At 32.1% G+C, this 50,776-nt stretch overlaps 5 protein-coding genes and 1 non-coding gene across 8 annotated transcripts; 4 read left to right on the top strand and 2 right to left on the bottom strand.

Moving 5' to 3' along the window:
* Positions 1-682: 682 nt before the first annotated feature.
* LOC107426879 (GTP-binding protein OBGC, chloroplastic) lies at positions 683-5,058 on the bottom strand. The gene is made up of 7 exons (XM_016037174.4): positions 3,983-5,058; positions 3,148-3,421; positions 2,549-2,840; positions 2,261-2,417; positions 1,980-2,088; positions 1,508-1,655; positions 683-1,130 (listed from the first exon to the last, which is right to left on the bottom strand). The coding sequence occupies exons 1-6, from the start codon at positions 5,002-5,004 to the stop codon at positions 1,563-1,565; spliced, it is 1,947 nt and encodes a 648-aa protein (XP_015892660.1). The 5' UTR covers positions 5,005-5,058; the 3' UTR covers positions 683-1,130; positions 1,508-1,562.
* Positions 5,059-11,161: 6,103 nt separating this feature from the next.
* On the bottom strand, positions 11,162-14,026 carry LOC107426891 (proline-rich receptor-like protein kinase PERK3). 3 transcript variants are annotated; one of them, XM_016037187.4, is made up of 9 exons: positions 13,721-14,024; positions 13,467-13,626; positions 13,099-13,301; positions 12,786-13,009; positions 12,489-12,615; positions 12,349-12,408; positions 12,034-12,217; positions 11,808-11,931; positions 11,162-11,452 (listed from the first exon to the last, which is right to left on the bottom strand). In XM_016037187.4, the coding sequence occupies exons 3-9, from the start codon at positions 13,253-13,255 to the stop codon at positions 11,207-11,209; spliced, it is 1,122 nt and encodes a 373-aa protein (XP_015892673.1). In that variant the 5' UTR covers positions 13,256-13,301; positions 13,467-13,626; positions 13,721-14,024; the 3' UTR covers positions 11,162-11,206. The 3 variants fall into 3 exon arrangements, with proteins under 3 accessions (XP_015892673.1, XP_048321400.1, XP_048321399.1); XM_048465443.2 differs by having other exon boundaries at positions 12,552-12,615; positions 13,467-14,026; XM_048465442.2 differs by having other exon boundaries at positions 13,467-14,024.
* Positions 14,027-16,944: 2,918 nt separating this feature from the next.
* Positions 16,945-21,999, top strand: LOC107426927 (probable serine/threonine-protein phosphatase 2A regulatory subunit B'' subunit TON2). Its single transcript, XM_016037242.4, has 12 exons — positions 16,945-17,209; positions 17,928-18,019; positions 18,199-18,261; positions 18,366-18,464; positions 18,625-18,783; positions 19,426-19,497; positions 19,613-19,745; positions 19,855-19,919; positions 20,058-20,133; positions 20,679-20,780; positions 20,899-21,091; positions 21,459-21,999. Exons 1-12 carry the CDS (start codon positions 17,071-17,073, stop codon positions 21,694-21,696), a joined length of 1,431 nt encoding a protein of 476 aa, XP_015892728.3. The 5' UTR covers positions 16,945-17,070; the 3' UTR covers positions 21,697-21,999.
* Positions 21,246-21,364, top strand: LOC112493001 (small nucleolar RNA snoR104). The gene has a single exon (XR_003057418.3). It is a non-coding gene; the product is annotated as a small nucleolar RNA snoR104 (small nucleolar RNA).
* Positions 22,000-25,030: 3,031 nt separating the features above from the next.
* Positions 25,031-29,657, top strand: LOC107426864 (disease resistance protein RPP13). Its single transcript, XM_016037156.3, has 2 exons — positions 25,031-27,901; positions 29,189-29,657. Exon 1 carries the CDS (start codon positions 25,184-25,186, stop codon positions 27,842-27,844), a length of 2,661 nt encoding a protein of 886 aa, XP_015892642.3. The 5' UTR covers positions 25,031-25,183; the 3' UTR covers positions 27,845-27,901; positions 29,189-29,657.
* A 5,425-nt stretch (positions 29,658-35,082) lies between these two features.
* LOC107426865 (putative disease resistance RPP13-like protein 3) lies at positions 35,083-38,271 on the top strand. The gene has a single exon (XM_048465801.2). It carries the CDS (start codon positions 35,285-35,287, stop codon positions 37,910-37,912), a length of 2,628 nt encoding a protein of 875 aa, XP_048321758.2. The 5' UTR covers positions 35,083-35,284; the 3' UTR covers positions 37,913-38,271.
* Positions 38,272-50,776: the final 12,505 nt, after the last annotated feature.

The following is a 50,776-nucleotide window of genomic DNA, read 5'->3' as shown; positions in this document are numbered from 1 at the left end:
GGTTCATCGTACGCCTTTGTTAGCATAATGACGTGTCAACGGCCGTGATTCAAGACATATATACACCCGTCCGTATCATAATGTACTCGAACCCTACGAGAGAGAGTTGGTACGTGAATCGCGGAACACCATAGAATAGTGATACGAGGTTAGATGTACGGCCAAGATTAGTTTGGAATGTGGGAAAGGTAGGGTCATATATGGAGAAAACAGTGAAAGCGAATCTGAGTGAGAAAAGAGTGGTCAAAGATTCATCACGGACGGTTTAGATTAAGATTGGATTTGATGGTGGGGTAGGGTATGAGTGTGACCACCTGTCCCTTCTCGTCCCTGTTTTGGGGCACAAACCACGAGATTTGCTCCCAATTCACGTAGAAACCACATTCTCTCCTTGCAACTTGCACATGCAATGAAATTAAATATAAAAAGGCAAACAGAATTTGTTTGGTGAGAAAGAAAATCTCTGGGAAAATGATATTTATCATACTTTAAGCCATCTCTTTTAGCAAAAACTTTTATATGCAACATATTGCATTTAAACACATTTTAAAACATAAACTTTTATGTATTTTAGATGTGTTTTTCTACATACATATATAGAGTTGAAACATATTTATTCCCTCAGTCGCAAGAAGTGTCAGTAATTGGCGTTATTGTAATCAGCAAATTTCATAAAGAAAAATTAGAATTGGAATCATTTTTGTACTGCATTACTCAGGTAGATTATGATAATTAAATCCACCATTTCGTTACAAAGATATATTAATTTGGTATAAGAGTTGGCTACGAGAAACAAGTGAAATGTAACAGTAAATGCATCTTCTTGCTCAAACCCAGCTTCAACATTTGAGTCTACAACTGATTGGATGTCCAATTTCATTTTCCTGTGAGCCACTGTTCCTGGTTTTACTACAATATGCAGTAAAAACGATCAACTTAAATCTTCAGCTTCAAATGCTGACCTTTTATAGCACTATGGATGAGCAAACTTGTTGATGATCCTATTAATGCTTTTATGCTTCTCTTTCTTTCTTAGTCACTTCCACGACGTATTTCCACAATTCGCACATTGTGTTTTTCGGTAAAGAACTGGAAGCATTCAGTGTATATGTACTGGTATCAATTTGTACCTGTCAATATTTCAAAGTCTCAACGAACTATATAAGAATTGCAGGTTTAGATAACATCAATAGAATTAGAAACTATGACGTTTCATTTTTTTCACTATATGTAGCCCTACCAAAAACTGTCTTAATAAGCATGAAAATTTGTCTGTCCCTGTGGTATGTTCTTGTAAATACGAGTATATATAAGAGCAGTTATAAGCATCAATTAAACCCAAAAGGGACTTTCTTTCTATTTTATTTTTTGAAACGAACCAGAAAGGGTCCTCAAAGCCATGGTCAAATATGAAATTCATGAGTTATGCCGAGTGACAGGCACACATCGTCATGTTAGTATTTAACAATACCCTTAAAGAAAAAATTACGCATATTGCAATGGTTACCTGTAGCTGTGAATTCACCTATCAATTACAATTAGCATAGGCCTAAATTTGGAGATCACTTCCATTGTGCCCATTTGATTGAAGCTGTAGATCCCTTCATACTTGATAAACCAGAATTGTCGTAGGAATCATGCCACACCATCTCCATCTGGAGGATTAACAGAAATCATTGGACAAGAGAGATTTTAAGTAAGAAATTGGCGGACAAAAGAACACACTCAAATATAAATAACCAAAAAAGAGTACGCCTCCTAAAGTGATCCTATAGAAACAGTTAAAAATAAACAGTTTGAGAGATTGCTAGAAAGAAATGGTTTTATAGAAAATGCGCTGAAATAAAATCTGATACGAGTTTGCTACAAAAACCTTGTATGTGACATGATACAAAGGAAAAATGTTCTTTTAGGTGGGCGGGGGGAGGGAAGGAACAAAGGAAAAGTAGCGTATACCAAGAAAACTGAAAGCAATATACCTCTCCAACAATCACCGTGTCACCTTCCTTGACACCAAGTTTCATCAGAGACTTGTATACACCACAAGCCTCAAGAACGTGTTGGAACCTTCTTTCAGAGTCTACATATCTGTTTGGACATTCAATGTTAGTTTTTCGTTACATCAATTGAGAACACCATACAAATGGCATTTAGCTGAAAACTGTAACAGTTAATTAAGACCTTGTATAAAGTGATGACTGTAAGAGAAGAAAGCACAATATAGGAAAAAATATAGTGACCATAATGGTTATCAACCTACCGCCAGTTTGTCATCTGAACAAAACGTTGCAATCCAGATCCCACAACATGCCAAGTATTGGTATTGCTGTCATGAGAGATCTCAAAGTCATTGATAGAGGCAGTTCGCTGCTTATGCACCATATCCGCTACATGGTTCAAATGGATGGGATCTTCATCTTCAAACCAAATCAGACGAGACTAGTCAACATGGTATAATTATATATGCAGTTTGAACTTAAGAATTTAGAAATAGGAAATAAAATATTCTCAAAGTAAATTTAGAATTAGAATAAAATAGAAGTGTTACCTTTAAACTCTTTGTTGGCAACTTTATTTTCTCTTAGAAGCTCATAGGCAGCACATATCATATCATACGTACCATCCCTTTGCACAGCACTCATGCAAAAAGGTTCAATCCCTTGAGCTTGTAGTTTTCTCTTGAAAGAAGGCCAGTTTTTACGTGCCTCTGGAAGGTCCATTTTGTTAAAAGCAACAACGTAAGGCTTTTCTGAAAGTTCAGGATTAAACATTTCCAGTTCTAGACGAACTGCATCAAACTCAAATTCTGGCTGTGGTGATGAGCCATCAACAACATGTACCTAAGATTAAAAAAAGGTAAGATCTTATAAGTAATTTACCAAATAAAAATTAGAGACCAAGTACATTGTTTGTTAACACCATATATGTATACGGGTCTGTGTGTATTCTCTACTTATTTGCTGATTAAACATTAAGATTATATCTCCTACTCGAAAAAGTATGAATATGAATTTCTTGTAGCTCAGAAATTAATAAGGAAATGAAGTTTATGAGAATGAATAATCTACATATTATTACAGTTTTGCATTAGTTATGGAGTTTCCAACAACTAAGGAAAACTAGTGGCAACTGACGAGGAGTCCATACCAGGGCAGAACACCTTTCTGTGTGCCGTAGGAACTCATGACCTAAACCAAATCCCCTGTGTGCTCCTTCAAGTAAACCTGGCAGATCTGCTACGACCATTGTAGAATCATAGTCAAAAGAAACTACACCCAGATTAGGAAGTAAAGTTGTGAAAGGGTAATTTGCTATTGCTGGCTTGGCAGCACTTATCACACTCAGGAATGTGCTTTTCCCTGCATTTGGTGCACCAACTATTCCAACATCTGCAACAAGTTTTAGCTCCAGCTCCAACCACCTGATAAGAATACATTAATTTTAACTGTTTGTATAAAGATCATGGTCATGCAAAACATTGTTTTCACTAGAATTAGTCTGGAAAGTAAGGGAAGGACAGCAAAAGCGGCAAGACGTCCAAAAAGTTCAGCTAACTCAACCATTCGCAATCAACTAACTCTATCAAGAAAGTCATAGGTTGCATGTAACAACATTGTAAATTCTAGAAAGAAGGCCTTCCCTACCCTTAATCCATTCATGCTATGTTAATATTCATGTGCCTAATTTCCTTCTCAAATGATAATCACGTGAAACTATTAAACATATACAATTTTTAAGCATGGAATGATGGTAGAATTGTCTGCCTAGCAATGTATTAAATAATTGACAAACCGGCCATTCTTTTTCAATCAAAGTAGGTGGAATGATGACAAAAAAAGGAATCAATAGCAACAGAATGCTCACAAAACAATTCCAAGTATCCTAAATCAACAAACTTTATCAAATGCATCTAAAAAATAGCCTGCAATACCAAAGACACAAAAGAAATAGAATTGATTAAAAAGAGTTAAAGAAGGCTCACATTTCAGGTCCTTCTTCACCATTCTCAGCAATCCTTGGAACCTTATTTGTTCCTGACTTAAACGAGGCATTCCCTCTCCCACCTCTCCCTCCAGGCAACACCAAAGCTCGCTGTCCCGGATGCAATAACTCCAAAAGCACCTCGTCTTTACCTGCCTCTCTAATCACCGTTCCCGGTGCCACCTTCACCACCACATCCTCTCCCTTAGCCCCTGCCTGCATCCTCCCCTGCCCATGACTCCCTCTCCCGGCCCGGAAATGCACACTATTTCGGAACGGCAACAGCGAATTCATCGACCCGTCGACCTCAATATACACATTGCCACCACGTCCACCGTCACCGCCAGACGGACCACCCAATGGCACATACTTCTCTCGCCGGAAAGCCACCACCCCATTACCACCATTCCCTGCCTTCACATATATCTTTGCGCGGTCGAAACACCGCATTACCGCCGGTACTCCCTTCTCCTTCACTTCCTCTTCCTCTAAATCACCATCATTGTCAGTAAAGTTCACAGCTTGACCCTCAAAAATATCTGCAGGCTTGCCATACTTTACTTCTTCTTCATCTTCATCGCTATCAAAATCTTCATCCTCCATTTCAGAATCATAATTACCCTCAAAGATTTCAAATTTCCCATAATTCAGCCCCAAATTATCATCCACACCATTATCGTCTTCTTCTTCTCCTTCATCGTCGCTTAAGAGGACAATATCGTTATCAATCTCCGTTGCCACGCCCGAATCGGAGAGCTTCACTTCGGACGACAAATCATACGAAGAGGAATCGAAGGAGGGCAAAGAAAAGTCCTCCTTTGGAGGCAAGCGAGTGTAGGTGGTGGCTTCGACTCCCGTGGAAGACCACTCTTTGCCATTGGTTCCGACCTTCAGCTGAGGGCGGCTAGGGTTAAGTTTCCGAGTGTTGCGGTGTTGGTGCTTCTTGGGTGAAGCTCTGCCAGGGTTTCGAACCCTAGGGCGAGCCAGAGCGTACGGACTGAAGCTTATGGATATGGACGCCATTGGAGGCGGCAAAATGCGATTGAGTGAGGAAGAGAGAGTCAGTTCCGTTTACTGTTTGAGCTAAGTAACGGGTACTAACTGCCGCGTGTCGTTTTGGATTATGCTTCGAAAACGACGCCGTATTAGTTTTCCATGTGGACTAAATGCGACGCCCTGTTAAAGTCTATGGGCTTTCTATTTCGATGGCCCAAATACTTATAGTAAGACAAGGCCGAGGCTTCTCATATATGGGCCAAGTTTTGCATAAAGTGCGCAAAACCAAGCAACTAGCAACCCAACCCAAAAGGTCACCAAATTTCAATTTTGACTGGCTAGCAGCTATTCTACAAATACTTCAAGGCAATTCTTAAATTTTATATTCCAGAGTAATTCAGGAACTACAGCCGAAAAGGAGGAACACTAAGGGAATTAATGTTCTTCTCCTTGGATTAATCTGTGTGAGGATGACTGATTAAATTATAATAATTAGCTTTGCCCCCAATTCTAATTTATGATAGTGGGTTTACAAATTTCATAAGAATTTAATGGTACAGATAGGAAATTTGTGTTTGATCTGTGCATGATTAGATTATTATGCACATCGGATTCTAAGATTGTCACTGTGTCAAGCTTTGCATGCTAAATGGTTGTTACTTATTTAAGTTTTGGGTTAAACATACTTAATTCCTTTGAACTTATTACACTTTTGAATCATAAAAAGTGTTGCATTATCCTATAAACAATTGTTTTTTGTTCTTTTAATTCAATTATGCATTTTCAACAGATAGGGTTTATGAAATTAACCATACACAACTCATGACATTTGATGAAAAAGTATTTTATATTGTTTTTATTTCATTTTTTTAAACTGATGTGTGTGTATTGTTAAAGGGATAATGTAATACTTTTTGAAATTTATAAGTGTAAAATGTAAAAAAAAAAATATAAAAGTTCATGCGACTAAATGTGTTGAACCCCTCAAGTCAATGTCTGGTAGTGGTTGAATATATTTTAATAACTAATCTAAATCTCGTACCTAAATGTTACATCACCATGAGCTACTGGTTGAAGTGATTATTGTAACCAGGATAAAGATGGATGCTTAAAACATACATCATCATACGTACCCACAGGTAAAGGCCAATTGAAAATCACCATCTGTAACTTTATTGATTTGTTTTCTTATAGCACATCCTGATTTCTCTCCACCAACTTTTATTTCTCTTGGCTGTTAAGAGTGGCATTATTTTCTTTCCATTGTGTAAATTTATTGATTTTGTTAAACCAATATAAATCCATTGCTTAAAGAAATGGAATGCAATAACATTTTTATTTTTTTTTATTTTTTTTACTAATGTTGTCTCTTTGTTAAAATAAAATGAAGTCTATTATTAAAATCAAATAGAAAAATTAAAATATAATATTGACACGAGTTTAGTTATTCAACAATGGTAAATGATTTAGGTTTTCAATAATTTATTCATTTAATTATTATATATAATGTTAATAAATTCTTTTCATTGTTTGGCTTTGGCTTTGAATTATTTTCTGAAAACCTACTTTTTCATGCATTAGTTTCGCACTCCTCTACACGGAAGAAGAATAATAAAAAGGGCAAGAAGTGGAGCAGAGAACGCTCAAATTTTGTATTATTGCTTGGGAAATATGTAATCATTTTATTTTCATTATTTTTGCTTACACGATGTAATCAATTTGAAAAGCAATAAAGAAAGTATTTTCTATGATTTGGAATCATAATTTGTTTCAATATCTAACTCGGTGATCCTATTCTACATTTGAAATGTATTCAATTTGAAGAGCAATAAAGAAATTATTTTTTATAATCTGTTTCAATGCCTCAATGCCTAACTCTTTATTACTATTCTAATCAAACTTGGATCACTAAGCCAAATACATAAATCCAGTGTTCGAAAAGGTGGGAAAAAGCGCCGCCTAGACTTAATATTTTTAAATAACGCCTTGTATAGTAGTAAGATTTAGAAAAAAATGGTCAACGCTCTGTTGACCGCCTAATGCGTACATAGGCTTTAAAAGGCGTGAGTCTTTTTGTTTAAAGTTTTTTTTTTTCTAAGATTATTTTTTAAAAAATGTTAAAATATAATTTATAAGAAATTAAAATATATATATTGTTAAAAAATGGAAACCTTTTTAAGATTAAATTTTTTTTTCTTAAATAAAAAAAATGAAAATGATGAATAAGAAAAAGAAGAGTAATAAATTAGAGACTCTACTAGCAAGTGATGCTAGTAATGCACAATCATGGATTGTCGAAGGTTGTAATGATGATGAAAATGATGATGAGATGGAGAATGATATGTTACCAACTAAAAAAGGTTCTAGAAATGTTCAAGTTGAAATTAGGAAGCCCGAGAAAAATGATTTTGTATCATATAGTACGGAAGATGAGTTGGATGAAGATGTAGATATTGAATTAGAGTCCGATAAAGAATTAAACAAGAGGTAGATTATGGTAATAGCTAAAGTATATACTAATCTAGGAATTATTAGGTACTTGTAGGTTTGTAATATATATGTTTTGAAACTAATATATTGTTGAAAACTTGAAAAATATGAATTTTCATAAATCTATTATGATCAATTTCATGCTAATTTATGTTTATTGCACATACAAAAGTAATATAGACTTATATATATTTTGACATTTAAAATATAAATTATTTTGTTTATTTAGTAACTTTATAATATTAAAATAATAATATAATTGTGAAACCCCTTTTTACGCCTAGACAACCTAGGCATGCCTAAACTCATAAGGTTTAAGGCTTTACTGCTTGTGACGTCTTACGCCTTTTAGAATACTGCATAAACCTACATCGAGTTTAACCCATTAATCCTATTCTAATAAAAAAAATCCTGAATTCCATTTTTGATCATGGAAAAGTGAAGTCCTTGAAAAAAAGGGAAATTACAAACTTTCAATACTCAGTTCCAGTGAATCACTGTTTCTTGCACTATGCTGTTTATAGATTTGTTTCCCCAATCTTTTTTTTAGAAACTTACTTTTCACACGATTTACTAATCATGTTACAACTACACATGTGCTTTAAATCTATCATTAGGCATTAATTAACAACTTTCAAAGCTTCAAAATTGAACATATGTGCAGTCTAAAAAAAGGGAAAAAAAGAAAAAAAAGATTGAACATATGTTGCTAAGCATGCTCTAAAGCAAAGGAAATCATTTCAACCTAGTCTGTAAACTTTAGATATTATAATTTGAAAACATGATTTTGACCTTTCAAGGCGTTTAGTTTAACTTTATGGTCTGTTTTGGCCCCCCTCACCATTCAATTTTACCATAAGCCATATAATTTTGGACTGAACTTGAAGATAGTGGCTTAGAAAGTATTTACTTGTCTCTGTTTTCATATTTTTTATGTTGACTTTATTTGTCTTGAAGACTTTTCATTGATTCACTTATTTATATTTTGATTAATTACCTTGAAGAATTCAATAATAAGCAAAGGTGACTTCCTTAAAGTGGGGCCATGATCAATGAAGGAAACCCAACCTCTAAGCTGTCCACAAACAAAAAGTAGTATATTATGAACTCTTGACATATGGACAAGCTTTTGGTCTACCTTGAGAGGCACACATTGAGCTCTGCTTAAGTCGCTTGTTTTCTAAGAACTCCCCTTCTGGTTTGGAAAATATCAAATTTAATGAGAATTTGAAATTATTTGGAAAAGAGATTTTTTTTTTTTTAATATTTGGTAATTTTCGAAAGGTAAAACTATAGATATTGAGGAAACTAATTCTCACAATTTTATTATTATTAGTTTTTTGAAATAACTAGTTCTCACAACTTGAGAAATCTATAAATATGGAGGAAACTAATTCTCACAATTTTATTATTATTTGTTTTTTGAAATAATTAGTTCTCACAACTTGAGAAAGTAGGATTTCTCAAGTTAGGATTGAAAATTATTTCTCTAAAAACAATGTCGTTTTGAGATTTTCTAGAAAACTAGTTTTATACAATTTGTTAAAAGATATATTTATTCTCAATTTTAAAATATAGATTAATTTAATTACTCCTGAGTTTCAGCATTTTGATTAGTAACCAAACACTAAAAAAATAATTTTCAAGAAATTGATTTTCAAGAATTCTTGGACTTGTAATCCTCATTAATTATGAACAAAATACCAAAATTAAATTTAAACAACAATGAGATGACTTATAAACTTGCATTACAAAAAAAAAAATAGAAGAACTGGGATGAATTATAAACTTATGAATATATGATGAGCCATGAACTAACAAAATTTTTATCTACTATTCTTAGAATAATCTGATCATAGAAACCTTGTTTAGCACATAATTGGATTTTGCTTTTCTGGTTCCTCATCTCCTTCCAATTTTCTGTGCTCTTCATGTCTTAAAATTTTAGCCAAGGCCTATAACATTTTCGCATGACAATCCAAAATTGGTATTGTACATGGGTCTGTAGAGTTCTTTCTCTTTGGACTTCTGGTCCTAGAAGCAAGATAAAGTTTGCCACTTGAGCTATCTATGGAGTTTCTATGTGTCTTCTAGGTTTTTACCCCCTAAAAAAAAAAATTAATAATAATAATAAAAAAATGTCTCTTCCAGGTGCATCATAACAGAAACAAAAACTTCTATATGATTATATCCAATAAATATGGACGAAAAGGTGTCAGTAAATTCAGGCAGTAAATAATGGAACTAATCATTTTCTCCCATAATTTACTCTTTATGAGCATGTTTGGTGAATGAGTGAAAAATCATAATATATAAAATGCCTGAAACTATAACAGGAGGAGGAAATTTCAGTAGGGCAACCTTAAAATCTTTGTGGACCTGCCGTCTATATCATTATGGATCTTAGTTGGACAAAGAGGAGGCAAGGAATCTAGTGGGACATAGCAGCTGGTTTAATTTACAAGATGTAATATATTTTGTTTTTATATGATCTTTCCATAGAAATTGTTTAATGATTAATCTGACCAAATGTGGAAATGTGCAATACGAACACATAAGGTACACTCGAATTAATCTCTCTCAAAGGTACATTTTGTTGACATAACATAAGAGGGACATTAAAATTGGTTGACATATCAATTAAGTTGTAAATTGATTGGTGAAGACTCATGAAATATTGGGAAATTTAAAAAAAATTGAAGAAGTGAATAGCCCAAATTTTGTCTCCGATCTGTTGGCTTTGCAATTTGAAAGGATTATTAAGTCTGGTTTTCACCAGTACCATTCCAGTACTTTCATTGAGTAGATTCCTTCAGTCGTTTAAATGAAAATACCGAGCTATGTGGGGGGCAAATTAGTAGTTTCAATTTTCTTGGTTAATATTATGAGACTATGACCTGTATTTGTTTTTATTTTTGGTATGGTTGGATATGAGTAATTTGGTGACCTATTGTATTGTATATTAATGCACTGCAAGCAGTAACTTTTTATTATTATTATTATTATTATTATTTTTAACTGTACTCAAGGTATCAATGGCTGGTACCTCTTTTAACTGCACATATGCAATTATTATATATGCCCTAAAGCTTTCTTGGCAAGGGCCATGGCTGACAGAGCAATTCAGATAGTTAAAGAATCTGTCTTTCAAAGAAGTTATTAATATATATATATATATATATGACAGAATACTTGTTCCCTTTATGTATTTCTGAGTAGAAAAGTTTTCTGCAGAGAATACAAGCATTTTTCTTGGCTCTGGTGCTGCTAATTATGCCAGACTTTTTACTTACCTAAATTTGGTTTTGGATCTAGAAAAAAGTCTAATGCTATTGGATCTGTTTTCTTTACTTCTAAGGTTGTCTCTTCTGCCCTATGCAAGGTTGCCTGTCGATGAATAATGGACATTGCTATTTTGTGTTTTTTTTAGTGGAGAAACTCTCTGTAGCACCAGAAATTGACCTGTGCTTCATTCTTGCTTTGCATTATTTCAGCTTTTGCACCAAACATCAACTTTGAACAGCAACTTTGCTATTATAATAGTACTACTTTTTTATGCTGAAAAGCTTTTTTTTTTCCATCATTGAATATATAGAATCATATTTTCATATACAGCAGTTTACTTGCCTAAAGTTGTCCGTTATTGGTGTTGTTAAGCTTAAACTTAGCCCAAGCATAATGAACACCAACAACCTTTGTTTTTTTTTTTTTTTTTTCTAACAAAAGTTCATATTCAATTTCAACTAAATAGCAGGCTTCCTGGAGTAATTGTAGCAGTGCTCTCTCCCATGATTGTTGTTAGAGCCATTTCTCTCTCTTGAATTCGTTCGAGCTCACGAACAACCATTTCCATTTTTGGGCGCCTTCTTCCTGGAAAACTCATACATTGTAGTGTCAGCCTGATTAAATCCCTCATCCCTTCTGCAGTGAAGCTTCCATCTAGCCGGTGGTCCACAAAATCATTCATACTCAGCTGAGTTTCAACCTTCACATACAAGGTAACAAAAAGCAATAGAAGCCTGTAATCATTGTCTTAAGAAAAGCTGTTGGACAAAACAAAATAGGGTAATGAAGTGCATGGAAGAAAGGGTTACAAAGATCCACTTTGTGGGTAAAAAAGTATTGAAGAAAGGGTAAAAAGGAAATGTGACTACTACAATTCCCTTTCAAGTCAGACTTTGAATATTAAATACCACAACTACAGAAAAGTCATAACTAGGACGTAGAAAGTGATCCACAATCAGTCCTTCAAACAATTGGAATCCTAAGAGATACATTTTGAAAATATATTTTATAACATTTCTGCCAGGAATTCAAAGGTTATCTGGTATCTAACTTACCCATTGAATTAAGCTCTCATTAGATCCCAAGTTGTCATTATGTAAAGCCTCACGTCCAGTTATAAGCTCCAAAAGGAATACACCAAAGCTGTATACATCAGATGCAGTCCCAGATGATCCTACTCTAAATATTGTCACAGATTGGCAGATTGAAAATATTAATGAAAAATGCTATCTTTGGACAATAAGAATAAACTGCAATTAAGGAAAAATTGAATTAACTTACTCTGGATCTTGGAAAACATTGACACTAGATCTGTCGGATGGACCTGCTTCTTCAATCTTTTCAAGCAATCTTGAAACCCCTGCATCTGCAATCCTAGCAATGAAGTTCTCATCAACCAAAACATTGGCTGTTTTGAAGTTTTTATGTACAATGGGAGGCTTTAGACCATGCAAGTGGCATAAACCTGAAACCAGATAGAAACACCATTTCTCCAACTCAGTTTTTTGTTTTCTGTTTTGTTTTGTTTTGTTTTTTTTTTTGAATTCCTTAACTTTGGTTTATTTTAGAACATTCATCAAATATCTTGGGACCTACCTCTTGCTGCCCCTAGAGCGATGGTTAGCCTCTTCTTGAACTCTAGTTTAGTTGATGGACCTGTTGAAATGATGAACTAGCACTGAGTAAAATGTATCCACACAACTATTATCAAAAATTTCTGAAAAAGTGACTCATACCATACAAGTGATTGCACACACTTCCATTTGGTAAATACTCATAAACCAAAATCTGAGACTCACTTTCCTGGCAGTAACCCAATAGAGTAACTAAATTTCGATGCTGAATCTCCCACAAAAAAGATACCTGTCTGCCATATTATCTGTTATTTTCTTTTCCAAGTTTTATGAATTTAGAACTCAAGAATTTTACTTACATTTAGCATACTCATTCTGTTCTATAAAAATAAAAAACAACCACAAATAAGAATCTTTATACATAATGCACAGAATATATAGAACATAACATAACTATACCTCTGAGACAAATTCCTGTTGAGGAGGACCTGCACGCCTTTTGATAGCCACAACCGTCCCATCACGAAGCAAACCTTGATAAACTGTGCCAAAGCTTCCATAACCGATGAGATTGCTCTCATTGAAATGCTTAGTAGCTTGGCCTAATTCCTCCAGTGTGAACTGCCTCACTGCCATTGGATGCGGGGCTGTCCCTGAACTGGTTCCACCTCTATTCCACTCCACTGTGATTGTGGAAAAAAAGATTGTCAGTGATCAATATTCAATACGCAGTTGAAAAACTCTTCAAGTTCAATGTCCAAAAAGAACTTACCCAATGCAGATGGATCTGAGGAACCTGTTTCTGAGTTCTTGTTTGAGAATTTCTTAGAATGAAACTTGCAGAACCACACAATTCCTATAACCACTGCTATAAATGCGATCGCTCCAGCAGCACCACCAACAACAATTGTTGCCGATGGTTTTGACATGTTTCAAAGTTTTTAAGTCTCCAATAGAAAAACTTGAACATTGAACCTATAAAAGGAAAGCCAAAAAAACAGGAAGTAAAAATTTAAATTGATCAAAACCCACGTACTTAAAAAAAAAACAGATAGCAGTCATTCTTCTCAGTGGCTGGGGGGGGTGGGTGGGGGAATGGAAGGTCTAAGAGAATCCAAGAACTAGTAAAAATTTTGACACCTTTTACAGGAAATTCCACATCAAAATGGCATCTTGGGTTGAATTCCGTCTTGTTGACAAGGTTTTTTATTTGAACAATTTCAAGTGCCTTTTTTTTTTTCTCTGTCTCTGCCGACAAGTGGTTAGCAAATGCTGACTGGCTGCTTTCAAGTATCTACTTCTGAAAACAGGATTTTGGTAAGATTCAATACAGCTAAAAGTCTAAACAAAGAAACCAGAAGACAACTCAGTTTGCTTATTTTTTTCTCAGTTACCCCACTTCTCTGTTTGGTGTTCATAAGCATCTCATCAGAATGACACACTTAAGAGAATCTACAAATTACTGAAGAATAAAGTTTGTCCTTCAGAAACCAACACAGTTTTTCTGTTTGCTTCGACGAGGGGTTTTAAGTTTGAAAAGAAGTAGAAAAAAAACATGAAGCAGATGATGTTATTGCCCCTTTCTCTTATTGCTGATATAGCCGTCATGTTGGTTTGTATTTGGCATTGCTTAAAGAAAGAGAAAAAAAAAGTTTCAATCGTCAGCCTCTCTGTACTTCCAAAATTTTAATACAGCAGGGAAAAAAAGAAAGATATTTATACATAGGAAAAAAGTATATATATATATATATATATATAATGAAAGATGAAAACTATTCTGCTATTTTTTACTTTATATTGATCATTGAAAAAAAAAAAAATGAAAATGAAAAAATAAATGTTTTTACAACTGTAAATGTATAATATATTTTTATGGAGGAGGTTTTTTACTAAATGTATGTGAACAGGTATGAAAGAGACTTATAATTTTTGGAGGTGGGGGGGCTTACCATGGAAGACATAATTATTGAAAGGGATCAAAGGAAAAGTTGGTTATCACTCTTATCAATTCCAAGTCTCTTCCCTGAATTCTCCCTATCTTCCTTTTTGCCTCTTTTTTGTTATCCCATCTGGAAAGAAAAAAAGGGACTTCCCATTTTTGCTTACACAGAAGATGGGACTCTTCCTCTAATGGGGTCATGACAGCTGAGCCAAAATTACAAGACATATCCCACACACCATGATTAACAGCTTTCCCTCAGCTTTCCATGGCTATATGCCTTTGTTTTTGTTTATTTATTTTTTTGGCAATATTGTTTTTTATCTTTTAAGAATGAAAATTTATCAAAATATTCTTTTTTCTCTCTTACTTTTTTGCCTGCTTTTGTATGTATTTATAAATTTGTGTCTGAGTAGTTGAACTTGTGAAGAAGGTTATACTTATTGAGCTGTAAACTCTCTCTCTATGTGTCACTCTCTCATATTTATTTATTTTGTTTGTTTTTCTGAATTTGTTGGGATCTGGGTGTTGGCTGGAAAGCAGAACTGGGATTGGTGGAAAGGATCTTGTCATATTGTGAAGTATGGTACACAGATAGAGAGAGAGAGAGAGAGAGAGAGAGAGAGAGAGAGAGAGTAAATTGTAATTGTGAAATGTGTTGTCTGAGACTATGGCAGCAAGTGAAGGGTATTTGTGCATGGTCATAATACACAAAAAGATGCTTTCTCGGCATTCATTTTGCTTCTCTTTTGAGATTTGCACCCTTTTTGTTTTCCTCGTAGTATATAACTATGATCCTACTATGTAAAAAAGAAGAAGAAGAAGCTGTATTTTGGTTAATCACCAAAGATCAGTAGCTAGCTTGGCATTTTATGGATTATTCATGAATGGTACAAATTGGAAATCTAATATATGTATCTATATGGGGGACCATTTTGGTAAATTTTATGAGATCACCAGCTTATATGCTTTGTGTGGACTTTGATTCTTGATCTATAATAGATACAAAGATTTTCTTTGGATGATTCTGACTTCTTATGTAAAATATAATGATGATGAAATTAAGATTAAGAACAAATATCCCATTTTTAAGTTTGTTATAATTGTCATTGATGATGACTACATATCTTTGCACTGTTAAAATTATCTATAAGTAGTTAAAGCATGATGGTTTTTGTGTAGAAGCTTAAATAAATGATCATTGAAGATCCTGAAACGCAATAGTCTGCAAAATTTTACATAAGCAAATTGCTAGAACAACGAGATTCAAAGGCAAGCCCAAGTTCATGTATAATTTCAGAGCAACCAAGTTTTATTTGAACATCTTGATAAATAGAAGTTTGGTTTGTATACCAAAAAGATATGCATACACACGTATACCAAAAAATATATGTACACACACACACATATGTCCCATATAAAGGAGCTTTCAATACACCTCAGCATGTCAGACACCTATCCTCTCAATTTTGTTTTTCATTTTCAGTATTATTTCAATTTTCCTTCTGTGAGAAAAGATCTTACAGAGTTTTGAAGCAGAGTTTTAAAGTACAGTGTAAGAAGAAGAAGAAGAAGAAGAGACATACAAAACAAAAGGTAAAAATTATTTAAAATTTTTTGAGTTTTTCTCTTATTTACCCTCTTACAAAGAGTTTTAGGGAGATTCCATTTTCTTATTTTCAGCAGAGGTTCCTGCAGATTTGGGACACAAATTGGTCCTTCTGAGATTAGAATGGAATGTACTTTTTACTCTTGATAACTTTTTAAGATTATATCATTTAGGATTAGACCATCTTTAAACACCAAGTTGCATTAAATTTTATTTTTTATACATTATGGATTAAATTCCTATCTAATCTAAATGAAAAACAAAAAAGGGTTTTTGTCTTTTGTTAACCTCTTTCTTTCACTCATCAAAAAGAAGAATTGAGGATAATAATTCACTTTAATCTTCACAAATAATGCTCACTGTCTTTTAAGAATTGAAGATAATAATTCACTTTAATCTTCACAAATAATGCTCACTGTCTTTTCTTGATCAATCTCCATTTTTTTTTTCCAATGAGAATGAATTTTATTTTCATTCAATTTGAGTGAAAAAGTATGATTAGTTTCAAATTCCTAACAAAAAATAGTAATTTTATGTTAACTAATTTAGTAGGTTTTCATAGGGTAGTTTTACCATATTAAAAAAAAAAAAAAAAAGAGAACCATAACCATAATAAAATATGAAATTTGTAATGAAAAATATCTATCTGATATTTTAGCATATTATATATGCATATATATATTAATGCAATATTTGTTAAAAAAAATATTTATGTAATATTTATTATTAAAACCATGTGCAATTTCTAATTAGAAATGATATAAATAATAAATCAATGGTAGGCACACCCAACGAAAGTTGTTAAGGTGGCTTTCATGATTACGGCTATCCATCATAAATTTGTTAAAAAATCTAATCAAAAATGAGAAAAGAAAAACCAATGTAAAGGGCAAAATTGGTATTGTAGAAACATAGGGGAGGGTTTTTTTTTTTTTTTCTAAAAAAAAATTTTAGAAAATTCATGGGACGTTTCTATAATTTAGACAAAACTCGTACTGAAAAGTAAAAATAAAAAAAATTTAAAAAAAAAGGAAAAATAAAAAAAAAATAAAAATAAAAAAGCACAAAAGAAGATCTTCTCTACGAAGTCCCTGGTTTCTTTTTTTTTTTTTTTTTTTTCGTATGCTGACAGTAATCGAGCACTGAGTTCGTCCGAGTCGGCTCAGAGCGAGAACAGGAAACTCGGTGGCTCGAGCATGTACAGCGGTTCCAGTGATGGCGAAGGCCACGACGCCGCTCAGAGGAAGATCCCGCCGGCATCTTCCATGTTGTGGGTGCGAAACCTCCGTCGTTTCATCGGATCCGGTACCGGACTCGGATCCGAAGCCCTAATGGGTTCGACTTCTCTCTCCCATTTCTCTGCTTCCCTTGAAGTATTTTTCTGTTTGTTTGGATTTTCTTTTCTCTGTTTAATTTTCATTTTTCTGGGCAGTTAAAATATATTAACCTGCTGCATTTTAGGTCTGATATGCTAAATGTTGATAAAATGTGGTTAATTGGTCTTTGGGGGTACAATGTTTTGTTTGGCTGCTGAGAAATTGGGTGGGAAAGATCCTTCCTTTTTTGTGTTTATGTTTATCTGGGAGCTGGGAAAATGGAAATTTTCACTCATATTGGGCCCTGTTCTGTACTTGAGTTGTCGAAATGTGTGGGTTGTTTAAACTGACCTCGTTTCTTTTTTTTTTTGAAGAGGATTCTGAAGAGTTCAGCTTATTTTTGTACTGATTATTTGAACCTCTAAACTGAAACTTTAGTAGATATATAAAAAGTAATCTGCTTTTGATGGATTTATACATTATATATATGTATGTATATTTTCGCCTGCTTTCCCGGTTTTTATGATGGGCTGTGATTAAGCACTTGATTCTAGTTTCCACCTTGTAACCGGTTCAGTTATCTCTTTTAAGATCGACATATCTGTTGGAATTTCTGTTTGATAAATGACTTTGTGTATGGGATATAGATGTAGTCCATAATTTGATTCCAGATGCTAATATGTGTTTTTGGTACAATTTTTGACTTAGCATGTTTGTATTCTTTTCCTTATTTGTAGAGCTTGAAATCAAGAGAATCTTGCTTGATATTTTTAAAGAGAAGCAACAAAAAAGTGCTGAAGCTGGCACAATACCGAGTTTCTATAAGAAGGCATGTATTAGAACAGTGAATTGGCGGGGGACTAAATATGAGGGACTTGCTTTATTACCTTAGAAAATTTTTAAGTTTTGGCTAATTTTCTTTTGGGATAACTTCGTTTCTGTTGTCCTTAGTCATTAGTGCTCATTTATCACATCTCTTTCCTGAATCTGCGTTTTCTTTGGTTTCAGAAACCTGAAGAAGGATCTATTAGTCAAAGGGTCCAGAGGCTGGCAAAATATCGGTTTTTAAAGGTATCTTTTTGGTTTTCCTTTCTGGTGTGCTGATTGTTTTGGGTTTTATATGCCGAAGCATTTTACTATGCTTTTCTTACGAAACTGTTTCTTTGTTTCTGCAGAAGCAATCTGATCTTTTGCTAAATGCTGATGATCTGGATGCAATGTGGGTTTGCTTAAGGGAAAATTGTGTTATTGATGATGCCACTGGTGCAGAAAAGGTCAGTAGTATACACTTTATCTTAATCTGTTACTCCACTACGTGCAATATATCTCATTAAAGTTCATCTAATCTATGACATTTGACATAAATAGGTCTTGTCAAAGATTGTATGGATTATAAATATGATGCTAACAATTGCCTTTTCTTTTCTCCTCTAGATGAACTATGAAGATTTTTGCCATATTGCCTCTGTATGTACTGAGCAAATAGGCCCCAAATGTCGACGCTTTTTCAGCCCTTCGAATTTCATGAAATTTGAAAAGGATGAATCAGGAAGAATTGCCATTCTCCCTTTTTACCTTTATGTGATGCGAACGGTGGGCCTCTTGAATACCTAACTAATTTCATTGTTTTTATTTTTTATCTGATTAAAGATTTAAGTAGCTATGATATTTATTCTCTCTCCTCTCTCTCTCTCTCTATATATATATATACAGGGTTTCAATTTCTAGATCTCCTGTGTGACTATTTATTTTATTAATAAGCTATTTTATTGATAGAGATTGTGTAGTTGGTTTGTCTTCAGATGTTCCTTTTGTGGCCCATGAGTTTTTAGACTTTGCTTCCTTATTTTCTTTAAACATACACAAACAAGAAAAGTGGGACTCATTCAATTAGTTGCATTAGGATGTTGTAACGGTTGTACTACTCTATGATATCGTAACTAGACATGCTTCCCATATCCTGAATGAAACCATAAACCTTCTTTAGCAAGTGTTTTTAGACCTATAAATGGAGATTCAGCCCAACGGCTTGATCCTGTGCATCTCTTTGTTTGATCAGTTCAAATTGGATGAGCCTCATTGGTTTACTGAGGCAAGGGATAATTCATTTACTTGCTGTGGCTACTGAACAACTAAATGCAGGACTTTTTCCTTGTAGTGCTTATATTCTGGTGAATGCATTTTGTATATGTGTATGTGTATCAGAATTGCTGCTAACATCACTTTTCTTTTCAGGTATCACTTACACAGGCCAGGATTGATATGAGTGAGCTTGATGAGGATTCTGATGGTTTCCTTCAGCAACATGTATTGACTCTTTGCACTTTTGGCTTTGTTTAGAATACCTAGTCTTTCTCGCTTAATGTTTTTATTCCTTCATATCAGTTTTGCATATAAAGCACTAAGTTGGCTTATTTTTTAGGAGATGGAGGCCTATATACGAGGTCTTATACCTAATCTGGCACAACTACGTGACATGCCTCCTGCCTTCGTTCAAATGTATTGCCGCATAGCTGCACACAAATTCTTCTTCTTCTGTGACCCTCATAGACGAGGTTCGCTGTTTCTCAAGTCCTTGTTGCAGCTGTAGTTGATTTATGTTCTATTCAGTTTTTGACTTTGCCCACTTTGGCTAGAAGAGTTGACAGTTGGTTTTGTTTCCAGGAAAAGCCTGTATAAAGAAGGTGCTGCTAAGTAACTGTCTCCAGGAACTGATGGAACTGCACCAGGTAGGTTCTTACTTTATCTAAAAAAATTCTTTGTTATAAACTTGACCATCTTCATAAGATAGATACTTTACTTCTAGCTGTTATGAATTCTGGAGTGGTGCTAAATATATGTTTTAACCTTTTACATTAAAATAACAGGAAAGCGAGGAAGAAGTAACTGACACTGAACAAGCTGAAAACTGGTTCTCTTTGACGTCTGCCCAGCGCATCTGTGGTGGGTAACTTGGCAAACCTTAGATCTTCTCTCACTTATTGGTTCCTTTTTCTCCCTCTTTGGCTGTCGTTAACACCTTAACCTGCATCTTACATTTTTTTGGTGGACTTTTATATTTTCATTAAGACGTTTTATCCCAAATATGCTATATATTCATTTTTTGTAATATGATATGCTCAGCATATGAGTTACCTAAGAAAAGTGACAATAGAAATAACTTTATATATATATATATATACATATATATATAGAGAGAGACCAGCTGTAGCTGGTTTGGATATTGGTCCAAGCGTCGAGAATGTTGTTTATACTTACCTAAGAAAAGAGGATGTATGAAAGCAATTTTGTGTTAACAATATTGTTATGGTGTCATGTTCCATTAATTTATTAGGTATCCTAAGTGGAAGCAAATTTATGCACATACAAGTTATTGTATTGTTAATACTACAGTTATGCTCAAGTTGATTGGTAGGATTTCATGAAGCTTCTTAAAATTGCTTCCATCAAGTCTTTTATTGATAACAGCACTGCCATTCATTCTGCAGATGTCTTTCTCACCCTTGACAAAGATATGAATGGTACATTGAGCAAGCAGGAGCTTGGAGAATATGCAGATGGGACATTGACTGAAATTTTCATCGAAAGAGGTGTGTATAAATTCCTTCCTAATCTTTTAGGTTCCATCATCTGTTAGTGTGCATATTTCTGTTTCGATAATCTATATTTCTCTAGTCTGTTTTGTTCACTGTTTGCTACTTTCAACAGTTTTTGATGAACATATTCGTCGTGGCAAAACTGGTGGGGGAAATGCTAGGGAGATGGACTTGGAAAGTTTTCTCGATTTTGTCCTTGCATTAGAAAATAAAGATACACCTGAAGGGTTAACATACTTGTTTCGGTGCCTTGATCTTCATGGAAGAGGTTTCCTTACAACAGCTGATATACACTCGCTTTTCAGGTGAGCAACCTTATTTTAGTTGAAGGTAAAATTTCATGTTTTCTAGTTTGTTTATGCAATTTGCTTGGTTGCTGAAAGGAATTTTTGAGATATCATCTTTTCACTATATTCTGAGCAACCAAACATGTTTAAACCAAAATACGGAAGTGAAGAAGGGGAGCATCCAAAAGTTGAGATGCTACCTGATACAATCTTCCCACAGAAAACCTCTGCGTTTTCCTGCTTGTAGTACCTTGAGCAAGTACTGCAAGTCTCAAATTGAAAGAGACATGAATCCATTTATGTTCCGACAACTTATTATTTATTGCACTCTAAATGCTGAAAGATTTTTATTTTTATATATATTTTTTATGTGATTATGAAACAGAGATGTGCACCAGAAATGGATTGAGGGTGGAAACTATGAGTTATGTATCGAGGATGTAAGAGACGAAATCTGGGATATGGTTAAACCAGCTGATCCACTCAGAATTACATTGGCCGACTTACTAGCCTGCAAACAAGGTGGTACTGTTGCAAGTATGCTTATAGATGTGCGTGGTTTCTGGGCGCATGACAATAGAGAAAATCTTCTCCAAGAAGAGGAAGAGCCTGAGGAAGAATGACGGTGACAGATGCATCATGGATGAAAGTTTAAAGATGTCCTGGTTGAAAGTTCACCCTCTACTAACAAAACTGGTACCCGGGACCGTGTCTAATTCGTCAGTCTTAGTAGAATTTTGTGTATGTTAACGTAATCTGTAAAACAATAGTCTGTGTAACTAATGGAATTCCTTTTCTTAATCCATTTGATTTCTGTAGCTACTGGAATTACTAGACTTTAAATTGGAGATATCGATAATTTGAACAGAGGGTATGCAAAATACTGTTGTTATAATATAATATATGCTTGTTGATTGGTATGGCAACCGAAGTTACTTCTGCGGCAAAGTAAATAGGAGACATTACCCTTATATTTTGTTTGGTAAGTATTTTGAAGATAAGTAATGGATTAAGTTTTCAACAAAAACATAAAAAAATAATAATGGATTGAGTTTTGAGAGTAAGATGCATTTATTTTTTTTATATATAATTTTTTTGTTTTTTAATTTAGTTTAATTTATTATTATTTTTCGTAACTTAGTTATCAGATTAGGCAAAATTTTCTTCTTTGCGTTGACAATGACAAATAGGGGATCTTATTATCATCATTATTATTGTAGCGGGCAACCAAGCAATTTCCACAGGTCAGTTTGCAGCTTGTATTTTATGTTTTTCAATCAATGGCGTACTATGGTTTTATGAAAAACTAGAGGTATCGACGTGGACTGAATTTCAGGCGGCAGGGGATGCATAAAATTTATTGCATATAATTTAGTGGTGGACTGGATCAATTCCAAAGTTTTCATTGACTATGAGGCCAAAGAGGCCTTCCTCATCAGTTTCCTATTTTTGTTGCATAAGATGGCTCTTAAGAGGTCGTTTTCTTTGTTACGCATCCAAATTTGTTTGTTGAAAGATTTATAATATTATTTTTTGTTTTCGTTTTCATCCTGGCTTTAATATAGTTGTGTGGTGATGTGAAATCATGATTCCACAACAGTGGAGGGTTGTAAAAATATTGTAGAGATTGGGAGATTAGTGTTAATCATGTATATAGGAAGAGTAATAAATTAATTCATTTCCTTTGCTAACTGTAGTCTGCATTTTAATTAGTATAGGAGTCTATTATTGTGAAAAAAAGCTCTCGTTGGTTGTTAAAAAAGAGTTTGATGCTTGCTGAATGTATAGGAGTTTGTTTCTCTTGGAAGGTTCTTGTATAGCAATTAACTAAAATAAATAAAATTCTTTCCGTTTTAAGTACAATAATGATTGTAAAGCTCATTTTAAAGGAAGTGCAATATTAAGAGAATAAATAAAAGTAGTAAATTAGATTGCTGATAAAATCTTTTGCGTGGATGTTCTGAGTAGAATCTACTAATTACAAGGTTTTAGCTTATCTTTGATATATTTGTGGCAGGTAGAGCAATATTGATGAATTTTATTAAAATAGCAAATGCGTTTCTAAAATTCTAGTACACGTATTACACCACCAATTTGAAGAGACTCGGATTGGTCGGACCCTTATACTACTTGAAAATGAAAGGAGGATTGGTTGGAATACTTTATTAAAATGTCAACTTATAGCAGCAACCATAACGAAGTATTTGATACGGATGAACAAAGAGATAACAAATAAAACAAAAATCACGAGCCTCGAAACTAGTTTTCTTATTTTATTTTTATTTTATTTTTTATTTTATTTGTTCTGTCCTTTTCTGTATTCGTGGCTTAAATCTTTAATTATTTAAATTCTTTCTTTCGTGGAATTTGACAATAAGGTTTCTGAAAAAATCATAATGGAGACCTCCACCTCCCTCCTATACGCAATTCGGATTGGTGGGTCGTGTTCGTGTCAACCCGTTTAATAATCGTGTCAAAAATGTCTAACCCGAACACGATCTATTTATTAATCGTGTCAGGTACCTAAAACACTAACCCGACCTGTTTATAAACAGATCAACACGACACGACCCGTTTAACACGATTATTTTAACGGGTCGTGTTGACCTATTAACCCGTTAACCTGAAATTGACCTATTAATCCGAAAACTAACCTATTAACCCGTTAACCCGAAAATTAACCTATTAACCCGAAATTTTTTTTAATTTTTTTTTTATTTTTATGTTTTTGTTTTATTAAAGATGTATTTTTTGTTTTTAAAAAATTAGTAATAGAAAATTATTTTTATAAAATTTTTAATTTATAATATTTTTTAGTTATTAAATATTATATTAGTGATAAAATATTAATTTAAAATTAAATTTAAATGGGTTGTAATAGGTATATAATCGTGTCGGGTTGAAACTGACACGTTTAATAAATGGGTCGTAACGGATCAATTTCGAGTTAAACAGGTCAACCCGAAAATGACACGATTAATAATCGTGTTAAACGGGTTGACCCGATTATGACCCGAACCCATTTATAATAAACCCAAACCCATTTATTCCGTGTCGTTTTCGAGTCGTGTCGCCGTGTCATGATCCAAATTGCCAGGTCTACTCCCCCCCCCAAAAAAAAAAAAAAAAAAAAAAGAAGCCTGGTTTATTCGGGGTTTTTAATGTCAGGAAACATTATTCAAAGGAGGGATGGTTTCTATTAAAACTATTTGGCTTTAGAATTAGTAAAGATTCTTGGCATTAATACCTTGTAGTTTCAATGAAACATTTGTGCATTTTATCTGCTATAGAACCAAATTAGTGCCAAAATTTCAATAAATTGTGTAAATGGCGAAGCACCTGTCCATAATTTGTTAATAGTTTCAACATATGCATTTTATTTGTTATAACATCGAATTAGCACCGATTTCCCTACAAAACTTGCAAGATTCCAAAACTTCACACAATGACCTTTTAGCTGTTGAAGTATATATTAACTACATATCCCTATAAAATTTTAAGTATCCAAAACTTCAAACAATGACCTTTTAGCTGTTAAAATACATATTAACTGCATGTGAGGAGATTTCCCTTTCTTGAGCAAGGGTGTGATTGAAAATAAAATTCTGTTGCAATTAATATAATTTTAGCAGTTAAAGAGTTGCAGTTTGTAGATTATGAATAGGTGGTACATGGTTACAAACTTCAACTTAGGGGATGTTGCTTTTCAAAAAAAAAAAAAAAAATCAGGGGTGGTAGTGTTAATTCGATACTAAAGAGGGTAAGGTGCAAAAAGGCTGAAATTTCAAAGGGCCTTGGTTCCAAAATTCCAATTAAGAATCAACTATTTTTCAAGTGGAAAAACAAAAAACCTAATTAGTATCGTTGTTTTACTTCCTCTTTCTTAGCTCTCACGCTTCAACCTTCTTTTAGCCTTCCTTAGCAACCTCCATTTCCAGAAACCCACAAAAAAAAAAAAAAAAAAAAAATCCAATCCATTTAGCTCTTTCATCTTCTTGATTTATACAACTTCATGTGTCTAAAACTAGAAACTTTTAGGCACAGAGGAAAACAAAGAATTAATCCATAGCCAAAAAAAAAAAAAAAAAAAAAAAAAAGAGAAAGAAAGAAATGGGGGACAGTGTTATCGTTTTCGTGTTAGAAAAATTATTACGGTTGGTGGAGGAAGAGGCAACAGTGTTTGATGGAGTGAAAGACCAAGTTACGTTGCTTCAGAACCATCTGCGCATGATAAATGCTTTTCTCCAAAATTCGGAGAAGGAAAGAGATGAAAATGATGTGGTGAAGGAGGTTTTCATGGACCAAATGAGAGATGTTTCCCGTGAAGCTGAAGATGTTATAGACAAACACATTAGTTATGTGAAAAAGCAAAGCATGAGAAAATTTGTTGGGAACCCATTGAAGTATCGCGATCATGTGCATGATGTTGCAGATACCATAACATCCATCAATAAGAAGATCCAAGAGATTCTTAAGCACAAAGAAACTTATGTCACCAAAGCAGCCTTATCTAATCCTCATGCTGGTGATCATCATCATCATCATCATCATCATAAGCAATATTCACTTGACAGAAGCAAGTCAAAAATTGAGAGAGATGATGCTGTTGGGTTTTCCCACCACATGAAAACTTTGATTGACCAGCTTCTTGATCAAAACATTCCTCAACGCGATGTGATTTCGATCATTGGCACCGGCGGCTTAGGAAAGACTAAGCTCGCAAGAAAGATCTATGACACCGTTGGTGCTCGCTCTACTTACTTTAAATGTTGTGTTTGGGTTTACGGATGTCGAGAATTCAAACCCCGAGATTGGTTGCTTTGCATACTGAATCGTATGGAACTCCCCAAAGGAAAAAGAAAGATTCAAGATATGTCTTTGGATGAACTGAAAAAGACTCTGATCGAGTGCTTGCAAGGAAAGAGGTATTTTGTTGTCATGGACAGCATGTGGAAAACAGGGGTATGGAACACCATAAAATCAGCTTTCCCTAAGGATGAAAATGGAAGTAGAGTTCTAATTACATGCCGCGAGAAAGTTGTATCCATCGAAGATAGCAAAACTCCTCCTTACTTTTTGCCATTTCTCGACGATGATGAAAGTTGGGAACTCCTATGCAATAACGTGTTTCATGGAGCACAATGCCCTGATGATCTCGAAACCATTGGGAGGCAACTTTCTCAAAGTTGCAAAGGGTTACCACTTTCAATTGTTGTATTGGCAGATCTTCTAAAGCATGTTGAGCTTTCTCATTGGACTTGGTCAAAATACATTGGAAATGTAAATTCCTACCTTACTGAGGATAAAACCCGATGCTTAGATGTTATGGCTGAGAGCTATACACACTTGCCCGGGCACTTGAAATCTTGCTTTCTTTCTCTTGGTTTGTTCCCAAAAGACTTTGAGATTTCGGTGAGGCAAATAACCGAATTGTGGTCAGCCGAAGGATTCATTCAAGCAAATGACACTAGAGAGGTGGTTAATGTAGCTGAAGACTACTTGATGGAGCTCATTAATCGAAGCTTGATCCAAGTGGCGAGTAGAAGAACCGATGGAGGTGTGAAGACATGTCGTGTCCACGATATGATACGAGAGCTCTCGAAATTCGAGAGTGCCAGGGAGAAGTTTCTTGAGGTTCACTCAAATAACAATGCAAGGCCTAGTACTTCTTCAGTGAGCAGTAGAGCTCGGAGACTATCCATCCATGGTAACACTTCTCAATACATTTCCTCAGATGCAAATTGTGATGAATCATCTGCTCATTCTTTGCTTCTTTTCGGTCAAAGAAACATGTTTGAGACAAAACATTGGCAAAAGATTTTTAGAAGCTTTTTGTATATTAGGATTTTGTATCTTTGGGAAGTTCATATGAACTCTATTCCCAAAGAGATAGATAACCTCATTTACCTAAAATACATTAGGATTTGGAGTGACGGATTGCTAAAAATTACATCACTTCCGGCTACCATATGCAATCTTGGATATCTAGAAACAATTGATATAACTGGCTATATAAAAGATTGCTTGCCAAAAGGGATATGGAGGTTGAAACGATTAAGACATTTAAGGGTGTCTAAACGTCTGAGGTTGCCTGATCCTCCTAGAAGAAGAAGAGGTGATCGACACGACCACACATTGTCCAATCTCCGAATCCTTTCCGGTCTAGCTGTTGACAAGAAAACCAAGCTTCTCATGGCTAAGCACAAATTCCCAAATGTGAAGAAACTGCATTTGGTTTATGACATTAAGAAGAACATGAACCAAGTACAGATGGCACAGCTATTGGAAAGCCTCGAGAATTTAAAGCAATTGAAAAGCTTGAAACTTACTGGTTTCGCAGAATTCGAATCTCGTCCCAACTTGTTCCCGTCAACACTGGACAAGATAACATTTGTGAGTTCGTATTTGGAGTTGGAACACTTCAAGATCCTAGCAGGCCTCTCCAACCTTCGGATCCTCAAGATGAGAAAAACATATGGATCATCAAGCATCCTTAGTTGCTCCAATGGTGACTTTCCTAATCTTGAATTCTTTGAAATGACGAGTTTGAATATTACATCATGGGAATTGGAGAAAGGTGCAATGCGAAACCTTCAACGTTTGGTTATCAAAGAATGTTATGAACTCAGAAATCTATCAAATGAGCTTTACAGCCTGCCTAAACTGCAAGTCATAGAGGTTTCACGGATGTCTGGATATTTTACGAGGTTGCTCATGGAACTAAATACCGAGGATGCAAAGTTTAAGCTCGTAATCGACTCTAATCCTTAGACATAAATGGTAATGGAATTTGTGGCCGTTGACTCTGAATGGATGGAGGCATTTGAGGTATGCATTTCTGAATCCTTTTTTATTCTCTTTCTTTCTGTTCTTTGGCTCTCCCTTTTTGTCTTCAAATATTCGATTTGGATTTTTTGTTTTTGTTTCTTTGTTATCATAATTTTTTTTTTTGGTTATAAAAGTTGAAACATCAGTTACTGAACTTTGATGTTGAAATAAAGTATAAACGCATGAAATAATTTCTTACAATATTAATTTCAATACTTGCTGTGTGTTCAACCTTAAACTACCACATTCCTTGGGACAATTTATATGGCAATTACCCTGGGGGTGATAACCCCTGCTTTTATTAGATCAGATGCTGAAGCTTCCCTCTCTAATTCGTCAAATAAATAAATAAGTAAATAAAAAACCTTACACTAGCACATATGCCTAAACTATTGAGAATCTTTTCGCCTGTGTTTAGAGCATATTTATTAATCCACTAGGCAAAAACATTGACAAAGAATAACAAAAATATGTTCAATCCATGTACGTTTTATAAATTATAGTTTTCTTTTTCTAATAATTTCTTTTAACTAAATAATGACAACTAATATCGAAGATTATTCCAACTTTTATTCTTGCTCCCTAATGTATTCTAACTTCGAAACATTTGCTTCCAATTATGAAAATATATAGCACAATTGATGATTTTTTTTTTTTTCGTTCAAGCCGAAAAAACATGTAAAATATAGATTGAGGACTATAATAGCTATACATATATTTAATGATGCCATGCCAAACATTAATTAGCATAGTTAATTTGATGTTAAAAAAATTTCAATTATAGAGTATTATTTGCTTTTCTTTATAATATACTCTTAGATGAAACTATCAAAAACAAATATATATGCTTATAGACAATACTGTATGGAAATTAAGAAAAAAAGAAAAAAGAATAAAAAGTGATTAATACACTTTAGTACCATCTTGTTCAGTCATACTTCAGTTTGATCGGTCTTTTGAATTTTTGTTTTCGATACTTCAGCCTCTCAAAAATTGCGGATTATCCAAATTTGTTAAATACTAACATAAATGTCGTTAGAGTGGGCAAGGTGCTACTCACATGCTATGCTTTTCTAGTGTTAGTATTTTTATACTAATCATTGGATTCACTATATGTAATGATAAGCATAGGGAAAATTGGTTATTCATGCTGCATCGTGATTGATTTGAATTGCATCATAATGTTATAAAATTAGGATGTATCCTAATGTGATGAGGATTTAATATACATATATTTATATTTATATATATACTTTTTTTTTTTTCATTTTTATCTTAATTTCTCAGATAAATCTAAACCAAGCTCTCCGTTTTAAAAGAAAGGACACAAAAGGAGCTGCAGTTGTCAAAAAGAAGATACATATAAAAGGAGCTGTGGTTGTAGAAGAAGTAGGATCAGTACGTCTCTTTCTCTGTTTCTTATATTAATGATAGAGTCTCTCTCTCTCTCTCTGTGTTCTTTGTTTTGTGTTATTGTGTATGGTTTTGAGCACTGGTGGACCGTTGGTCGTTTTGATAAACGAAGCTTAATATTCCTTGTTTGACAATCATTAATGAGTTCTAGGTTTAAAGTTTTGTTATAGTTGTTATAAGATTTCCCTTTGCTTACATATATTTTTCTTTTGGTTTGGATTTAGGGTGTTCGAGAGTGGTGTCGGTTGCATATTTGTGCGGCTCGACCATTCACTATTATATATTGTCAACAATGCATAAAACCAAAATATGATCGTGTTATAATAAGGAAGCTGAAGTTGTTTGAAGACATTTTAATTTTTTTCATCTTCTACAACTGCAATTTTTTTTTTTTTTTTTTTTTTGGGATGCTGTTTTTATTTCAAAACGATGAATTAGGTTTGATTTTGGTTTAGGTTTATTTGAGTTAATAAAGATAAAAATGAAATAGAAGATTGGATTTTAAGATAAGAGGAGAGATTGATTGGAATCTTTCCATTACTTCATATCTCCATTCCCTTTCCTCTTTCATTTCCATCTTTACTATCAGAGGGAAAAAGCACACCACGTGGCCCATCCTCACCGCATCTGTTAGGATAAAAGAGTTTTTATTTTTTTATTTTTGAAAGGTAGGATAAAAGAGTTATTACTGTCTTTTATATACTCAATTTAACCTTTTTTTTTAATTATCATTATATACTCAATTAAACTTAGTAAAATGCTTTATTTGCAGGGGAAAAAAAAAAAACCTTAGTAACACGCTTTTAAGCATTAATTAACACTAAATCCATAATTTAGCAAAGAAGACATGCATATCTAGAGCATACTATCAAAACATAGAAGTGACCAAGTTCTTATTTTATTTTATTTTATTTTTTCTGATTCTTTTACATTTAATACTATTATTCCAATATCATTTTTCTTTCTTGTAGCACTTTTGCCCAAAGAAAAGAAAATTGCTTTCTTTTGGTAAAAAACAATAAAAAGAGCTTTCAAAATTACTTTTCTTGGTGTTATTATTATTATCATTTTGCAATGAAGAGGGATCAAAGACCAAAAACAAAACAAAACCCCAACTAAGCTAAGATATGGCAAAGATTTAGCAACCCCAAAACAATCATCACCTAAGATATGAAAAATGATTAATTGCATTTTGATACCTTCAATTTTTAAGATTTTACTGTTTAAATTTTCAACATTTCAATTAAGCAATTTAGGTCTTTTATTTTTTAATTTGTTATAATTTAGACCTCATTTAACTTTTGACTATGAAATCTAATAATCATCTCATATGACTAATATTAAATTATATATAAATTTTTAAACTAAGAGGTACTAATTTATTTTTTTAAAAAAGGTTATTGCAGATAACCTAACTGGTATTAGCCTATATTAAAATTCAAATTATAAGGTATAAAAAATGTAGATTTTAAAAATTAATTTAAAAATTTTCATTTTATTATCTTTTAATTCAAAATTCGATACAGTTTAATATTAGTTATGTAAAATAAATGTTAAACATTTTTAATTAAAAGTAAAAAAAGACTTAACTTGCAACAAATTGAAAAACAAAGGCCTAAACTATGAAGTCAACAAATTAAGGGTTTGAGCAAAACCATGAAAGTCAAAAATATTAAAATGTAATTAATCATACAAAAAATAGAACTAAAAGTCATAAAAAAAATTAAGTACCGAACTCTAATTTTAATATGAAAGAAGTATATATATATATACACACATACAATTTTGGTCTAGTGGATTTAACTAACTTATCTCGTGATGCATGCTACTGATGTAACATAATAAAATAGGAGCATAAAAGGAAGTGCACAATTTTTATTATTTTTTAAAGAAAAATCTAGTGTCATTTACATATTATGTGACAATTTAATTAATTATTATTAAAGGATTAATTTTTTAATTTTTAATATTAAAAAATAAAGATAAATACTTTAAATTAATATTATCATATATAATTTATTGATATTATTCTTAGAGTCAGGTTCAACTCATATCAATATGATGGTTTTATTATCAAGTCTTCCATTACGAACTCTTGGATCACTTTAGTGGTTAAAATTTAAAATCAATAAATGATCATATATGGATCTACTAATATATTAAAGCCTTGTTTAGAGAAAATAAATTATATAAAGGCTTGATAAAAAATAAATAAAATTTTAAATTTTAATTTTTAAAGCAATTCAAAAGTTTTAAAAAAATAAAAATCCTCTTAGTTATAATAACAACAATAATAAGGTACATAAAAATTGTTATTAGGAGATGACTCATTCAAACTAGGACTTTAAAAAATATTTCGTTCTAATATCAAATTGAATTATTATTTATCCTAAATACTTACTATTAGAAAGTGAGTCATTATTTCTTTTATATGTTTCTCCAAAACATTTGAATTCTGAATGCTTGATCCTGATCGGTGCTGATATATATTTTGTCTCGTTACTTGCTTACTTTAGTCAAGTCAATTATGAATTAAGAATCTTTAGTTTTCAATTAAACAAACCTTGCAGTACTCATTTTCCACACTCCAAGCCATCGTCTATTGAGAAAGTAATTGATTTTTGACAAGGAGAAGAAATTAGAAGTACTAATAAAAAAATTTACGAGATCCTTATCCATCTAGAATACCATTTATACCAAAACTTATAGTCATGGATCTATACTTTGCAAATATAAATTGATTTTCTTATGCATGCATTGATTCGTTGAACTTAATTAGTATAAATCAAGTTGCATATACTTTGTTAAATTTCACATATATATAAACTATAACACCTAGTTAAATTTTCCTAAACGCCAAGGAAATAATTTACCAAAGAAAAAAAAACAAAAAACAGGCCAAAAAAATAGAAAACATGCACACGAAGACGATCAAGCTCAGGATATGTACAAATTCTAATACTGATTATTTTTTTGGTAATAATATTCTAACACCGATTACTAAATTAATATTGTCAGTATTGCAAAGTCGGCAGCAGTCGCTGTTTTTTGGTAAAATAATTAGGAATCTATATAAATCTTCTATTTTGGTACGTAATTTTTTAATTATAAATTTAATTTTTTTAAGAAAGATAAATTTAATAAAATATCCGGATTCATATTAGCTAGACAAGTTACTCTATCGTGAAAATTTATGATTTAGTTGACATTCATCGTATAATAGTTTATACGTCAATTATATATGCATGATAGGTGCCATGTTTCCCTCCATCGATGAATATGAAAATACATAGCTCTTGGAACATTATAATTAATAAATAATATCTACTGCATTATTGTCGTTCGGAAAACCTATATTTGCACGCCATTTGCAACTTGATAGGATTTTTTTAAAGTTATATCCAATAAATGATTAAAAATGAAAACAATGTTTATTGCACGCCAATTTTTTATTTTTTTTAAAAAAAATATTTTTTGGTGAAGTTAGGCAGTAAGCCATCAAAGTCACGATTATACATGTCGTTGGTTGGTTCTCATCTCCGCGAAAGCCATTGATTTAAAAACAAAACACAAAAACAACGGCCCTCGATGATAACTCAATTATATAAAAATCTTTTGCAAAATTTTATTTTGTTCTTGACTTGCTTCAACAAATAATTTAGAGAAATACATTTGTTTAACTTACAGAATTGTCTTTGTGTTTCTAAAAATTACAGGAGAACTTTTATTTAAATTTATTTTATTTATTCGTATACCATTTATTAAAATTTTAAGATATAATTTGTTACATATTTTCATAGATATAATCTATTAAACTACAGTTGACCTTTTACCCATTCTCATATATTCGATTTACATATATTTTTTAATATATATATATATATATAGATATATATCTATATATATATAAAGTGGATGTTTTGTTGTTACAAAAATATAGAGATATACGCACAAAATTTAAAGATATACTCACAAAATTGATAAAACAGGTGGGGTAATTGATATTATTTTGTAGACCAAGAAAAATAATTCTAAATGCCAGCTGTTCCCGTCTTTATTTAATTAAAATTAATGGAACATCCTTGACATTTTCAAAGTTCTTTTTATTTTTATTTTTGTTTTTAATCTACTTATTCAAAGTTACGATTTATTTATTTTTTATTATTTTTAGTCTTTCAACATTCTGGGGTGTTGTGACTCAGTCAGCAAACCAGTTTTATAAGTGAAAAGCCTGTAAATTCAAAATATAGAAAAAAAAAATGTATATTATAAATAATTTCTTAATCCATCTATAAAAATTATTATTTTTTTAGATAATGATTTAATTTAAATTTCTAATAATAATCATAATAAAAAACAAGGGACAAACTGATAAGTGATAACCAAGAAAATAAATTATTATTTTTTTTTTCATTTTTTTCTCTCGTCATTAAGTGATGAAACAAAGCAATCATATTCATAGAGTTTCAGCTGAATTTTATAAATTTCTAGATGTGGTTAGAACAAGAAACAAAATTAACCAAAGAAATCAATTAATAATATTAGGTAGATATGACTTATGAGACGACGTTCAGTGTTGTTACAACTCTCTACGATCTATTGGATCTATAGATGCCGTATGACGGTATGAGCGATGAGTTGAATCGGTCAGTTTGGTGAACTATCTATGCTGTACGTACATTCTGATGATTCAGCTTATATAATATGTAACATTGCCCTTATAAGTTTGTAATTTATTTATTTATTTTTACTTTTAAGGGTGAGGATGAAAGTTAAACCAAAAAAAAAAAAAAAAAAAATGGAAGAAAAGGCAAAGAATTTAATTTTTCAGATTAAGATAAAAACTAACTGAAAAATAAACGAAATCAAACATTCATCACTTAAAATCAATAAAATAATCCAATTTTATCTCATAATTATGCTTATATGGGATAATTTTTGCTTTTTACTTTTTAAGAACTTTAGCTTTCCTGTAAAAGTTTATGAAAAAGTTGCTTTATCTATTCCAATAAATTGTCTAGATACTTTTTTTTGTTTTTTTGTTTTTTTTAAATACTTTGAAAAACAACTTTTGCTACTTAAAAATTAAAAGCAAATTTTCAAAAATCATGAAAAATAAGATTTTTAAACCTTATTTGACATAATTTCTATTTCTACTTCTTTAAAAGTACTTTTTAAAAATTAACTAACTTTGATTAAAAATACTTTTGAAGATTATAAATGTCTTTTAAAAATTATCTAAATATTTTTAAAAGCTGTGGATCAGAATTTTAGTTTCATCCACTTTGTTAATCTATTTTGGCTTTCATGATTAGCCAATTATTTTACTATTTTTTTAATTATTATATTCTTCAATTTTTGAATAAATAATAACCACCCCTCAAAGTCTTTCTTTATTATTCTGCAAGGTACTTTTTGTTTTTGGGGCTAAGTGCATAATTTTGAATGGCACTTTGTTTTCTGGACACTTATTTTGGATACCAGGGTATTGTAAAATAAGAGGTTAAATATTAGCTTCTGCCACATGGTTTTACATGGAGGTTTTGAAATTCAGGATCAGAAACAAGTGAAAAAAAAAAAAAAAAACATTTTAAACCTCTAAATCTACTGGATTTAGGCTTTTTATTTATTTACTTTATTTTAATCATTGTTTAAGCTTGCTTTCACTGTTAAAATTGCAGATCCATTGGCTGTACATGTCGTCTGTTACACTTCAAAGAAAAGAAAGTTTCTTAAAACATTTGCTTTTATTTTATTTTTTTATTTTATTTTATTTTTTGTTGTACATTAACAATACACCTTCAAACACGTTTTCAAGCAAAAATGCACATCTTAATGTTCAAGAAAACCTTAAATCTCCATTGAAGTTTCAGTCCCTTTTCAATTTATATACACACATATATTATATTGTAAACATTTCTGAAACTAATCTTCATTACCCTTTTCCACTCCCAAAAAAAAAAAAAAAAAATGGCAGAAAACGTTGTTAGCTTTCTGCTGGATAATTTGGCACGTTATCTTACTCAAGAAGTAGATTTGCTTCATGGGTTTGAAGACGAAGTGAAAATGCTTCAAAATGACCTCACCATGATTGATGCTTTCCTCAAAGACTCCGAAGCAGAACAAAACGAAAACGACGAAGTTCAAGAGGTCGTTGAACAAATCAGGGACGTTGGTCGTGAAGCAGAGGACGTTGTTGATACTTGTGTTGCAAACCTCATAATGCAAAGAAGAAAGAAATCGCTATCAAAGTTATTGAATCGATTTAGCCATGCAAGCATGCTTCGTCATGTTGTGGAGAAGATAAAAAGTCTCCAGAAGACAATCACTCAGATTTACGACAACACAGATCGATACGGCATCCGACAAATTCATCCTAGTCCTCTCATTTCAGACACGGAGCAAATACCTCTTCAAAGAAGAAGGTGGGAAAATGTTGAAGAATATGATGATGATGATCATGTGGTCGGCTTTGAACAAGACGCGACGACATTGGTAAAGTATCTAACGGACGGGGACTCAGGACGACATGTCGTTTCACTCTTCGGTATGGGGGGTTTGGGTAAGACCACTCTTGCTGAGAAAATCTATAATGATTCTCGTATCAAGAATCACTTCGATTGCCAAGCTTGGGGTTATGTATCTCAACAATACAGGGGCAAGGACTTGTTTTACGGAATGTTGAAGTGTTTGACTCCAATATCATACGAGATGCGCAAAATGTCCGAAGATGAACTGAAAAACACATTGCGTGCATTTCTTCGAGAAAAGAGGTACTTTATTGTCATGGATGATATATGGAAATTAGATGTTTGGAACGAGGTAAGACAAGTTCTTCCCGATTCTTTCAATGGAAGCAGAATATTGATCACTACTCGTGTAAAAGATGTGGCTATGTATTCTAGCCAAACTCCTCCCTATGCTTTGTCATTTCTTGATAACAAAACAAGTTTCCAACTCTTTTGTAGGAAGGTATTTGGAAAACAAAAATGTCCTTCCGATTTGGAAAATTTGGCAATGAAACTTGTTAAAAGTTGCAAGGGATTACCAATTTCTATTGTTGTTCTTGGAGGTCTACTTGCAAATAAAAGAAAGAATTATGAAACATGGTCCAAATTGTTTGGTAATATCAATTTCAATTATTCTCAACAGATGAGATACTTGGACATCTTGGCACTAAGTTACAATCAGTTGCCAAGAAAGTTAAAATCATGTTTTCTGTACTTGAGCGTCTTCCCTATAGACTACGAGATCCCAGCTAGACAATTAATCAAATTATGGTTGGCTGAAGGATTTATACAAAAAATTGATGAAAGAAAGGTGGAAGATGTTGCAGAAGAATACTTGATGGAACTTATTCATAGAAATTTGATCCAAGTAGCAAGTAGAAGAACCGATGGAGGTGTGAAGACATGCCGTATCCATGATCTTATAAGAGACCTTTCCATATTCGAGAGTGCTAGGGAGAAGTTTCTTGAAATCCATTCAGAAGACAGCCTTTCATCAATAAGCAAAGCCAGGAGACTTTCAATACAAGGGAACATTTCTGAATACATCTCAACAGACCCTCGTGATCCATGTCATGCTCGTTCTTTAGTTATGTTCGGAGAAGGAAACAAATTTGACATGAAGCACTGGAGATGGATTCACAAAAGCTTGAAGTTCATCCGGGTTTTGTGCCTCGAAAATATGCATGTAGACTCAATTCCAAAGGAAATTGGAAAGCTGATTTTTCTAAGGTACTTAAGGATATGGAGCGAAACACTCGTAAGAATTCATTCAATTCCATCTTCCATATGCAAGCTTCAGTACCTAGAAACAATTGGCATAAATGGTCATGTAGAGGAGTGCTTGCCAATGGGATTTTGGAAGATGAAACAGCTGAGGCATTTGAAAATTTCCGGCGGAATTAGATTCCCTTCCACCCCAGCTCCATTTGATGACATTTTGCTTAACCTCCAAGTCCTTTCTTACCTACTTGTTGATGAGAAAACTACACATCTCAACGCTCTTTCCGGAGTTCCAAATGTAAGGAAGCTGCATTTGAAGTACGATGTGTCAAAGCCTATGAATGAGTTTGAGGTGGCAGAACTATTGGAAAGCTTGGAGAATCTAAAACAGCTGCAAAAATTGAAACTTTTTGATATCCCAAAATCCGAGCCACGTTCGAATTTGTTCCCTCCGACACTCATAAAGCTAACCTTCATAAGATCCTACTTGAACTCAGCCCATTTCAGAATCCTTGGAAAACTTCCAAACCTTCAGTTCCTCAAGATAAAAGGTAAGTTTTTGGGTTTCAATATACTTCACCCTCTCTGCTGTGTTGCAGGGGAGTTTCCTAGTCTCCAAGTCTTCCAAATGATCGGTTTGGAAATTGAAAAATGGGAAATGGAGGGCGGATCAATGCCGAAACTTGACCGTTTGGTCATCTTTGAGTGCTATAAATTGAGAAATCTGCCAGAAGAGCTATGGTCCTCAACTCCCTTGAGACTTGTGGAGGTGTCTAGGATGTCGGAAAGTTTTATGAAGATGATCAAGGAATTGAAAATGAAGGATGGATGTAAGATCCTAATTGACTCTAACCCACAAAATATCTGATTAATGAGAGCCAGAATTTCCTTGTTCAAAGTTATTTTAGCTTGGCTAGACCAAGTATCCAACCATGCATTTCGATGGAACTTCCTCTGTTTTTCTCTGTTTTATTATTATTATTTATTTGATGTTTTGGTTGTAACATTAAGTTTGTTTGAAGTTGTAATTTGCAAGAAAATAAAGAACTTTGTTACATGGTGTATTGTGAAATACACTATATTGTAATGTGCAGAAAAATAAAAACTTGTATATATTGTATATTGTGTAATACACTGTGTTGTAATGTACATTGTATATTGTGTATACACCATGTTGTAATGTGCATTATTTCGTTTCAAATTATAAATGATTTGCTTTACTCTTCATCAATTGTTGTATTCAACCTTCCTTTTTGCCAAAATTATATGCATAAACTCAGACAACTTGCATGCATAACCTCCTAACTTTTAACTCTAATTTTACAATCGACTATTAGAAGAAGGAAGCAATATTCTAAAATTAAAAATACTACCAAATAACAAATAGAACTAGTGAACTACAGTTGTCTGACTGAAAAGCATATTTTCTTGCAAATGGTAGAACCTCATGTGATTAATAAATTATAAACGAAGTAGACAAATAAATGAGATAGTACAATGAAGAAAAAGGTCAAGTAGAGGAATTCTTAACTTTGAAGTATCAATTTGACGTTTAGCCAATGAAAATATATAAAACAACAATATGTTCTTTGTCACCATTTTTTTTGCATAGTTGCTTGATTTTCTAAGCCAAAAATTAATTAATTTTTTCTTTAATATTTTTTTATAAATAAAAATTTAAATTGAATTTATGAAAAATAGTTGTATATCATAACTACTAAGTAAATTATATGACAATTTGATCTTTAATTATACTACATGACATATGTTTATATATATATATATATAATTTTTCTATAATACTGATATTCATAAGTTTTTAACTTGCGGATACATATTATATTGCTTGATGCATATTTTCAAATAAAAAAGTATATATATATATATATATATGTATTTATATATATATATATATATATATATATATGTATATAACATTTTGCTTTTATTTTTCTTTATGTTCCTGAAGGGACAACAACAAAATCCGGATTCAATGCAGCCCATGATAAAAAAAAAAAAAAATGAAATGAAAATAAGAATAAAAAAAGGGAAAAAAAACAGGGCTCTCTCTCTCTCTCTCTCTCTCTCTCTCTCTATGTATGTATATGTTTCTTTTGTCAACATTATAAATGGAGAGTGAAGATTTCAGCCTAATTGAATCCAAAATCTGGAACTGTATTCTCTTGTTTTAATCCTCTGCCAAATTCATAAATACAAAGTGTTCTCCATGTTTACAGTGTTTGTTGGAGGCCCATATTCCATGGGCTCAACAATTAACCGAATCATTCTTTTAACTGATAAAAAAATGTTAAAGAAATAAATGGGGTTTTTAGCCATGGGAATTAATTATTAATGATTAATTAATTAGTGATTCGGTCACTAATCCTAATTGATTTACCACCAGGTTTTATGCTGATTTTGCTGGAATTGACCGATTACTTGTTTCGATTTTGTCTAAAGGTATACTCCATTTAGGTCTCTTTTGATTCTCGTATTCAGTATCTGAGAATAAATGTACACTGTATATATGCTTAATATTTTCGTTCTTCATAAAAAAAAGAAGGGCATTTTCATTCCTCATAAAAAAAAATATATATATATATATATATATATATATATATATATAATGTCGGCATATAATTACTTTTTGGAGGAGACATGAGCACATGCAAAGCACATCTCCTTTGTTGATATTTTTTGGTCAGACATCTCTTTCATTATAGATTAGTAAAGGCAGATATATATGAGGGTCAATGGTATTTATTTAAGCTAGCCAGCTCTTATAAAAAGCTAGTAAATTATTTCCGTGGAGTTACTTGTCATTTGCAAACTTACAACTTGATCATATTATAATTTGTTGAAAGATATATATGGTTCCTCTTCAAAATAAATAACATGAATGATATCATCATTATATTACAGTATAAACACGAAACCATAATATTAATTTGTATCAATTTCATTTTATTTACAGTTTCAAATTGAAGAATGGTTCAACGCCTTTCAAGGTTTCCACTTAATTTCTTCGTCATTTAATTGAAAGATAAACAGGCATTGACTAATCAAACTTTAATTAAAACAACTATTAGCAACCATTGATATTTGACAAGTACTATTTTTTGGGTTATTAACTTCGTTAGTCTCTCAATTATACCCATAGTTGTATTTTGGTTTATTAATTTTTTGGAAACTTTGGTCTTTAAGTTAATTTTTATGTACTTCTTAACAGTTTTGAAATATACAATGTGTTTGATGCAACATGTAGAGTTTTACTATAAATAAATATACAAGATGTTTCAAAATTGTTAAAACTAAACTAAAAAATAATTTTAAAACCAAACTCTGCCAAAAAAAAAAAAAAAAAAAATTCCATAACCAAAGTACAACCAGGAGAATAGCTTAAAATTGCAAGTACGTTGATCAAATCAAAAGAATTGTTCCAGCTGTTAAAAAAAAAAATAAAATCAAAAGGGTTGTTGATTTTTTTTTATTTTTTATTTTTTGGGGTCAAAAAAAGGGTTGTTGATTACAAGGTCCACCATAGTTCATTCATTTTTAATTTTTCTTTTATTGTTTATTCATTCAAATTATAGATTATGTTTGGTAAGAATATTAATATTCAAGGTAGGTGTGTACTTTTATTACCCAAAAAAAAAGAAAAAGAAAAAAGGTAGTGAGGAATAATGACCTTTTTGTGGTTTGTGCTTGCATTATAAAATAATAAATATTCTTCAGAAAAGTAGACATACTTGTTGCGTTGTATAATGGCTGATAAATAGTACTATCTCTCTTCTCATTTTTTGTGGTTGATGTGATTTGCTGAAAGTAAATTTTTAACATATCATTATTTTACGACTTCAGGTGGCAAAGACGCAACGACGTCAACAATATAGTTGGCTTCGACAGTGAGACAACAACGTTGGTAAGGCATCTTATTGATGGGGGTGTTACACTACTATTGCCTATATAAGAAGTTTCTTGAAGCCCATTTAGAAGCTAATCCAGCATCTATAAGCAAATTAAGGAGATCACTTTCCCAAGTGACAAATAGGTGAGTCATATGATGTGCACTCGATTTCTTCATCTCCTAAGGGAAGTGATTATCTCCAAGTTTATTGAGGTTCGTTCTGCGTCGATGAGTAAAGCCAGAAGACTTTCCATCCAAAATAACATTTCACAATACATTTACTCACATCCTCATGTTCCATCTCGTGCGCGTTCTTTGCTTCTGTTTGGTGAAGGGAACGACATCAAATTAGAAATTTTACTTATTTTGGAACTAAATTAAAGGATTGACCATAATTAATGCACTTGTAGAGATAAAAAGAAAACCTCGAAGATGTAGCCATTTTGACCCACTTGACATGCTGGGCTAGATCATTTTAGCTCCTAATTGGACCAAATTTGAAATGGTGTAGCTCAATCCAGTGGAAAGTCCAGCATTCCAAATAAGTTGTTTATTCTTATGTCCGGCCTCTATTAAATAAACAGTAGTATTAGGGGCATTTAATTAATCATTTAATATATTTAGCAAATGGTATGATGAATCATGTGTGCTGATTTATTAGCGACCAGAAGCCACTACTTGCGCCAGAGATGGCAGATAGATTTAGAAAACAATTTGGGATGCCTAGCATTATTGTTGAGTGAATGAGTGCACTCCTTTGCAATTCACTCTGTTAATGTTCAATTGAATATCTACCCCTGCTTCTTGAATCTTTCTTACAGTCGTTGTCATTCAAAGACATAAAATTGTAAATCTAAAAGTTAACAAACTTGTTATTGTTGTTGTACATTAAAATCCAAATTAATACCAAAAACCTTGTCATCCCGTTAACCCCTACTGTCCCTGTTAAATTAAGAATTGGTGATTTTTATGGGGTTTCTTTTTGCTGATTAATAATCATACCCATTAGATCGAAGCTGGTGATGAGTAACATATTTGATAAGGTGGAGCTCTTTTGGGAATGTTACATAGTAACCTTATTGGATAAAGTTTGTACTCTGATTGGATAGGATTTAGGATAGAGTTTGTACTACGATTTGATAGGATTTAGCAATATACTTTTTTGTGAGAGAAGAATTCATTGTTCGGCTTTTGGGCAGGATGACCAAGCACCAAGACAAGCCAATAAGTGTGGGTTTGTGTGTTCTTCGTTATGACTCATTCGGTCCAAATAGATGAGGATGTGATTGAGCCGCATTGAGCTTTAATTAAGGGAGAATTATTTGGTAGCTCTGGTTAACTGCATCTCATAATTATAATCTCCAAAGCTACTTTTAACGGGACTATTAACTTTAGTTAGCATTTTGCATATTTGGTGCATCAATTAGCAGTGGGAACTTCAAAAGAAGAAAAAAAAAAAAAAAAAAAGAAGTAAAAAGAAGATATATGACGTTATAAACTATCTTCATATTTAAAAAGTAAGTGGGTCATATTGTCACTTACACCCTTGCAATATCGATTACCACATTCATGGACACTTCTAAATACATATGTATAAACCGACTTGAGGCCACTTTCACTCTGCTGTTGTGAAACAACGCATTTTCTTCTTGAAAATAGAAGAAAGAATTGGATGGAAATTAGGAGTATTCTAGTGACTCAACACCAAAATTTTATGGAGGCCAAAAAAACAAAGAGAAAAGACCAGTTTGGTGGGATTTTTAATGTGAGAAAACATAGTTAATTAAAGACATAAAGGACACTTTATTTCCAAAAAAAAAAAAAGAAAAGAGAATAAAAGGACGCTTGGCGCTCATTCAATGAAGGTATGATCTCCATTAATCTAATAAAGTATTTTCAATTTCAAGTGGAAAAACAAAACCCCGAACTCCCAAAGTAATTAAGCAATCTCTATTTTGCTGCTTCTTACTGAACCTCCGAATCCTTTAAGGTCTAGCTATTGATAAGAAAACAAAGTCTCTAATGGCTCATAAAAAGTTCCCAATTGGAAAGCCTTAACAATTTAAGACAGCTTAAAAACTTGAAACTTATTGGTTTTGCCAAATTCGAACCTCGTCCAAATTTGTTACCCTCAACACTTGACAAGATAACATTTGTAAGTTCATGTTTGGATTTGGAACATTTGGGAATCCTCGGAACACTTTTGAACCTTCGGGTACTTAAGATAATAACAAAGAAGTATGAATCAAATGTGCATAGCAGTATTCTCAGTTGCAAAAATGATGAATTTCCTAATCTCGAAGTGTTTGAAATGATGGGTTTGAGCGTTGAAACATGGGAATTAGAGAATGGAGCAATGCCTAAACTTCAACGTTTGGTAATCAAGGAATGTTATGAACTTAGAGATCTGCAAAATCAAGTTTGCAGCTTGACTAAACTGCAACTGGTAGAGGTTTCAAGGATGTCAGGATATTTGACGAGGAGACTCACGGGACTGAACAAGAAAATCTTTTGTTTAAGCTCGTGATTGATCCTAATCCATGAGGTTATTGACTATGGAGATAATGACCTTTGATTCAGAATGGACAGACAAGTACGCCATCAATATTCCTTGATTTCTCTTTCAATAATTTATTGTTTTGCTCTTTATTTTTTGTATCTTCAAAATATTAGAGTGGGGTTTATTTTTATGTTCAAACTCAAGTTTGACATTGCTTGAACTTTGAAGTACAATTGAAGAACCAATGTAAACAATTCTTTCTTTTTTTTTTTTTTTTTTTTTTTTTTTTTTTTTTTTTTTTTAGGTATATAAAGTAATTTCTTACGTTTCAAGTTGTCTGTTGTATATTTAATATTTCACAGTGTGTTGTACGTATATCATTCTTTTGTTTGACATCATTTTTAGGTACAATTAAGAAGAGGAGTATGCTTAAAGACATTAATATTAAGTATGAAAACAAGAAACTATTATCATTTTTTTAATAATTGATTACTTTAAAAAAAAAAAGAGTTATAATGCCATTTTTTTTAAAATTTTTTTTCAAAGAGAGTTAAAAGTTTAATTTGACACCAAAAGTTAATGCAATAGCATTATAAACAGTTTTTTACCTGCTTCATTATATATATATATATATATATAGCATGAGCATTGAATTCTATAATTGAGTATATGAGTTCGCTCAGTTTGTTCTATTAAAAATTGTACTTCAAATAATTTTAAAATTTATGTCGACTATTGATTATTTATAGAATTTTAATGCTTGGGGATGCATGTAAAAGTTCAAATTTCAAAGTGTGCATGTTTGATACGTAGAAAGGGAAGATGAAGGATGAGTATAATTAAATTTATATATATTCTTTCAAATTGATCTCCCAAAAGTATTCCTTGTAGAATTTTTCATTAATCTAACAAAGAAGTTAATTTAATCTTAAAACATAGTTATATTAGAATAATCTCTACTGCAACTATATTAAATTATTTGTGTTGTATTAATTACAAATTGATCTTCAAAAGGCATTAATCCCATCAACATATTCAGCTCACTGATGAATGTTATCGATATCCTATCAGCACCTACGTAGAAAAACAAAAGCAGTGCCTCCAATTCTTTGGTTAAGGATAGATCGTGACCGCAAGATTTTCTGATCGCTTAGCTAGCTAGATTGCTTAAATATTGTTTTGAGTATTTTTCTGGACAATTAGGATGACATGCAAAATAAAATATTGTTACTCAAGATATCCATATATATATATATATATATATGGAACCATTTGTTGCACATCTTACGAATGAGCAGTTATCAAGATATGCACATATATATGTATAAATGTATGTATGTTCAATATTAACAAAGTCATTATTGTTTCAAATGCGTATTTAAATCCTTCAACCGAACAAAAAATGAGAAGATGTATAAACTTGTAAAAACTTGATTAACTTTCAGAATATCTTTTAGAAGGTTGAATTATACAGGTCACAACATTATTATGATAGTCATCTTCGGTCTCATTATATCCGAGTAATCTACGTCCTTGGCAAAAGAAATATTTCTTTAATCAAATTCTGTCAAAAGATTCTTGGATAAGACATACATACATACATATATATATATATATATATATATATGGCCTACACCATCATATAATCATTGGAAATTAATTTTATTGGTATAATCAATTTCCCAATTCCTATCCAGTAGTTACAACAATATAATTTAAAATACAAAATAGACAAGTAATCAAATTTTGAAGACTTAAATAATACCTTTTTATTATGTAAATTTTGAGGTACATGTAACTTTTTTTTTGGTCATAGGTTCATGCAACGTGTAATATGTGCTTTACACAATAGATAGTTTTACAATAATGATTAAAATCCAAAATAAGCACTGTCAGGATCCATCCAAAATTTCTCATTAGAACCTTAGATAAGTCCTGATCCCAAGAAAACACCACCGAATCTCTCAACGAAAAATTCGACAGTATCTCCCTTAAGGGTAAAACTTACCACAATTTTCCTGCACTGAAAACACACTTCTATATGCATCACCTTATTCCTCCCACTTTACTACAAAATATTATCACAAATTTCAGCATTTTAAAAATTAATAGGGAACCAGTGCACAATTAGATAAATAATTATCTAAATAGTATACAGAGCGTTATAAACTACAATTGAATATGAAATTTAATACAATATAAGATAAAAAGAAATAATACAAGAGAGAAAGGAAAGTAAAAGCCTCTTGGACTTTTGGCAACGAACCAAGACGTCGAGTTTGCCCCCGGATAATCAATGTCGACTAACCTGGATCTAAGGAAATGGAATTTCAAAATATAAGGTGTTAATCATCTCAGTGAGTAACCCAATCTTCTATACAATAATAATAATAATAAAAGGGTAGATAACTTAGTTAATTGATTAATAAGAGATAAGTAAATAAATAATAGGTAGTTAAAAATAATATTTTCCCTAAAAACCCTCACGATTCATTCAGTTGGAAAAGTTTCTTTTTTAAAACATTTTCGCAAAATCCAATATTTTATACCCCAAAAATCTAGAAAATATTTAATTAATAATTTGCAAATAAAGACAATAAATTAATAATCCAAAAATTTTAGTGAGAAATAATTATAAAAAAATAAGCCTAATGACAAATATTAAATTGGGAATAAAGTATTGTAAACAAGTAATACGAACACACAATAAAATGTATATTAACAAAAATGATCCAAGAAATATCTAAATAAATAAAATAAAACCAAATAATTAATAATAGAACTCAATTTAAAATGCCAAAACAATTTAATTTATAAAACACTATTAAAAAATATTTTAATTTAAATAAAATTCTAAAATATTGTATGATTAAAATCACGTCGTGAAAACCATTTGATGCACCCACTATATACCAGTGATGCCAACGGTACCTAGCGTCCCAAGCACCGCTAGACAGGAGGTTAAAGAGAAAAACTGATATACGGTGGCATGACGTCCTACCGTGCCGCTGCAAACAGGCATCCCTGCCATGGAGGGGTGACCTACCCTCATCCGATGGCAACCACAGGACAACTCCATAATCACCTGTGCGCTACTCACACCCACTTGCTCACTCACCACATCCGCTTGCGCGCTAATTATATCCATGTATAAAGAACACCAGTACATGTATGGTGCATTTGAAAATCATAAAATCAATATATTTATTTTCAAATCTCAAAATCTCATAAATATTACAGGGTTTATTCCATCCAATTAAACCCGTAAATTTTCCACAATTCCTTTATAAATCATCGTCATAAATCCATCGCATAAATTCCATCAATTTCAAATCCATCAATGAAATTAACAACAATTTAAAATAAATATTCCTTCAATTCCTCAAAATTCAAAATATAATTAAATCACATAAAAATTTCAAAATTCGTAAATCCATATAAATGGATTTTTATTGCTTGAAATAAACTCACAATAATTTCAACAATAAATCAAAAATGTTAAAATCATAAGTTCCTTAAATATCAAATTTTCATAAAATGAATTTCCATAATTTATCAAAATTAAAATATGCTTTAATGCACATATACATTTCAATTTATTCAAATTGTGCCATCAAAATTTCAAATATAATTTTGCTAAATATTTAACACATGAATATTAAATCCAAACATTTAATTATCACAAAATAAATATAATTTAACATCCGAAATTAATTTTGAAGGTGGGTCACTCACCTCGAGTACACAATCCAACCAAGATCCTCCATAGGATAATTCTACAGCTCACACGTACTCCTAAAACAACAATATTATATAGGGTCAAATAAATTAATATTTTATTCGGATAAATAATACCCAATACCCGGGGGCTAACACAAATGGTATCCAAAATTCACAAATAAGGTATCAACGGAAAGTTTAGGGGATGAGGATCACATTACCAACCTCCGTTGGTCTCAACTCAATCGGAGGTGGCCGGAAAGTGGACGGAAGGTTTCGGTCGAATTTCTCCTTCTTCTATCCCACAAACGGCTCAAAATTTGGGCAAATGGAGGTTATTTTCGAAACCAAGGGGTTGAAATCTAGGGGAAAGGATCGGTCTCAAGGTCGGAAACCGTCGAAAAAGGGGTCAGCCGGAGGAAACCAATGGGTTAAAATAATACTGTATTTGAAAAACTTTGTAGGTCCATAACTTTTTAACGAAATGTCCAAACCAGGCGTGCTACTAGTTTATGAACTCGTGACAATGCGTACTTTGCAGCAGTACTTCGGTCAATGTGAAATTCCACCGGGAGCAAAAAGTCAACATTTGGCTCCTTATCGATCAACAACGGTCAAACCCAGTCAACCTCGATCAAATTTGAGAAATTTCCTATGTACTTCGAGACGGGGTGTTACAAGCACCCATAGGTACGTATATGGAGATATATACCATGTTTAAATCTCATTTTTTTAAATTATCAAAAAAGGGAGTTTTTTGAGGAGGTACACTAAACAAATATATTAATCCATATATATAGTTGGTCTCTACCAAGATGTTGTGATGAAAATCTATTAAGATTTTATTGTTAAGCTTAAATTGTTCAAAAGTTGATATTTAAAAATATCTTGGTAGTCTCAGTGAATTAAGTAATATACTAAAATGAAGTTGAATCCTATCTGAGCTCATTTAAACCTTAATAATAATTTTACATCTTGAGCTTTGAAGTAATTTAAAAGTTAAAAAGTAAAGCTTTAATGGAAAAACTATTATAACCTCTTAATAGGAGAATTCTCCTTAATGTCCATATGGATATCAATCCTCTATATATTCTAATATATTACGGATAAATAAAGCATAAACGAAAGGTCAAAATAGATTTAATTAATTAATTAATTAATTTATTTTTTTTACAAAAATGATCAAGAGAGAGTGAAATATAATCTCCATATCCATCTGTAAAATACAGGGATAGGTTGTCCATATTAGAGTTTTTTTACATAGAAGTCAACTGTTACTGTGCGCAACAACATAATAAAACAAAAAGTAGATCATAATGATTTGCGCATTTCGTTGGACTTAGTACAAATACTTTGTCAATTTAATTCCTTGGTAATCCTCAAGCAAACACATCAATTCACCTTTCACTCTTAGGATCCGTTTGATATAGCTGATGAAAATAGAGCTTTAGTCTGTAGAGCTTTGTACAATAGATCTTTTTGAAAAAGAACTTTTATTAAAAAGCTAATAAGTATTTGATTGTAAATAAAAAAAACTGCATTAAATGCTCATTAAACTGTATTAAATATTTATTAAATTTCCATATAAGATAAAAGAAAAGAGCTTTTTTAGAAAAGCTCAAAATTTGGACTTCTTTAAAACAGCTTAAAAAAACTTTTTTTTTTTTTTTTTATCAATAAGTACTTATTGACTTTTGCCAAACACTTTTATTTTTTGATAAAAAAGCTTTTGACCTTCCAATAGAGCTTTTAAGCAAAAAAAAAAAAAAAAAACTTGCCAAACAGAGCCTTAGACGATAAAACTTAGGATATAATACATATATCTAATAATCTTTTAGTATTAATTAGTAAAAAAAATTGATGTTAATGTTCTTCCCACATAATTCATTGCGTATAAGTTTCATTTAGTATTCTCATACGACCAAACTCTGCGAAAGTTTACTTTTTAAGCTTGACCTGACATTTGTCATAGTTATACTAAGCTATTCGTACCAATAAAATAACATTGTTCAATTATAAATGATTTATTAGTAAAAAAATTTAGTTATAGTTAATTTCTGAGTCCTGCTATGCATCCTTCGATGAATTAGAAGCTATAACTGTGGTGGATCACTCTAACTAAGAAATAACAATAATTTTGTACTGCATTATTGTCATCAAGAAAGCTTATATTTTAAAGTGTTATAGCTAGGTTAGACCAATTACTCAACTATGCACTTAGTAGAAATTTCCTCTGTTTTTCTTTGTTTTCTATTTGATGTTGTTGTATTAACCTATATTTCACTTTGTTTGAAGTTGTAATTTGCAGAAACTTAAGAACTTTGTACACTGTACATTGTGTAATGCGCTATGCGTTTTTGTGCATTGTTTTGTTTCAAGTTATGCTTGTCAAAATTAGACATGATTTACTTTACTCTATCAATTATTTTATATATGCTGGAACATGGAAATTATGAATGTTTATTTCCTTGGATTTTTTTTCCTTGGAGAATATGTTTCCCAATTAAATTGTAGCATAATATAGGTCTAAATCCACATGCAATTTCACAAATAAAGTCTTCAATATGCACAATTTTGAAGGACAATTTTTTAAGGATATCATGATCATATATTTAGCTAGATCCATATCAACCCATTTCTCACACAAAAGCATATCTATATATATATATATACACACACATATATGTGTGTGTTTGTGTATGCAAAGCAATGTCTCTATAACGATGAATTAATGTAGTTTACATCTCATTTCATGGCAGCGCAATAACAAAATCCTAAATTTAACTATTTTCACAGAAGAACATCTATGCCAAGATTCAATTATATATCCATTTAATCTGCCATCCTTCTAGAAGATTTGTTATGTGGAAACAATCAATTTATGTCTATAAAAGTTCCACTAACTAAAACAACAAGCTAGAAAATTAAAAGGGTCTTAAATTATTAAAATTTACTAGTGAAAATTGGTAAATAGGCCTAAGTGATATTTTCAAAGCCATAAATAGTACAACACTGACAAGATGTAAACGACTTTTTTTCTATTAAATAATAACATGTGAAAGGAAGCAAAAATAATAATAATAATAAAAAATTGAAAAGTGGCTGTCGATCAGTTTGAAATATAATGGCTGATGATATTATGAAATTATATGAGTTGTGTCTTTCTGGTCACCGTGAACATCTCCTTGATGAAAATTGGGAATATAATCTTTCGTCTTGATCTTCATAAGATGATTAAAAAATTAATCTTATTTAACAAATAAAAAAAAGAAAAAAAAGAGAGTGGGATAGGTTTCATGCGAATAATATATAATGAGGAAATGATTACATAATTTATTTCTTATAATTTACTGAATTAAAATAAATAAAAAAATCTGACCATGAGGCCTTTCACCATTACAGATCTTTTAATGGATCAAGAAACATAAATTATATTTCAGAGTTTAATTTCAGTTTGATTATTATATTTGCACAATTGTGTGGTTTTGAAAGTCTTCCTCATACAAGTTTGCCGCAAGACTTAATTTCCAGAAACTCTTTCTTTAATACTTTTGTTTAGCGCCGGTTTAATTTCCAGAAACTCTTTCTTTAATACTTTTGTTTGG

The sequence above is a fragment of the Ziziphus jujuba genome, chromosome 11 (assembly GCF_031755915.1).
Source record: "Ziziphus jujuba cultivar Dongzao chromosome 11, ASM3175591v1".
NCBI lineage: Eukaryota > Viridiplantae > Streptophyta > Magnoliopsida > Rosales > Rhamnaceae > Ziziphus > Ziziphus jujuba.
This window is presented reverse-complemented; position numbering and strand designations above follow the sequence as displayed.

Coding starts and splice junctions, on each gene's coding strand:
- LOC107426891 (XM_048465442.2), bottom strand. CDS start 13,255: ATGTCAAAACCATCGGCAACAATTGTTGTTGGTGGTGCTGCTGGAGCG. Junction 13,010..13,098: donor CTCAGATCCATCTGCATTGG/GTAAGTTCTTTT, acceptor CCACAATCACAG/TGGAGTGGAATAGAGGTGGA. Junction 12,409..12,488: donor TGTGTGCAATCACTTGTATG/GTATGAGTCACT, acceptor TCATTTCAACAG/GTCCATCAACTAAACTAGAG.
- LOC107426879 (XM_016037174.4), bottom strand. CDS start 5,004: ATGGCGTCCATATCCATAAGCTTCAGTCCGTACGCTCTGGCTCGCCCT. Junction 2,841..3,147: donor CAGAAAGGTGTTCTGCCCTG/GTATGGACTCCT, acceptor TTTTAATCTTAG/GTACATGTTGTTGATGGCTC. Junction 1,656..1,979: donor ACACGGTGATTGTTGGAGAG/GTATATTGCTTT, acceptor TTAATCCTCCAG/ATGGAGATGGTGTGGCATGA.
- LOC107426864 (XM_016037156.3), top strand. CDS start 25,184: ATGGGGGACAGTGTTATCGTTTTCGTGTTAGAAAAATTATTACGGTTG.
- LOC107426865 (XM_048465801.2), top strand. CDS start 35,285: ATGGCAGAAAACGTTGTTAGCTTTCTGCTGGATAATTTGGCACGTTAT.
- LOC107426927 (XM_016037242.4), top strand. CDS start 17,071: ATGTACAGCGGTTCCAGTGATGGCGAAGGCCACGACGCCGCTCAGAGG. Junction 18,465..18,624: donor ATGCCACTGGTGCAGAAAAG/GTCAGTAGTATA, acceptor TTTCTCCTCTAG/ATGAACTATGAAGATTTTTG. Junction 19,920..20,057: donor AACTGATGGAACTGCACCAG/GTAGGTTCTTAC, acceptor TTAAAATAACAG/GAAAGCGAGGAAGAAGTAAC.